Source organism: Coloeus monedula, assembly GCF_965178545.1.
Source record: "Coloeus monedula genome assembly, chromosome: 1".
In the NCBI taxonomy this organism is placed as follows: domain Eukaryota; kingdom Metazoa; phylum Chordata; class Aves; order Passeriformes; family Corvidae; genus Coloeus; species Coloeus monedula.
This window is the reverse complement of record NC_138781.1, coordinates 62781886-62849372: the sequence shown is the minus strand read 5'-3', so window position 1 is coordinate 62849372 and position 67487 is coordinate 62781886. Positions and strand designations below refer to the sequence as shown.

The following is a 67487-nucleotide window of genomic DNA, read 5'->3' as shown; positions in this document are numbered from 1 at the left end:
AGTGGAGACCAATGACAAGCAGCTTTCCTCAGTGGTCAGTATTGGGACTGGAGCTGTTCAACATCTTTGTCAGTGACATGGACAGTGGGACTGAGTGCATTCTCAAGGATTCAAACTAGGAATGACAACAGAGGGACAATTACTAGCAATCGTGTGAGAGTGGGGTGGATAGGGCTGATAATCAAAAGGCATAGGGTGATGTTGTCACAAAAGCAGAAAACAAGACTTGAATAGGGGCACCTCCAGAATTTTCCTGTAACCAAAGCAACATCACTGGAAAAACCCAGGCCCTTGGGTTTCTCAGGATTCTAGAATGCCTCTCTGAAGAACATGTACGTAGCAGAGGGAATAGACATGATGAATTAGAGACCTGTGCTCATCTGCAGGGCTACAGTCCTGTTGCAATCATGGAGACATGGTGGGATGGCCTACAGGCCATTCCTGCTGCCAGCAAGTTGACAGAGGTGGTCGTTCCCCTCTGTCCAGCCCTGGTGAGGTCACACATGGAGTGCATGTCCAGTTCTGGGCTCCCCAGTGCAAAAGTGATGTGACCATAATGGAGAAAGTCTAATGAAGACCCCAAAGATGGTGAAGGAACCTCAACCATCTGTGCTTTTGGGATTGTTAATATAATAGAATCTTTAACAGTCTAATTCAAGGATCACCATTAGTCTTCATTTAATTACTGCAGAAAAAGAATGAAAAGTAAAGTAGCTAGAGCACTAATATAGAGGAAATATGCAGTAATTGCAACACTACCATTAAAAATTGAACACACACAATTTTCTTAGCTTCTAACCCTTTTCTGATGTTATGCTCATCCTTTCACTGTCCCTCTGGATCCTAGTCTTTGTGGCTTTACTCTGGTGTTGGCCATGGGGATGAGGTCTTAGAGCAAGTTCTCAACATCTGGAGTCCTTTATTGGAGGGAGTACTGATCATGCTGATTATTTCTTCTTCCTCTAATCTAATACACATTTGCTTTGAACTTAGGACTTTTTAGAAATTGTAAGCAAAACCAAGGACATAAAAAGTAAAAATAAGATATTAACTGTAACTAAATTACAGATGAAAACTAAAATCTATATAGAAAAAATCCCATCACATATTGACATGAAATGTCCAAATAATAGAGGTGTCAGAACAGAAGTTCCTGATCCCATGAAGTTTAACAGGTGCAGTCCTCACCAACTGTCAGTGGAAAAATGCCAGTCAAGGCCACTGTGCATGATGCTCTCAATGTGATGACTACATTTGCTGTCAGGATGATCTATTCATATTTGCATCTAGAAAATATAGCTACCTCCCTGTAATATGGAGCCTTGTCACTTTGAAAGTGACCAAATTTCACTTTTAAAGTGACAGGGCTCCATGTTACAGGGAGGTAACTTTATTTGCTGCACAGAACAGCAGTGTCACAGAGATCTTTGAAAGACTTTTCTCTTCCCTCTTCAAATCTCCTTTATCCAATAGCTCAGCTGCAATTATATTACTTAGAGAAAATTATGATTTCCAAATGTCTTAAAATTGGAAGAAATTTGTAATGATTAGAACTAATTATACTCAAAATCAGAAAATATCAAACCATTTTCAAATAATCTTTAAATCATTCTGTTGGTAAACTATTTAAAAATATGTTTAGCAAGTCCATACTATCCATTCTTAAGACTAAAGGGCCATTAAAAAAAATGTTCACAGCAAAGCATACTTCAAATAAAAATGGCAACTTTTATGCCTTAAGTGTCACTTTTCAGTTTAGAGAATGGAATTGTTTTTCATCAAGAAAACACAAGAATAATGTTATTTGAGATATTCATCTTTCAAAGAACTTAAAGGACAGTATATGACCACTATAGTCTGGCATCAAATTTTAGCTGATAAATGTGTTCTTCGCTCTTATCCAAGTATGTCTGTTTCTCCTTCATCCACATATTTTTGGAAAATGTGTTCCAAATGGTAGACTATTTTCACGCAATTTTGTGAACCGTTCTCCCTCTCTTCTCAAAATACAGTAAATTCTGCCTTCCATATTGCCAATCCTGCCATTACCAATTGAGATTTTCCTTCTCCTGGTTACAACTGAAACTTGCCACAAGTAGTGAGATTGCTCATTAAGGGAGCAGGGCAGAGAAAAGCTGGGTGTGTAAGTACCACAAAAAGGAAACACACAATGCCAGCAGGACAGAAAGTGTGTTTACGCTGTGTGTGACTGTTACAGGATAGCTACCACCCACACTTAGGAGACAGAAATAAACACATTACCCACTCATGTGCTTGACTCTTTAACCAAAATTTAAAATGCAGTTATTTATAGATCTTAAAAATATGATGTGGGCAAAATAAGATTTGAACAACAACATGCCTCACATAGTGTTGTAAGTCTGACTTCCTTTTCATTGTTTTTATTTTAGGAAGAGGTGTTTGGCACACAAACACACCCAATAATGTTTTACAGAGAACTACTCAAAAGAAAAAAGAGACCCTCTTCCACAAGTTAAACAAACACATGATTTCTGACACAGAAGCAAGGATTGTTCAACACACCTAGAAGCATTCACACAGACAAGGTTTACGACTAGAAGTAGTACTCATTAAACAACTATCAGCAATGCACTGATAACAACAGGTTTGGGAAAGGTAGCAGGAAGAGACCAGGGAGCAGAGAAGCCTGGCTATATCCATGAGCAGTTCTTCATATAATGGTGTGTTCATCACTCCTAAAGGTCTTTGTCAAAACAGACTCTAAGCTGTCACCACCAAGCTTAAAATTAAAAGGTTATTGTCACCTACTACATCTTGAAATGACATTTCATTGTCCAAAGGTTTAATCACAGATTAAGAAGAAGAAATTACCAATGACATAGTAGTTCCGTGTTTTAACCAGGTAAATTATGTAGTCCCTAATATATATTTGGATAAATAAGAGTACATCTATTTACCTGTCTTTAGAGAGATGCAGATCATGTTTCCTGATTTCCCGGAGATTTGTATTATATATCCTCTGACTGACCAACTCACATCCTGCACATGCTGCTTCCCAGCACACGTGCTGCCTGTTCTGCTGTGCTGCAGCACCTCTCTGAGCAGTGTAGGTGCACTGATGGGCCTACCTATGTACAGAAGAGACACAGAGTACAGTTCTTCTACGTTCGTAACAGTATGAGCACTAGCCTAGTGGGATGGAGACTTATTTCCACACAAGCCATGAGACCAACTGTGGGGATAGGAAATTTCTATCTCTGACAGCTCTATTTTGTTCATTTTGGCTGACATTAGTCAAGAACATCTAAATTGTTTTGCCTGTGCATCAAGACTTCCACTACTACTCATTGCTGTGGTTCTTGTTAGTGAATCAGATTAGGGGTTCATTTTCTTTCCTCCCCCTTTGCTGCTGAGATGCAGTGAGCTTCACTTTGTTCATGGGTTAAAAACAACTATAAATCTTAGTTTGCATTTTGATGATACAAATTCTTTTTGCCAGATGCATTGTTTGCTTCCTAAAAAATATACTCTAAAAAATTGCTTAGCAATAGTAAATTAGTTAATGCTGTGCCAGTATTCTCCATCTGGCTTTTTGGTTCTATTTATGATGGCTTTTATCTACAAAATACTTTATTATTATTTTCTTCCTTGCTTAACATAGAAATTAGGATGTGCTAACTCATTCACTCTGTATTTTATCCCTAGCTAGCAGAGAGTCCTGTAATACCTGAACACCAATTACCTGAACAGTGACTCTACTCTGAATAGCCTGTGTTCAAACCTCATTGCTTCAAAAACCAGCTGAGCAGTAAAGAGAAGCATGTACTAATCTCCCACAGCCATGAGTCTCACTCCCCTTTCTCACTCCATCACTGTCTCGCCTAATTATGTTTTTCTTTCAGCTCCCAGCCCCTGCCTGTCTCTCCATGCTCTCATAAGCTGTAAGACCAGATTCTACCCCACTTCATTCCTTTCAACCACTTTTTTTATCAGACCTTGTTGAATTATTTTAGCTTTCTGTATAAAAGAACCTAGGGAGGACAACCTGGGTAGGAAATAGTAGTAGTTAATTAAACAAAGCTGTACAAATATAAATAATTTAAGGACATGAGCCAGTATTGTGAATGCTGAGTACACCAACATGCACTTCTCTGCAGCACACACACAGCACATCCCTCAAGCCTTCAAGAAGTCTAGTCAACTCTCAAATGGAAAAAAAATTATCATAATTGCCTTTCAATGTTTTCTTTTTATCAGTTTTAAATTAACTTGCTTCAATTTTCCATTCGTGTTTATGTGATAGGACTAAATTAACAGAACACCTGAAACAGGCCTGAGATACACTTGAGATACACCTGGCAGTGTGGTCCCTCTGCCACACTGTGATACCTCCTACTCTGGTATAAATGGAGTGTTAATGTATTAGCACCGTCAGTCACTCCTCAAGACATCAAACATTAATTCCTTGCCTGTAAGGATAAGCCAACCTGTTCATATTGTTGCCTAGTCAAACCAGCTGACAACACTTCTATTTTTGCCATCCCTGAAGGGTATGTATAGACCTTCTGCTTGGGTTTCAGGGTTTTCTTCTGACTGTCTTGCCCAGCTGGAGCAGCCACAACTCCCCAATCTTCCTCAATGACTATGTAAAATCCACTTCTTTGTGTGCTGGTTACAGAGAAACACCAACAAAAGTAAAGGAAAATCCTTCTGATTATATGCTTTGCAAAGAGGAAGTCAAAGAGGGAAAAATATATTTTTGCACACATTACTTTTACATCAGTCAGGATCATGCACGAGACACTGCGCTGTACAGCTATAGAGAAAGAGAGAAGAGGTATTTCTTTTCCTTTTCCAAGACTGAAGGTAATCTCAACCTTTTAAAAAATAAACAGCAGTTTAAAGCAATATATGTAACAATCAATCAAATAAACGAGGATATATTTTCAAAAAAAAGAGCTAAAGATAATTTTCTGAATAATAGTTGTATGAGAAACAGGGAGAAGCAGCTCTTAGATTTTGAATCTTCCAAAAATGAAGTGTGGCAGTTTATTCGTAATTCTGCTTCTTGGAAGAGAACAAAACAAGACAAACAACAATAGCAGAAGACTTAACAACCACATTTGCTAAGGGCAACAACCTGCTAGTTTTCCAGACTTTCATTCTTCTGTCCTCCATGCCCAGCTTCTACATTTTCTTCAGTATTGCCCAAGAAAATTGAGTAGTGTGTATCAATCAGCTGTACCTGCAATGGCAATGATAGCAGCATGGGAAATGCCCAGACTAGAACTGAGAACTTAGGAGGATTTACTATGAGACAATTTTGATAGCTGGTAATAAACCTGTAAGGAAAAAAATCTTGGTTGGGTTTTTGGCACACAGGTGAACATGCAAATGGCAGGAAAAGCTAAATCTTAAATTTAAAACTGAGTGCATCTAGTAAAGTGTGACCAATATGAAATTGATAGCCTTTGCAGGTGTATGAAGTCCTTCCACAGATCAAGGCTATGTTTTGGTCACAGAGCTTCTGCTCTGTTGCTGAGGAATTTTCTTTCTTTCCTTTAGAAGTGCTACAAACAGCAGGAGAGAGGGCACTGACTAAGTCAATTCCCGGCTAGAGCAGCTGCTGCTGCAGAGCACAGGGATCTTTCAAGGAAAGTTTGTGTTTACAGAGGCGACTTGTCAAAAAACACCTGAAGTTTTGCATTGTTTCTTTGTTGTTACTAGCCATGATGTTACCATATATTAAAAAGGGATTTTACAAACACTTGTTTGCACTGATAAAGAAACTTGTGTTTCCTTGGCTCCAAGAAAGCATAAACAAAGGAGAAATGGAAAAAACAAGTAAGATTAACAGAAGGTTCTTTTAGCACAGACTCATTTTAGCTTTCCTGAAGCAGTATAATCCAATGCAGATGTTCATTTGCCTTATTCTTGGCAGCTGTGTTAGATGAACTTCCTCTCCTCAGTAACATTTTCTCAGGGATTTATTGTTCCTTTGTTAGTCTGCCCTTAAATTGCTCATTCCTTTCATGTGACAGTGAAAACCCAAAATGGTGACAAATCAAGCTAAATACATGAAAGGACTACAAGAAAACAGTAACATAATGTAAAAGTAAATCCAGTATTTAGGTGATTTAAGTACAAACAGTGATTCTGCTTTTGTTTTATCATTGCTGATAGTGGGCACGATAGTGGTAATGAGTCATTTATTAAGTCAAAACAAACCAAATAATTACATAAGAAAATTAGAGAGATGGAGCGGTAGAAATAAACCAAATGACATGGACAAGGTTTACATTTAGTAACAAATGTATATAAATGAGCTTTCTCAGAATTTTTTTCAATGGTCTAAAGTATTAAGCTCTCAGATAAATGATTTTTACTTGCAACATGAGTATGCAGCTTCTGATAATATGAATATGGAGGAGAAAGCAGTACTGCCAAGTTCTTTAGCATTCAAGTTGTTCTTTTAAGTTAAAACTTTCCCTTCACTTTGATTCAAAAACGTAGCAGATGGTCAAAGCCTCGAGTGAATCAATAGGCATTAATTGTTCTAAGAACCTCATTAGGTACCTTCTCTCTCACTGTACCAGGAGCTCTATCAAAGATCAATGGGTTTCAGTCTCTGGGGCGTGTTGCAGATGTAGCTATCTGTGCTCCTATCCCTGTTACTACCTTGACTCCAAACAGCCTGTGCTATTTTATCAGAATTCTCTCTCCATTAGCACCAGCTGAAACTGTGTCAAAGTATTAAAAAAATTTGTATGTTAGGATATTTTAGGGAAATGTCTACTTTGGTGATACTCTGTTGGAGAAAAACACAGTTAGGAATCACTAATTCTCCTTATGCTAAAAATAGTTTAATCAAGCCCTGATTTTATGAAACTCTAAAAGGAAAACATTTTACATTAAGCAATCTTCATCTTATCATCTTTTTTCTTGAAAATACTAACTTGAGTCCTGAATCCCAGAATCCTATCTATTCCTTTAAAATGACTGGGAAAAAAAAAACCCCACAGTGGGACCATTCCAGGGGTTTAATACAATGAATATCTGTCAGGGGTTGTCAAATCAAGTAGCCCAAGAGAGGTGGAAGAGCCATTTGCCCAGGTCCTTCCTGTGGCGAGGCTGAGCCAGTATTCCCCAGAGGCACACAAATGTACCCGATATCTGAGTACACCTGGCTGGCCATGCAGACCAACACAGAACACAAAGCACTCCCAAAGAGCACCATCCTGTTCCTTCCTGTGACTGATTAGGACGGAAGGCCACCCTAACATGCAGCCCACCCTAACTGCTGTCCCCTTCATCCTCTAGTCTTTCAGTTGCCTCACACATAAGGACATACGCATGCAGACAATTCTCTCTAACAGCTGGTCCAGTCCTGTGGCCCTGCCAATAACCAATCCCCAGCCCCACCTTCTGCTCACTCCAGGAGCCAACTCACACACCCTCTGGTCTCTCCAGCATCCAGCTCAGACTTAACAGCTCCCAGTCCATTTCCTGCCACTTAAACCTCCAGACACACACATCCACACAGACTGACTACACTGACCAGGAGAAAGGCATGGCCAGGAAAACACACAGACCAGACATCTATTTACACATGACCAGTCCCTTTTTTCTCCCTTATCCAGCTATTTTCCCATGATTGTTCCTCCCCAAACTGATGTGATTGCCTCACCTGCCTCCGCTTTTAGTTCTTCCCTTAATCAATCCCAGTAATGACTCCCACATGGCTGTTCAGCAGTGACCTCCTCCACCCCAGCTTAATGCACATTTCGTAAGGAATGCTTGACAGGAGTTAAAGGGTAAAACTAAGAGATGGAGGCTGCTGGTGGCATTACATGGCTGCGCCAGAAATGCAGCTTTCTTTGCAGACAATGTCTGGACCAGGATTCCTGCACTGATGCAGAATTTGAATGTAGCATAAGCAGCGCCTGCAGTCACTCAAATGAAGACATTTTAAAAGTGTGGTTGCGGCTGTCCCAGTTGCAAGTCCATCACACTGTCGAATATAAACCAGACTTAAAGAGATCTAGGAGTTCCTACATAAAGATGTAGAGCATTTTAGGAAAAATTATTTTAACAAACTTCTTGTCTGGAACTAATGAGAAGGCTTGTCTAGAGGAAGACTCATTTGTCCTTCCGATATTTATATGTTCCTATATTCCTTGGCCCTCAACACTAATGAAACATCCTGAGAGAGATGGATGACGCTCTCTATGATATAGAAATCACTGTCAGTACTTCCTTTCTTCTTTGTTTGTTTGTTTGTGGTTTTGTTTTTGCTCTGGTTTGGTTTTTGGGGGGGAGGGTTGGGTTGTTTTTAAGAAGAATTCAGATTTCTAAACATTTCCTTACATCTCATGAAACTGTTGTGCTGCAACAACCAGAAAACTGTTCTTGTAGATGAAATTTTAGATCTTGAAAATTTACCATTTCTGATCTGAAAAGCAAAGGGTGACACAAAAACTTGGAAAACCTGCTCTACCTAAAATCTCATGGCACATTCCAAAAATGGAACTGAATTAGTCACTTTAATCATAACATAGAAAATGTACCAGTAATTAATTGTTGGAATAAAAAAATCTATATTCTTTCTTACCTTGGGGATTTCCAAAGTAATAAATCTGGGTAAGTTTTTGGGTTTTTTTTACACTTGTATCTGATGCTTAAAAGTATCAACCGAAGTAGGAGTACTCTTCAGTCTAATTTCCTGTCAGTGGAAGAGTATTCCCCAAAATATATTTGCAATACAGGATTTTGTGGCGGTTTTAACTGTACCAAAAATAAACTTTGCATTGCTTATTCCACAATCGGATACCCTTTGGCTGTGCCTCCCATCTCATCACTGAAAGTTTTGATCCAAATATCAACACCATTTTACATTGTCTAAAACGAGCAAGCAAAAATTTTCTAGGTAAAGTAAGATCTTCACATACATTTGCCTCGTTATTTCACTGGGCAATGCGAGAGCACCATGAAAGCAAAAGGATAATACTAGGGTCAGGACTACAGCCACTGCTGACTCTCATCAGTGAGAGGTACAGATAGCCCTAGTGACTTCTATCTTGTGCACCATGGCTGATCACACGGCTCCAGTGACGCTCTCTTTTTTCACCTGTTACACGGAGATAGTAGACAGACATGTATGAAACATCTGTTTCATACCTCAGAAGCAGGTATTCAGAACCCTGGTAAACTTCTTATTTCATTAAAATAAGGTGTTGGGGTTTTAGTTTAGTCCTAGTTTTTTTCCTGTTAAAGGAATTTTTTCCCATATGCATGTTGCAAGGGGACAAATCGCTGTACTTAAGGAAGACAAATGAGCTACCCACTGAAGGTGGGGTGGGCCTGGCTACTCCTTTGTTTCACCTGGGTGTGGGGTCAGTTTGCTCTCAGTGTTCTAGGAGAGAGAAGCTGCTGGTTCTTTTCAGCCGTTTTTCTTTCTGCGGAGAAAGATCCCAGGATCCCCGGCCCACCTTCCCTGCCCCGCTGGAGGCTGGGCTGTGGCCGCCCTGCCCCGCCGCTGATTCGAGTCTTCGCTGCGTTGTAGCCATGCTCGCCCTGCCTGCCCAGACCTCTGGGGGGGGGTTCACTGCTTGGATACATTGCGTCTGCCACCCGGGATTTGTGCTCATCCCTGCCACTCCAGCCTGCTGCTCCAGCCTGCCGTTCCAGCCTGCTGCACCTGAAGGTCCAGCCGGACACCGGGGCCAGCTGTTCAGGGGTTTGTGAAGCCTTTGTTCCATCCCTTCCCGGGATCCCAAGCCACCATTGCCGCGTGCTCCCCGAGCTCGCTCTGGAGCGCCCCCTGCAGCCGCGGGGGAACCATCGCACCTGCCCTGCTCACCGGGAGCCGCCAGCGCCCCTGCCGGCTGCGAGCGGAACTGCACCCGAGGGGAAAGGGCCTGACAGCCGAGAAGGCTGGGACTGGGTTTGTGATTGTTTGCTGTTACTGCCATAGTTATTGCTGTTTGTTTGACTGGTTATATATATAATAGTAAAGAACTGTTATTCCTATTTCCCACATCTTTGCCTAAAAGCCCTTGATTTCAAAATTATAGTAACTCGGAGGGAAAGGGGTTACATCTGCCATTCCAAGGCAGGCTTCTGCCTTCCTTAGCAGACACCCGTCTTTCAAACCAAGACATAAAGGGAGAAGCTAAGTTAACTTTACAAAGCCTTCTAAATAAATTCTGTTCTGGCAGATGTATCACTTGCAGGGGACTCATGTGCTTTTACTGCACCTTTTATTTTTGATTAAGGAAAGTAATAGCTAAAATTTTCATAGAGTTTAATGAGCATATGCAGGGCCAGTATCCTGGGGAAAACAAGCTGGCACACAATTTCTGCCTGTTGCCTCACAAAATTTCCTGTCCACTACCACCACATATATTAGTTGCCGCACTGAGATTTAGGAACAGGCCAGCAGGAAAACTTCCAACAAAAACCGTGTAGTTTCTCAAAGACTTAGGCAACTGAAGACTCAGAGGAAGATCAGAGTCAGTGGAAGGTAAGGACAGTAATTCACAGCGAGGGGCAGCAGATAGGCAAGACCATGACAGTCAGCATTAAGTTTGGTTTCAACGGCTCTGAAGCCAAAGCCTAGGTGAAAGCCAAAGCCTAGAAATGAAGTTTTCCATCAGGACAAATCTGTCCATGGTATTTCATCTGTTCTCACGCACATCAGTCTTCTGTGAGCTTACTAGACTGGCAAAGAGTTATTCTGTTCATTTCTGCTGTGCAAGTAAGAACATTTGGCTTACAGCATGAAAGTTGAGAACAAGGGTAAGCAAGAAGAATTTGCATGGATGTACAGCCAGGAACAGCAGGAGAAGGAGGGAAAGACCATTTGCTTTCTGTATTTTGACCAATTTTGAACACCACAAGAAGCCCATGATGCCCAAAATTCTGCCCACATATGAGACAAAATGAAGAAAACATCACAAAAAATATTCCAATTTAAGAAGTTTCATCCAAGCTAGTACTTCATCTTGCACTGCATACTTACAAATTGAGTAAGTAAAATCAGTAAAGAACTATTGATCATTTCTTCATGTCCAGTAAACCTGCAAATAGTTGAAAAAAATTTTTTTTTAAAAGTATGACTGGTCCCATCCTCCCAGGTCTCTGTGACAGTGTGCAGTCTATGACAGAAAAAGTAAAGATCACTGAAAAACCAAACAGGTTACAGCAGATGGATGCACTCCTATTACAACCTGTTCTTCCCAAGCTCGCTTTGAGGCACGGGAGCAAAGCAGTGCATGAGAGTTGCTTGCCTGCAGATAAACAGAAGGTTTCTTTCACTACAGCTAATGCCTCACATTTTCTTGATATGAATACTAAGGATATAGGAATTTACTGGATCATCTGAATAAACACCACATGTGCAGCTGTACTAAATAGGTCAGCAGTCCACAGAGCAGAGCAGTTTTATTTGTTTGCTCAATACAATGTGTTAGCCAAGTACAAATTACATGCAGTCACTATGCCTATGTTTAACTCAAGGCATAATTGATTACAATAATCATATAGTCTGTTATGCAATTAAGAATTAAAATAGGTTGATCATATTTAAAAATCATAAATACGCATTCACCCCTGTGGATACTGTGTATTAATTAAACATTTATTCTTACAGGTGTTTGTGATCAGAAAAATCCATGAGCCAGAGTCATTCAGTCAAGAAATGCAGTGATAAAATCACTGGTGCTTGAAATAAAACAAAGGTGATTCTTATAGACTAGATCTTCCTGGGGATCTACAGAAGCAATATCCTACAACTGTAGTTATTATAATATCCATTTATTTTGTCACTTCTCAGTGGCTTGATTTATTTTCAGGATCTAGACTTTCTGAACTTCCAGAATAAACCTCAATAGGAAAAAACAATTAGACTTTCTTAATTCAGTAGCAATCTTTGTATTCTTTATATACAGTTATATATCCTTCTTGTATTTTTTGCAAGAATTGAAAATCCTTTCAAGTGGATTGATACTGTTGTTATTATTGTCAATAAATATGTTGATTAAACTGTCAACAATATGCCTGTACCTTTCTGCTGTCATACTCCAGTCAGACAAAGAGTTAATATAAGAAAAAAGCAAAAACCAAACTAAATGTTAAGAGTTAGGTTTCATCTTGAAATAAGTAGTAGTCAACTACGGATTTTCTTTGCATAGGGACATAGACGGCATTTTAAGGAGCATTAGAAGACATAAGATCTTCCTTCTTTGTCGCAGTGACCGCTGCTGTTCACTGCCCAAGCTAGCTCCAGCGGTGTGCGGTAGGAGTGGGGAGCAGCCGGAGGCACGGAGCTTTAAAGCTGCTCCTCTGAAGCCTCAGCTCTACCCTGCGGAGCACTGGCTCCAGACACTGTAGCAGCCAGCAGCCTTCCACGAACAGAAAGAAAAGTAGCAAGGAGGCTTGCCACAGGAGGTAAACCAACTTCCTTGAAAGGGATCCACGGTGATCAAGCAACAGGCGCACTGCTGCTACACCTTGTAAAGGAGGGTTGAACAGGAGGACTAACCCAACGAGGGAGCAACAAGCGGATGAGGAGGGGGGGATGCTGGAGGGAAGGACTCACATCTGGTCCAATGGTCTTGGTGGGTGGAGGGAGAGGGGTCACATGCCCCAATGGGGTGTCGAGGTTTAGGGGATTTCCAAGAGGGGAGGTACCTGAGGGGGCAGGGTCTCGGGGGATTGACGGGGACCATATAAGGGTAATTAGGGAGGGCTTGGGTGACAGACACAGAACAATCCAGAACTCCGGAAGGGGTTTGGGCGATTGATAGGCAAGGTGCCAGAACAAGGGGAGGGGATAACCACATTTGGGAGCACCAGGGGAGGGGCTTGAATCTGGGGCAAACCAACTGGGAGTAGGAGTGTGGAAGGTAGGGATGAACCATTAGAGTACAAAGAACATACAAAAATACAATAAAAACATTGCATCACCACACTTCTTCTTCTGTCCAGGCTTACCCTGGAGAAAAACTTTTCTCTTTCCTTGACTAAGAAAAAAAAGTTCTATAAAAGCAGAAGAGTGCACATTCAAATTATATATATGACTGCTTTGAGACAAGGACTTTTCATGAAGAAATGCAGTCAGAAAAGGACACAGTAGTCAGAGTGTGCCTAGCAATTTGCAGCTCAGGTAGTACAGAGACAACATGGTAAGGAAGAGTGGAAGTGTTTTTCCTTCAGGGAGGTGAGTACAGAATACATCTCCTTATGTCTTTCATGGGCACAAAATCTGAAGGTGGTGAGGCCTCAAATTCTGTTCCTGTGTGTCCACTGTGTGAAATCTCACCAGTCTCAGCTTTGTAAGGACCTGTGCATTTCAGAATTAATTGCCAGAACCTGGTCCAGATTTGGTCTTCTGTGTGTGCGAGAGTGAGCAAATGCAGCAGGTAATTGGGCTTATTGCTTCAAAATTTTTTTCCTTGGAGATATTCCATAAGCAAGCTGACCTAAATTGGTCCTACCTTGGGCAAGGAATTGGACCAGTTGACATCCAGAAATCTTATGCAGTATGAAATCTTGGAAGGGTCTATGATTCCACAGGGGCTTTTGGAGGGGCAGAAGACTGTAAGGGCCCATTCACCACACTGCCAACAAGCAGTCCTGAGATCCATGAGCAGAGAGAACCTCCCAGCAGGAGACCAATACCAAGTCTGCCTTTCACATGTCCTTTAGAAGATGACATTTGGATCAAGAAACTGTCCTTGTAAAGCCCATCCCACAACCATAAAGAAAAGGATCTTTTCTGGGAAGTATACTTTGCATGTTTGGAATGAGATGAACACAGAAACCAGGCCAGGACTGGAACTGTTACAGTCATCAGCAGATGGAAGAAGGGGCGCTCACATGAATGCTGCTGCCACTCTTTAGATAAATATTAAATAAGTTGTTCAAAACTATTTAACAGTCAGTAGCAAGGCCAGGCGTAGGCAATTATAAAACTAGGAATGATCCAGCTCAAGCATATCAATCACATTTTCTGATTTTCTTTTTATAAAAATACCTAGTATTATGTTGAATAAAGCTGGAAGAACAATAACGTAATAAGCCATGTGCAAATATTGACAGTAAACATACAGTTTTATTTCAGTAAATCAGTAAAAATTTTATCAAATACTATAAAATGCAACCTAGTTAGTCACTTCAGTAAATGCTTGCTGAGCACTCCAGCTTCCCAATTAACAGATGTGGATGATTAAAAAAAGGAAAAGTAACAGAGAATCTATACACACCATACTATGCTATTACAAGTACTGAATGCAAACTAAAGAACAGTGACTGAAATGGTAGAAGAAGAACAAAGCTAACAAAGGGAAGTGTCATACATGAAATCCCTATTTGTGCTTGGTCTTTGCATATTAAGTGCTTTAAATAATTAATTTTGAGTTAATTATTTTTAAATTGAATGTTACAATTAACCCATCAGCCCAGGTACAAAAATCCAATTCCATTATCAGTGTTTCTATTTGTTTAAAATTTATTAATAGAGTTGCACCCTTCCCAGTTAAAATTTTCCCAGTTAAAAATCACAAACTTGCCCCTTTTCAAGCTACAAACCACTGGTACACCATAAGAGTTACCTTTCCTGTGTTTACTGTATACTTTTACAAGTGTTCTGAGGTGTGTTGGATGTATTTTAATACTTTTTGTAGGTGTTTCACTTGCATTTTGATTCCAAGGCCAAAACCCCCCCACCCAGTCTTGATAGCCAGCAGCTATTTCTAGCTGCAGAGCCATTACTCTGCAGGCAAGTTCCATGGGCACCTGAATACCTAAATTTTAATGAAGGTATTGTTTTCCCTTATCTCTAACTGATACCACCCCCCTTGACAACGATGAGCCATTGGTGGACAGAGATGATCCATCAAAGGGAAAGCACCAATCGCCTTGGACCGAAGGGGCGGGCTGTGGGCGGATTGGGGGCGTAGCAAAAACTATAAAAAGGACGAAGCCGAGAGGCGGGCTCTCTTCTCTTTTCCCCTCTTGCTCTCTCCAGACTAGCTGTGGGAGACATCGGTGCTGGGCATTAAAAGCCTTACCCCTTTTAAGGGGCTTTTAGTAATTTTTTTAAGTCAACCCAGCACTGCAAGTTTTTTTCTCTACCTGAGGTCTAGTGCTGTCTCAGCCAGAAGATCTCAAATCCCTGCGCTCCTGGGGCATACCATCTACCGAGCCATAGGATCCCAAATTTTTATATTTTTCTGATTTCTGTAATTTTTCAATTTTTTCCTGTTTTCAATAAATTAATCTTTTTAAGAGTTGTCTCATTTCTCACAGGAAGAAAAAAAAGTTGCATTTATTTGACAGGATGAATCCCACAGGCACCTTCAGAGATGAAACCTGGATCACTTCCCATTTATAAATCTGACTAATTGTCTTCAGAAGGTTTCAAATCCAGCCAAGGATGTGGAGAAGATTCTACATTAGACAAGAGTCCAAGTATTTAGACTATTGCAACAGTTGTAGAGCAGCTTTGCAGGCAAACCTATGATCAGTGGAGGTCTACTTTTTTCAAAATGCAGACACCACATTATGAAGGACATCTGAGGTGACATCAGCCCATTTAGCTGTAAGGGGCCGATGCCCCTCAGAGTCAGGGCTCTGAGTGTTCTAGGGTCATCTTAATGGCACAGAGGCACCTGATATAGGGCCTCACCCACAGTCCAGGATGAGGGCTCAGTGTTGCTACTGGCTGGCCTTGGGGACATGCAGCTGTAGGAGGTTTGCATGTGACAGGTTGGGACAGCAGGATTTCCCCCAAAAGGAAAGCCAAAAGTTGTCTACCTTCTAGCATACTCCCCAGAACAAAAAAGGAAAATTAGTGTCTGTGTCTGTGGTGGTTTTTTTTGTTTGGTTGTTTTTTTCTGGTTTTGTTTTGTTTGTTTTCTGCATGTTGTTTTTTCTTCTCCCAAGCCAAAGGTTGTTGCTCTTGTCTTCTCATTTCTTTGATCAAAGCACTAGCAAAAAGTTAATGCTTCAAGACATACTTACCAATTCTGTTTCTGATTATTGGCTTTTTTTTTTTTTTTTTATGAGAAACCTGTTCATAGTTAGTGTCTTAGGAAAGGACTAAGCCCTGACGTGGATAATGAAATTCAGATTTGGGGTATAAAAACTTTGGAATAAGTGCATCTGACTCTTGGTTTCCTTGTCAAAGGAGCCATTACTCAACATGCATCTTCTATTCCATTAAGAGCTAGATTACACTCCCCAAAGTTTCAGTGATTTAGCTGTATGAAGACTTGATGTAACTTAATGTTACGTTTTAGAAGTGTTGGTCTACATTGTATTTAATATCCAATCTACAAATAATTGAATATTAGAATAATAATTGTCAGCAGGTTAATGCAGAAAAGAGGGCTTTCAGAAAAGTAAATGCTGTTCTAGTTCCCATGGCACCATTCCCAATATTTGTTTTATACTCCTGAGAGAAAAGAGGAAAGCAGAACAAATGTTAAACCTCCCACACAAAATTCTCAAAGTAATATTATAATTCTCCCTAAGGCTCCAGCCTTGCTGTCAAATTGCTTTTTCTGTCAAGTTTCCAAATTCTTTTATTGAGAAAGGATAATAATTATAATTATCCAAAGTTTAAGTTGGTGAGTTTTTACTAAAATAGTTAAGCTGCAAATGCTCATTGAAAAACCTTTTAGAGTCATTAATTTAATTTGCATGGTACGATTACCACAATGAGACAGTCTCTCATATATATATATGTGTATATATATGCTTTTGTAAATGGATTTTTTGCCTAATGGGAAAAATTACTGGTTCCTTCATGGGAAAATTACTGGTTTGTATCAGCAGTCTCAGTAATTATTAATACAAATGATCTCAGTATTGCTTCAAAGAATTATTGACTTGTGCAGATTTTTTCTTCTGTACTTTCCAATGATGTTGTACAACTTCTGATGTACTGCCATACCATTTTTCTTATTCATTCAGGTGATTGTGCTTTCCATAATTCCTTGGGCTCAACATTCCTAGAATGCTCAAGGAATTTTTTGATTGTTTAAGATTTCGGTTCAGTCATGTTTACGCCTTTGGGGAGAGGAAATGTTATCAAAGTTCCCTTTATCATATTTTATTTTGTAAAGATGTTTTCAATACTGCAGACCTTGGTATCCACAGAAATTAATTTTTAATTTGACACCCAAGTGGTGGTACCACAGATCTTTAAATACTGAAATAAGGCCATACAACTTATCTGTTGTACGGCATTGTCAGGAGATAACAATGAAGTGATTGAAGAAACAGAAAGCAACAAAACAACAGCAAGTAAGTTAGCAGCTGGAAAGGTACCTTAGATTCTCTGTGCATGCATGACAATTCTTCTGTTGTCACCTAGTTAGATTCCATTAGAAATGCAAGTCTTCCCTGTACTACATGCAAGAGAAGCATGCAGAGCAGCTCAGATGAGATGCTTTACAGCAGATATATTAAGCAGATGAAACAGCTGCTTAAAGAAAATTTGCTGCAAGAAAACTTTTTTAGACAGTCACAGTCTTTGAACCAATGTCCTTTAAAAACCCTAACTTCGGCACCAAATGTTAAGCAGAGAAATAGTCTCCTGTATCCCTGAGGGACTTAGGTGAAGGATTATACTGAAGTACTCCAAATAGGTGTTTTTCAGAATCAGAACCTGTCAAAGTTTTTGGGGTGTTCCCAAATCATCAACCCTTTATTACTTCAAAGCTGTTTGCCAAAACTCTCTAACCCATAGGTAATATTTCACCAGATTTGGTTGCCTCTAACAGCACCCTATAGACAGCTCTTTGCAATCTGAGGAAGATGAGTCCAGAGGCTCTATCTGAACAGAAAATTTCAGCTGAAGGATAAACCAGTATATACTAGTATCTTCACTAGTGCAGGTTAGTTACAGACTAGACAGAGTTTAAAGGCAAGATTATTTTAAAAAACCCACCCCCCCACAAAAAACCCAACCAACCCCCCAGATTTGTACCAATAAAATATATTTCTGAAAATAATTACTAGAATTGGAATCAGTTGCAAAAAGTTAAGCAATAACACATCTTACTAAACAGCTAAATATTTGAGCTGGTTTCAAAGTCTGTTCTACATTTCATCCAGCTAGAAGAGCTGTCAGGATAATCTTACAGCCATGAGATCTGGGGCCTACTTTCTTAGACCAACTTGGTCCCCTGGACACCTTTTTTCTAGTGGGAAAGATCAGCTGGGACATTGTTCCCTTTTCAGTGCATTTCTACTTAGGCAGGTCCCAGCAATTGTGTTTGTGCAGTAAGTATGTTTTAGAATGAGTTTAATCAAAATGTTTAACAAAATGATTTGATGACTGCCCAGTCCTTTAAAGAAAGGCTGTTCTTCCAAGTTAGTCTTTACTCTGGAAAAAAAAACCCAAACAAAGAACAAAAACCAGCAAAGACCTCAAATGTTTTAGAAGCAAAATCTCTTACTGGACAGCCCTATAAGCTGGCTGCAATAAACAACCTACTCAGGTGCTCTTCCACCAAAACTGAGTAAAGCCTAAACACCTTCAAGAGGCCTCCACTTTTGGAAGCCCTGCTGAGAGAGGCCAAGTGCTGTGCAGCATAACTGAGCTCTGAATGGCTATTCTTTCCTTCCTGGGATTCTCCTTTCCTAGTTACTGTGATTGAGGAACTGCAGTGGACAAGTTCAGGGAAGCTTCAAACAACCTCTGGCTCATAAATCCTTTCCATGGACCAAGCCCTATCCCAAAGCTTTATGAAATCAAAAGAAGGACCTAAGCCTTGCAACGGTATTCAGACCAGAGAATCACAGAACAGTTTGGGTTGGAAGGGGCCTGCAAAGGTCATGCAGTCCAATTCCCCCAGCATGAGGAGTGACAACACTGATTGGCACTTCTCACCACCAATGCCCTATTTTAAAAGGATATCCTAATCTTTGAAGTATGCAGGGAAATTGATTAATAGTTATTGTAGCCAGTAAGCCTCTAACAGTCTTAAATACACATAAAGGTCAGAGCTACTGTAGTTGGTTTATTTGTATCTGTCTGTACTTACAAGATCAGTTTTACACTGAAATATAGCAAACTCCTGTCTCTATGTAATGTCAAGATGTTTGAAAAAATGGGGTTCTGCAGTTTTGTTGATAGCAGATGGTCAAAACCAGACAGTCCTGTAATTGAGTGGCCTTGACTGGTGGTTTGCTTTGCACTGCTCATGGTCCTCCTCAGGCTGTGGTGCCCAAATCCTGGTTTGACACCAGGACCACATGTTTGCAGGGGGGTTTAAGAAGATGCTGAGCTCCACTAGAATGAGAAATTCCCAGCCCACCATCCCTCAAGCAGCATTTGCTGTGATGATCCTAAGCGAGGGTGACATCAGGAGCATGATTTTCCAGCCCCTTTTGAATGGAAGCACAGCTGTGTAGTTTTAGGATGAGGGCCTTCCCTGGGAGCAGAATGATTTTTGACTGCTTCACATCTGGATTGCTTAGGAGGCTGAGCACTAGCCCAGTGTTATTCCTAGAAGATTATCAATTGGAGTAAGGCATCTGCCCTACTTAATGGTTAATCATTACCTCAGATGGATTAACTTGATGATCATTCTCTCTACCAGCAAAAATCCTTTAAGGTATTTCCATGACAGCTCTTCACTTCTTCCCCAGAGCTGGAACTCCAGAGTAAACTACTGTACAAATATTTCTACAGTTCTAATGATTACAACTTATTTCTGTGTCATAACAAAAGAAATCTGAGAGAAATGAAAGTTTCCTGGAAAAGAGATCTCCCCAGTCTAGCTTGCTGCATATTGCTGAGTGCAATACCAAGCCTCTGATTTCCAAAAGTTTGCTTTAAATTCATGATGTTGTTTTCAGTGTTTGACCTGGAGTCTTCTACCCTGAGCTCTCATCCTTTGCTGAACTGAGAATTAAAACGTGCAACACTGCACTGATAGAGAGCCATGAAAGCAGGATCATTTGAAATGAGTATTTCTGCAGGTCCAAAGTTTCAGGGAGTTATTTAACTTTTAAAATTAATTGTAGACAAATCACTGTCTTTGCATAATTTCTAGAGAATAAATTGGGTAATAAAATCCTTCCCTCTTCAACTTGTTCTACCCCAATTTTGAAAATCATGTCATAGGATCTAGATCAGAAATGAACAATTTTCACTGCTTGGAAAAACATTAGTCATGGAAATATAAAATAAGCTGTGCTGAGCTTGGCAAAGAGTCTGTATGTGCTTTTTCCAAGAAAAAGAAAAAATATTTTACTTTTCTATTTCAGGATTACTTAACTGTTCTAAAATACCACACTTTAATGTGCTTATGGTGAAAGTCTTTGCATTTGACAGGCTCAATATTTCATCATCTATGCTTATAGTGACCTACATCCCAGATATTTTTCTAAACCCACCAGCCAGTGGATGAGATGGTAGAAGTACACTACAAAATAACTTCTGCTGTAGCATAGAGAACTCACTGCTTTTATCTGTGGATCAAATTCTGCAACAGTTTCCTTTTATTAGGCAAAATATTTTAAATTCCGGAATTTTTCTAAGGCCAAGCAGAGGAATTCTATGGTGTTACATTACCTTACAGCTGACACTACATCTTAAAGAGGGATTTTTCACTGTGGCAAAGTCTTGCCTCATTAGGGCTTTTGAAACTTTTAAGTCACCATTCCCATTCTCACATGATTTGCTAAATCTCAAGGATTCTTTTCTGCCATCTAGTGGCTTTGAGCAGAATTAAAAGAAATCTGCTAAGGACAAATTTGAAAATTATTGTTTGTGATAAAAGATGGCAGTTTTGATTTATGGTTATACTTGAAAAACTTATTTATACTTGGAAAAGAGGACTATTCCCTCCACATAATCATTAACCAAACACTGAAAGAAAAGAGAGGATTAATATGTGACCACTGAGACTCCTGTGAAAAGAACAGCTGAGGTTACTGCATTGGAGTGTGGGATGGAGTTGCAGTGACTGAGAGAGGACGTTACGTGGAGGACTCCTCATATCCAGTGTGTCTTTTCTTAGAGCAGTCCTGGAAATCCGTAAGACAATCCAAGCAGAACTCTCTCCTGCTGCCCACCTCCCTTCTATTTTTGGGGGGTGGATATGGAATAATATGTAACAAGTTATTTTCAAAAGTAGTATAATGAACAGACACTTAGGGTTAACAGAAAGGCTCTTTTTACATACAAATAGATGCCATTAAAAAAATTTAATAGAACTTGACAAGTTCCATTCAAGTTTTTAATGCACAGTGTATAGTGTTCATTAATAACTATAACTCAGGATCAAAATATTTCATTTTATGGATGTATAATATAACATTGATTTAAAAGACAAATAAAGCAGCAACAAAATGCACAAGCACTAAAGTAAGTCAACACCAACAGCTAGGAGGCATGTCTGAACTGGATATAATCAACTTAAATCTCTCAATTTTCTCTTAAAAAAACTATTCTGGAAACTCCCTTAACATTCAGAATCACAAAATAGTTTGGGTTGGGACCTTAAAGATCATCTAGTTCCAACTTCCACCACTTCCATGGGCAGGGCACTTCCCACTAGACCAGGTTGCTCAGAGTGCCATCCACCCTGGCCTTGAACACTTCCAGGGGCATCCACAGCTTCCCTGGGCAACCTGTGCCACTGCCTCACCATCCTCACAGCAAAAAATTTCTTTCAAATATCTAATCTAAAACTACTTTTTTTTTCAGTTTAAAATTGTTCCCCCTTGTCCTACTACTACACACCCTTGTAAAAGTCCCTGTCCCGCTTTTCTATAAAACCAAACCAAATTTACATTTGAAAGAACCTTTCTTACACATTGTAGTTATACTTCATGGAGAAAACATGGTCCACTCTGGTTCAAATCCTTTCAAAAACACTAAAAAACCCCCCACATTTTACAAAATACAATTAAGTGATCTCCTGATTTTAAATTTTTGAATCTGATGTCATTAAAACCCATAATAATTGATACTAAATTTCAAGATAAAGAGATGTCAGTATGAAAGATCTGGTCTGCCACTGAGCACTTTGAATTCTTCCTAGTTATATGCCTTTTATTTCAGAAACAATAACAAATACTGCATTTATGGCACAAGTATCAGATCCAAAGCCTGAATTTCTATTGCTACTAAAAAAAAAAGAAGAAATCAGAATAAATCATGCATGAATAGAAAGTTAGTGATTAAGAACAAGGCACAGAAGCCTGCCCGCTTTTAGTAATGGCAAAAGATGGAAACTGACTTAAAAACCTTTTACAATCCTTTTACTGACATTTGAAATAAAGATTTCAAAAAATATGCTGTGAACTTCTTTAATTGTTTACTAATTAATATTTTGAAAAACCAAACGAGGCATTCCAGGTTTTTTAATGCGCTGACAATTTATTTTACAAATGCATAAAAGCACAACTTGTGTGAAAAAATATAACAATACAATCAACTACAAAACAGTAGACTATCACACACAGTCTGCAAGATTCTTTTTTTCTTCGAATTGTTTGTCTACTGCAAGTGAAAGGGCCTGAAGAAAAGTTGTCATTGTAACACTGGGGGACTGAAAATAAGAGAACATTTTGTTAGACACACTACAGCAATAGGCAGACATAATATTTTACATACAAATCACAGTATTTAAAAGAGAACTATTGGAATTTCATGTAACAAAAATTTCAAAATGCTATAAACCAAACTGCAAGCTTATTTTAAATCAGCTAGCATAGCAAAGTCAAAGTCAACCTGTGCAAAGTCTGCAGTCACGATAACTGTAGATTTGCTTAAAAACAGGTTTTTAACAAATTATTATTTATAAAGTGGCAGAGGTTTGGGGTTTTTTTTCAGCAAGAAATTATAAGAGCACCAATATCAATGTTCAATAATTTAATTAAAAGTAGAATGTTCTTGGGCAGGTCAATCCCACCTATCTTCTTCAATCCCATTCTAAATTACAGGCGCACGTAATTGTTTCAGTCTACAAAGGTACAGAAACAAGATGCAATTTAGATTAAAAGGGAGGTTTGGACCAATCTTTAACTTCAGGCATTGTTCAAATGTCCTCCTGCCTGTCTCAAACCCAACCCGAAATATAATGAACAGAATAAATTCACTTGAATATAATAAACTTACTTGAATATAAAGTGCATGTGCTAGGAAAGGAAGCTTTCTCAGGACCCGGCCACCAAGACCTGCACTTTTTCTAAAACAGAGACAAGTGCTGCTTAAATGCTAAATATCCACTCTTAAAAGAAGGCCTTTCCTATTTTTGTGTTTCTCCATTAAGTTGCTCCAAAAAAACCTCAGATGACAATTCAACAGGCCACTTGCAGCTCTTTTTGCAGGAGCAGGGATTGAACAGACAAATTCTGTTTATGGGAGGCTACACAGCACAGTACAGAAAAGGCAGCAAGGTACAGGAACAGCACAGGCCCAGCTGCCTGCCAATGCTTACATCAGGCCCTTCACATCGTTGTGCCGATCTCATGAACTTGGGGGAATGTCTACACTGAAACAGCATGGTACAGACACAACCACTTTTGGAAGGACTGGGAAAAAAACTGGCTTGAAGGCTGGACCTTATGGGTACTGCCTGTCTCCTTCTACCCACCATTTACACACAGTTTCCTTCGCCTCACCCACTTGCTATATGTTTGCATCTTCTCCAAGCACCACTCTGTGTATGTAAAATGCAAATCTCTGTGCCTGGAAAAACTTACTTGTTTTTACTTCACTCCTCACTAGTTAAGACTGCGTACTTCAGAAACAGAAAAAAACCCACACTTGCCCGACCATACAAATATTACTTTGTTCCATAGGGACCAGCACTTATGAAAAAACCATTGCTTGATATTGTGAATATAATTTTTATTGTTTCAAGAACTGTTGTGCTGCAGTGAAAGACCATTTGCTCTACCAGCATACTCAGCAAACCGCAACACTGTCCATTTACACTTCACTCCTTTCCCTCTTGTTTCTGTCCACTTACATCTCCAGGCTAAATACTGATCTAGCAGATGGTGAGGATTTCAAGACGCTTTCCTAGCAGGACCTAAGACTCATACTATTTCTGCAAAAGTGCATTACAATTCCCAACATCCACTGAAACATAAGGCTAATCCAGCCAGCAACTTGTCAAGAGGAGTTCAAATGGCAGAGCACAAACCAGAAGCAGTACTAGGCCAAGCCAGATCTGAGACTAAGAAATGTTAGCAAATTGTGATTGCTTCCACTTTTTGTCCCCTGAAGGTTTTTGCACTTTCCCAAACAGAAAAAAATTTGAGTTGTTTCAGATCTCCAGTTGTTAAGAAATTAGGTTACTTTTATACATCATTCCACAATTCAGTATATATATATGAAAAAAGTAGAATTTCAGAATCTTACCTTGAGATTTCTTTTAGTACAAGGCTTAACTTTGACACATTATTTTCTATGAAGCCAATCATCTCGAGCTCTCTGAGTGTCAGAAGCTGCTGTCGAGGATATATTATTTGACACTAGAAATGAGAGTTACACACTGTTGTATGAAAAATAAATGTATTCAAAATTAAATCTACAGTAAGAGTGGAAATACAGAAAAGGAATGAAATTTATGTATTTTTGTTACTTAGGAAGTATGATTGAAATGTCAAATTTAATAAAATATAACATTTTACAGTTTTGCTTTCAAGTATTACCTTCATCAGTTCTTCTAGGCAAGAAAGATATATTCTAAATATTGCTGCAGTCGATGGAGGTCCAATGTATTGTTTTATGTCAGCCCTGTCTACAAAGGCCATGTCAATTTTCTCTGTAATATTTGAAGTAGTCAGGATAACTACATTGGGATACCTTCAAGACAAAAACAGATTTTTAGGTCACATGTAAAAAGATTGATCTCATTTTGTGACTGGCAAGTTGTGACATTCCTTCTTATGATTCGAATCCTTTTAGGTAGTAAGCTGCCACATCAATCTTGTCAATCAGGAATTACATTAAATGACTGAAGCTCTTGGCCAGTGATCACCAGACTATTTCAGTGCATAGTGTCTTTCCTTCAGCTGCTTCTCAAGTGTCCATAGTTCCTCTAATCCTATTTCACAGGTGATATACATTAACTATCTAGAACCTACTGGCATAGCTTCTGGCACACACACAAAAAGATTATGAAAAGAAGAATTGTAAATTTGAACCTTTGATCAACATGTTTTCCATTTCAATTTTGATGTCTGTTCTCCAAGCAGACATCATGATGATCTGTCCTTTTCCTCTCTGTATCTTTAAGGGAACCATACTGTCCAGAGATTTGATTGTCCACCCAGGTATGTGTAAAATATTCTGCTGGATTACTCCCATTTCTTTTCAAAACTAGCAACATTAACAAAGAATACTTGACAAACCAATCTGGTTTAGTATTCCAAGCAGGAATTGAAATTCAGCAGGAATAGGGATACTGAAATTGTCAACTACCTTTTGCTGTTGCCGTAATATGAAAACAATACCTTTTAATCTGGTCTATTTGTGTCAGTACAGCATTCACCACACGAATAGCATCTGAAGGCTCTGTGCCTGCCTTGAAGGCACTGCGGGCTGCTGTGAGGCTTTCCACCTACAGAAAACCAAACTAATCAACCAAAAACAGAAAACCAAACCAATCAACCAAAACAAGAACAACAAAATCACCAAACACCAAAAAAACCCTGAAAGATCACACTTTTGGAGTCCTGGCAGCGAACAGGTAACTCATGCAATATACCTCCAGATCCCCATATACCTGCTATCTAAAACTCCATCTTCAAAATCTTTTGTTAAGTAGGAATTTCCAGGGAGAAAGAAAGGCATGTCAAGGAAGCAAAGTGTAGTGAGGGAAATTCCTGTTTAGAAAGCAGAATGGAGGCGGGTTTTCATTTTAAATTTTGGAAGTGGAAGAAATGGGACACACCACCAGAATAATGAATAGGTTGAATTTAAGAGTGAGCTTCCCCACAGGAACTCCAACATGACAAAGTTAGTAAGGTACATGCTTACTGAGCTGCTAATGTGTGCAAGTTTGAAGAAAATCTAACGGCAGTGAACTGAACCTCTAAAACTCATGTTTTTTAGAGCTTTACAAAAAATGGAAGAGTGCAAATGACACAAATCTGGGCTACTTTGAAGTTTAAAACAATATTCCACTTGTAAACATACAAAGCAAGGGAAATTCCACCAAGAAAGGTTTCAAGTAATTTTCAGCTGGAATTTGCCTGCTAAGTCATACTACGTTCCTTCCAAACATCTCAAATCTGCAGGAATTAAGACTAAAATTCACTCATCTGCACAGTTATGTAGCTTACAAAATAGCATAAATGTGCTTTTATTGTTCTTTATGAATGAGCACTATTGCAGCTCCTTCCCATCAATTTCCTTTCTTCTAAGTTTTATGTACAACAATGCTGTTGGAATCATACCTCATCAATCAGTACAAATACAAGAGCATCTCTGTCATCAACTAACTCTTGGATCTTCTGGAACATCTTGGTTACAAGCTTGCCACTCTAAAAAGACACCATATGCATATGTTTAACTATTTCCTTATCACACAACTTTCTAAGGCTTATAATATTTAAAAGTGTAAATACCTGGGTTTTAAAACAACTTTCTAATGTAACTTCTCTTTAAGCATTCTCAAACACATTAGTTGTTCTGAGCAATCTCTGGTGTGCATACTTAGGAAAAAAGCTCAACAGAATAATTACAGTGTAATTTCTAAAACACAAAGTTTATTTTATTACCTGCATCAATACATACCTCAGAAAACCATTTAGAGAAAAGGCTATGGCTGTTTATCTCAATTAACTGTCCATATCTATACCTGAAGTATGAAAAGAAAAAGAAGTATCAACTCAATTGTAAATAAAATCAGTGATATCCTTAACTTCTGTAAGTCTCATTCCTGACATTCTGACCCTGGAATTCTGTGAATTAGTACTTTAAATTACTCACCTTTCAAAACACAATACATGTTTTATCAGTATTATTTTTGTTGCTGGAAATTGTCATGTTGCTGAAAATGTAACTAGAATTCTGTACATTAAATTGCTAATAGAATTTCTTCATTAGAACAGGGTAAAAGTTCCCATGACAATTGCCTCATTCTTCTCTTTGTGTAAGATTTTCTTCAGTATAGCAAGAATGACAAAGTATCTCAACCACACATTATACAGCACATGATTTTCACACATTCAGCTTGGGCTAGAGTCAGATCATGACAATAATTACGCATTATTTATGCTACACCTTGTATTTTATATAACATTTATTTTTTTTATATAAATTTGTTAAGTTGCTATGAACTTTTAGGCTATTTCTTGTAACCTGTCTGATATACAAACTGACCTCTGTAGATTGTGGCATTCAGACAATCTAAGTACAAAAGAAATTAGTTTAAAAATTGCTTCCTAATAAAACCAGGCTCTATCAAACATGAAGATACAAAACCCAAAATACTCTTTGATCCTTTGCCCTTTAATCTTCATTGATGTACAATGTGAGCAAAAATTTCTGTACTGCCACTGGAATTTCTTTAACACACCTGGGCACAAATAATTACACATTTTAAAAGGCACTGAAAATCCTAATCAGTCTAGCAGATTAATTTTATTGCTAGTCTGGTGCTATACAAAAAAGAAGACACATTATCACTAGGTACAAGTTATTTGAAATCAAATATGAAATATATACTTGGGCTAGTGAAAAAGAACAACTAAGTCTAGTAAGCTAAAGTGAAAAATTTCCAAAAAATTATCACCTGTATGACAGTCGAATTGTCAGTTTCTGAGCCAATGCTTTACAGAGAGAAGTTTTCCCAGTTCCAGGAGGGCCTGGTTTGAAATCAGATCCAAACATTACACAGAGTCTGCATGAGACTGTTAATGACATCTTACAGCTTTTTAACTATTTCATTACCACACTAATTGTAGAGTAAAAACACAGCAGACAATGATTGTGTACGCCAGAGTATTTTGAGAAAATTGCTTACTTGACTGCCATCTCAGAGCAGAGGTTTTATTTTATACACTTTTCAATTATTAGTGTAGTTAGTGTAACAGTTTGTATGCAGATACCATGAAGTTAAAACACTCGACAGCCAGAGAAGCAAAGTGTATCACCCCAGCAGGGCTAATGCTTATCAGCATTCTCTATCATCAGTGCTATGCTTAAACTTGTATCTTCCTGAAACATATTCTTCTAACATGGAAAACAGAAACATATCATGATCAGTTTGATCAGCTGCCCACTTTCCCAGAAATTTCTTCCTTGGGGCAACCCAGATCATCTTGGGAACTATAATCTGGGACAAATCTTTTGGATCTGACTTAATACACTGTGGAAGAGACACAAAGACTTTTCACCAAACAGTTAAGTACAAGCACAGTTAATAGGGTATGAGTCGGAAATAAAGCCTTTCAAACAAAAACATCCTGAAGCTTCTAAATTGACAGTTGTAACTGAAGTACAATCAGCAAGTATTTCCACATGACCTTTTATTTTTGAATACCAGTCTTGATGACAAAATCAATGCAAGACACATTTTGTAAGAAACTGGATTCAGTTGATGCTAATTTTGTTTGGGGTATAACCGCCACAGTAAGCTGAAGGACTGACTGAAAATTTCAGCTTCACTGAAATAATAGTAACTAAACTAGCAAGAGCTGGCAATAGAACACAGTGTCAACAACACAACACACAGATTGATTTCACAGTTTCCTCAAAGCTTTTATAAAGCTCTAACTAACAAAATATTTAGTACTGTGATAGAAGTTTAACTGAGATATGCCTCCTAATATCTTCAGTATCTGCACTATTTTTGGTCTTTACGTAAAAATGCAACAATATCACTTAAAAATTAAAATTAAGAAATCCATGGTTGTCACCCCACTGTAAACTTTAGAATTTAAATTCATGCAAAACATAGTACATATGAGCATTTATTTGACTCTGACATTACATTTCATCTAAATTTGTACTATTGAAGGAATACTTCTCTGCTGCTTTCTTATCACCTCATTTCACTACACAGGACTGCAATACAAGTCTTTCCAGAAGGAAAGTATAAACTGATGTCCAATTAATCTACTTGGTTTAAAACAAATCATTTTTACCATGCAGCAAAACAACTCTGTTCCATGATATCAGGTTACTGTCAACATTTTTGTCGGAAAATAATAATGTTGTCGTCACATAATCGAGTAACTAATTGAAGAGGACAAAAAGAAAGACACAAATTAGAGACATAACAGCAAATACAACTGCAAATAGAATCAATCTCTAATGATGTCTATTTTGTACTCATAACAACAACAACAAAAAAAAGAGCTCATGTCTTTTACTCATAAGCAAATTTATTTCTGCAAATAAATTTCTGTCCTGCCCTCAAGAATAAGAATAGTACTCAGCACAAATGTAGTTCTGGACCTTTTAAATGAATAAATTAAATGCTTTAAGGAAAGGAAATTGATTTCATTTTCCATTGTCCCATGTACTGTGTATCTATAAAACACAAGCCCAAGCACAGAGACTTGAAGACTCAAACTCTGGGTCCTGTTCAGATGTTGTACAGCTATACATTTGTTCAGTTTGTTGTAGTCAGTCCACCAAACAAAGCATTTCCTGTCACATTTTATTTCCTTTTTACTGAAGCACTTGTATCAGCTGTTGCAAGGAATTTGTAGATTATTCATCCTTCCAAATATTTCCCAGAATGCTTGCTTCTAAAAATACTGCAGCTTCATTTTAGATTTATCTAGAGTTAAGAAGTAGGGAACTCCTTCAACAAAATGAACTTCAGGTGTGACTCTGTAGTGACTTTTACCTATAACACGTGATACCACGTGTTGCTCTTACCTGTAACCAGCTTTTGATCCCTACGTGTTAACGGGACAATACAATGGTGCTCCTGCAATATCTCATGCTAGAGATGGAGTAATTACACAACAGCAAAAACAACTGAACTTAATCCACATATTTTTCAAAATTCTATCAACACTGAAAATTCGCAGCAACCATTTCAGAGTCTGTAGAACCCAACCATGCTCAGACATTTCCATGGTTTAAAAAATGAAGATTTATCACAATTTTAAAGACGTAGTTCTAGTTTTAGTTATTAAAAGCAACCACTTCTTTCTACCCATATACACTGACACTCAACAGTGATCAGCTTGCTGTTATTTAGTACACCATCAAGTCTAATTAAATAGTCTTGTCATTTCACAGATGACTTGGAAAGCTGTTCCATAAATTTGACAAATGTGTATGTAATAATTGACATTTATCTTATAAATGAAGAAGTACAATCACTGGAATGTTTTGCTTTTCTATATTTGGTTATAAAGGCTTAAGCGAGAATATTGTGTCTATGGTATAATGATAAGGTAATGAATTAATTAATTGTGTCCAAGAATTTCAGTTAGAAGCTGAATTGAACTATTTGTGGGTTTTATTTGCATCACAATTACTAAATTTCTGGTTACAGTATTACTGTTCTACAAGCTCTGGCAGTTACCAGCACAACCTCTGATGAATGCACAGGATCTTTAAGCTAGAAAATGACCCCATGGAACTGTTCTGTTTCTTTCCAATGTCTTACCAGCATTCAAGTGGCAGGGCACTCAGCTCTGGTCAAATCATTGAATGTGTATTTACACAAACAGTAACAGTGCTGGCTGACATGACTGCCAAGCTCATTAACTGTTTAGCAGCTGCCAGAAACAAAGTTAAACTCCCATTCCCTTCTGCTCAGCCTGCACCCATATCTCCATAGGATGCAGCAAACTTCAAACAGGCTTAATTTCGGCTTTTACTTCTCCTCGAGCTATCTTAATTGTTATTAATTTCCAACTTACGTTTGATTTTACTTCAGTGTCATAGATAAGACTTTCCCAAAGGCCGTGGAATTCAGCTGCAAAAGCAATATATTATATACCTGTTTAGGATAAATCAGTCTGGAAACTTGTAACTCATCATTGCAGCACAAAACAGTTCTCAAATTATGCTCAACTAAAATGAAGAATTACGAACAGATATATGAAAACAAGTAAAGCATCTGTGGAGAAAAAAAAAGTTATTTTTCTCAAAATGCAAACACCACTTTCTAACAGACAAATTCAGCAGTTCCCTAGCTTCTATTTCCTCAAATAATTGCGGTGAGAAATTGTTAATTTCTTAACATGAAATGAAAAATACCGTTCCTTCCATCCTTAGTAGAGGATGGACTTACATTTCACCAAGAGAGCAATGAAAATTGTGGTAGGAGGAGGGTTCTAAGACAAATTTATCATTCAACTTTGTTGGGTTTTTTTTTTGAAACATCAAGATATAGAGCATGTACCAGAATAATGCATAAAAAACTAAAGTTGTCATTTGAGTATCTATCATTCCCAGCTGTTGGCTTCTAACTTGCAGCGTAGAAAGCAAAAAAAGACAGAACAACTATAAACCACAAAATTGTGACAATAATGTCAATGTATCAGATTTAATTCTTCCTGAAAACAAATGTAATGGGTAGTTAGGCATTTCATGGAAAGAGTAGGAAATGTTTCAGAATTAACTGTCTCCTGAGCTTAAGCTCACACCTGTGCTTCTTCTTCCTGGCAGGGAAGCCAACTTCCCCAAGCACAGGCAGGTCTTGCTCTATCACAGAGGAAAGCCTTGTATTTCCTTCCAGAAAGCAAGGACTAAATCTCTTTACTCTGTTTGTCTGTTTCATATATATGAGCAGTACTGTCTTGGGGGCTGGAAGCCAGCAGTGAGGTCTGGAAAATGAATATTTAAAGTGATGAGTGTCTTGTGGGTCTTCAAGTTAAATAAAATTTGGAATGCCACCACCAGGGTTAAAAATTTGCATGCTTCTGATTATATGTTTTAAACCACAAGACCAGTTATTTCCTCACATCCACAAGTATTACAGAAATAAATGATGTTTAGCAGCAGTTCAGTCAAAACCACAAAGAAAAAGGTCCACATATATTTGTTCTATAGACAAACAACAAATACAAATACTACCTTTAACAGGTAACTATAAACACTTTTAGCCTTTGTAATATTTTCTTTCATTGTTCTAGAGCTTCCAGAAATGTCACACAGGTACCTGCTGGTAGCACCCAGTGGTGAGCTGCAGTGATATCCTCATTCTCTTCTTCCAGGTTTTCAGAGCTTGGTCCTCCTTCATTCAGATGAAAAATATGAAGAGAAAGACTGCTTTTGCTCAGGTCAATAGGCTAGAATGAACATAAAAAGACTTGTAATCTGTCGTATTTCTCATTCAAAGCTAGTTGAACAAAGGAAAGTTACAGTTCTCAGCTGGCATTTATCTCTGAAGCCTACTACCTCTGTTTCAGACCTTACTTAGTGGTATAAAAAAGATTTAGCTGCCTTTTCCTAGTTATACTAGTCAGCCTAAGAAGAGATACTACATCATCCTACAGACTTTGTCTTGCTTATGCCCTTGGGGTACCACCAGTCTACCTACAATCAGTTCAGGGGCACATGAACAGAGCTGCACATTCTTGACTGGGAATACCTGTCTGTCCTTCAGTTTCAGCTCCGTATCCACAATCGACACAGACTGCACATTGTTGTTAAGGAAAGGGTCGTCGAACTCTGTCCACTTGTAATCACCAAACACAATGTTGTGTCTGTTCAACAGCTTTAAGACACTCATCCTAATATCCTCTTTCTTGGCCGCACTAAAAAGAAAGAAACACCATTACTTTATGGCATTGGCATTTATAAGGAAATTTGAATTAGTGTTGGAATGCATTATTTCATACACGAAGCCTTCATGGCAAACAGCTTCCATCTTACACACACCAAAAAAACCAACCAAATAACCAAACAAAAAACCCCCAACCTTAAAAACTAACCAACACAAAAAAACCCCCCAAACCACTCAACCCTCCTCCAACATTCTGCACGAAAAAAGAACCTGTCAGATTCAGCCTGTTTGCAAAAGCAACAAGCTGGATAGTTGTTTTTAATTTGTGCATTAAAAGACAATCCAAATAATACTATTTGCTCTGTTTGAGGTCCTATCAGGGGATACGGAATGAGACAGCTAGAAGACTTCAAGAATGAAAAGCAGTTATACAATCTGTGTTTCAGCAGCAAAACCAGAAAAACTCAGAGCCAAGCTACAGACCGAATTTGGTAAGCTTAGCTTGGAAGCTGCATTATACTTTCAGGACAGCTGAAACATCTGGATGGGGACATAATATAAGGAGAATTCCAGAAGAGACATAAACTACAGGGAAAGCAATATTATTTGAAGATTTAACTTAATTTTGCAATTTCAATAATCTAAAACCAGTGCAAATTCTCAGTTCTCTGTAAGGCTGGCAAAAATACCACAGTGGATATTTTACACCTTGATTTTCCTAACATCTTGGACATGCTCTCCCATATCATCCAGATATCCAAAGTGGTAAGATAAGAACTGGATAAATGGACAAGGTGGGTTGGACTGTCCAGCTCAGAGGGCTGTGATTAGTACAAAGATTAAGCAGAGCTGTCAGTAACTTGGGTGGGGAAAGGTAGTGTGGTGCTGTTAGCATTGGGACCAGCACTGTTTTTGCATCCTTGACAATGGGATGGAAAGGAACTGCATCAAGTTTATGGATAACACCAAAGCAGGGAGAGCTGTCAGTATTCTGAACAGGGAGGGCCTGCTGCTCAGAGGGACCTCTGCAGGTTGGCAATATGGTTTGACTGGAAAATTTTGATGTTCAACGAAGGTAAACATGAAATCTTAGCTCTCTATCCACTGCCCAGATAACAGAACAGATCAGAGTCCAAGTGGATGAAATGCAGTTTTGCAGAAAAGGGCCCAGGGGTACTGGTGGACGAGTTGGCAATAAGTCAGCAGTGTGCCCCTTCTACAAATGAGGGCAACCTTATTTTAGGCTGTGCTACAAAGACTGCACATTTTAGGGAAAGCAACTGTTTCCATTTGCTGCTGGCTTTGTAGCACATATACATCTGGAGTACTGTGTGCTAGTTGTGAGCTCCGACATAAAAAGACAAGGATAAACTGGGGCAAACCCAGAATGCAGTTGATTATGAGACTGGATGACATGACACACAAGGTGAGACTGCGAGAAGTGTATTTGTTCAATCTTAGGAAGAGACACAGGTGTGGAAAACCCCTGGGAGAGCACAGAGAAGGCAGAGCTGGGTGCCACAGGCTCTTGCAGGCGCACAGAACGAGGCCGAGAGGAAACAGGCACAAGTCACAGCAAGTAACGCTCCGATCAGAGACCTGCTCGACTTCTGGTGAACTTCCACATGGATCTGAACGCTGTCACACACGTTTGGGAGCGCTCGCTTCAAATCTCCAGCGGCGTCATCCATCTTTCTCGCTCCTAGGGGAAAAGCGATACCGAACAGAAGAGACTTCCAGTGACTGCTACACGCTCACGGCACGGACAGCCCTTTCCCAGTGCGCCGTCCACGTGCACACCGCCCACCGCAAGGACCGGGTACGCGACCGGGACCGGGATCGGGACTTCCCTCCCTCAGGAGAGGGCGACGAGCCGCCTCGGGATACGCCGCGAGCGCAGTCGCACGTACGGGCGGGCAGGCTGCTCCCGCCTCAGCGCCGGGGAGAGGGAATGACCTCACGGCAGGCACGGCCTCAGGAGCGACGCGCCGGAGCGGCGGGAAGAGCGCGGGCGAGCCTGAGGCAGCGGGCACCCACTGCCGCTGTTTGTAAAGGGCGCGCTGGGCGAGGCAGGGCCGGCCCCTCACCCGGATCTTCCTCCGCGGCGGGGGGGAGGGGCCGCCCGCCCCAGCGCTTCCGGCGGGGCCGGCTGCGGCTCCGCCATGGGGAAGAAGCACAAAAAGCACAAAGCCGAGAAGGCAGAATGGCGCTCGACCTCCGCCACTGCCTACAGCGGTAAGAGCCGGGAGGGCCTCTTTGTACGCGGGACGCGCCCCACCTCTTCCCCGGCGCGGCTGTCGGCGGGGCCTGGCGTCCCTGCGCGGGCTGGGGGCCTGGGCAGAGACCCTGCTCCGAATGCCTGCTCCTGCCGGCGGCGGGGGCGGCCCGAGGAACGCGGGGCGGGGGCTGGGGTGTGAGTCCGAGCGTCTCCGTGCTTCCCACGGCTGCTCCAGAGGGGATCCGGTCGCTGCAGTGTTTGAGTGATGCTTAATTTCACCTTGCTCTGCAAGGATCTTGCGACGTTTTCAGGGGAGGCCGAAGAGTCGGTTTCTTACGTCTTGCAGGTTTGTGAAACATCACAACGTAAGACGTGCTGAAGGACTGTTTGTTAGATTGGATTTGTTAGTCTTAGTTATTGTTCTTTCCAAATGCATTGTGTGTGTTTTTGACTTGCAGCGAATTCTTATAAACAATAGTTCTAGAAGAAGCTTTGGAGCTGGGGTTATTTAGCCTGGAGAAAAGGAGGCTCAGGGAAGACCTTATCACTCACTACAGCTGCCTGAAAGGAGGGTATAGCCAGGTGGGGGTCGGTCTTCTCCCCCAGGCAACCACTGACAGAACGAGAGGACACGGCTTCAAGCTGCACTTGGGGAAATTCAGGTTGGACATTGGGAAGAATTTCTTTACAAAAGGGATAGTAGTTATGTATTAGAATAGGCTGCCCAGGGAAGTGGTGGAGTTACTGTCCCTAGAGGTGTTTAGAAAACGACTGGATGTGCCACTTAGTGCCATGGTTTAGTTGACACGGTAGTGTTCAGTCATAGATTGGGCTCGATCTCACAGATCTTTTCCGACCTAATGGAGTCTGATTCTGTAATTGTTGCATGCTATTAGCTCCCTGTGCATTTATTAATTTTTATTTATTTATTTTTTAATATTTAGATTATGTGGATAAACCTTTGGAAAAACCCTTGAAGCTGGTTCTTAAAGTTGGAGGCAGTGAAGTGACTGAACTCTCTGGGTCAGGGCATGATTCTAGTTACTATGATGATAGATCAGATCATGAGCGAGAACGACATAAAGAAAAGAAGAAAAAAAAGAAGAAAAAGTCAGAGAAGGAAAAAGAAAAGCATCTAGATGATGAGGAAAGAAGAAAGAGAAAGGTGAGCTGTGATTTTTAAAATTCAGACACACCAGTCTTTGTGCTTGCTTATCACGTCTAAAATCTGGTGCAGAACTTCGTTTGTTTGTTTAAATCACTGTTGCAAGGAGCTTATTGTCTGGAGATAGCACTTCAGAAATGCAGAAAACCCATGTGTGTGAGTTGGTGTACTTTTGCCATTTAAAGGAGAAACCCTTGTGGTGATTCTGTGAACAAAATAAAAGCTTCCTTCTTGTAACCTTTTATTTTTCTTATTTATTTGCCTTGAATGAATGCTTCCGTTTTTCAGTTGGATGTTTTGTATTTTAGCCAGGTCACAAATGTGTTTTGCTACCCTTTTAGGGAGGTATTTTCAACTTTTCAAATAAATTTAGGCTGTGTTTATCTTCTTGAGGTGTGCCAAGTTACTGAACATTGAAACTGGTACGTTTACTCAAAACAGCTTCTGATCTGTTGAGTACTGTGGTATGTTGCTTTGGTTGGCTCTTGGAATAACCTGTATGCTAGGCTTTGTGGCTTTGTTAGTAGCAGGTAGTGTGGTCACCTTAGTTGTCTGTGTTGAACATTGAGGAGTTTGATTAAAATCAGCAATAAGGCATTGACAGCACAGTTACTTGTACAATTTAATTTTAATAGTATTTCTTTAATGTAGTAATGATTCTCTGGCATTTCTGCTTTTTAAATTCTTTCCTGTCATGTAGTTTTACTATTCCTGTATGATAGTTTTTTTGGTGCTACTTTGTGTACGTTTGTAGCTAAAATCACTTCCAATTGACTTTTTTTGTTTGGCTTGTATTACTTGGAAGTGACAGATCTCATATGATCGTTCAGAAGCTCTTGAATACACCACAAAGAGTGCACAATTTTCTTAGCGCAAATGTTTCAGGCTGGGACTTGAAATGTAGCAAAACCAGCTATCCTTCGTACAAGATCTTGCAGTATCAGTTGCCTTTACTGAGTTGTGGGATGGGTGTTGTTTGGATTTTTTTTCCCAGACCTTCATTATTAATACATTCAAAATAAGCTAATGGATAGCTAAGTAACAAAACTGTGGTCTAGGGAAGGTTCAGGAAGTATGCTTTTCTGTGCAAACGTGGATAATGATTGCAGGATTTCAGGAATGACTTAGGTGTGCCTTTGCTTTGAAACTCAGGAAGAGATCATTAATTGCCACCACTGTTTCTTATGGTTCTTTTGTTGGCTGAGTTGTCACATACTTTACTCATTTCTGTTAAATGTGACAAACAACAAAAACACATTGATGAGAGCAGAGACACAGACTGATCTTTACTGAATAGTAAATTAACTTTCTTTGCTCTCTGGTGTAGCTTATTATTGTGCAGTTTTACATATAAATAGCTTCAGAGTTCAACAGTCTTTTCAACAAACGTGCAGGAATGATAGAATAATACTATATTAAATACAAAGTAGCAAAAGATGAACAGTCTAGTTTTAATTGGACAAGAAGATTGAAAAAGTGATAGTGAAAATGTATGCAGTATTGTTTAAACCATATTATGACTCAGATATTGAATAACTATTCCAAATTAAAAACATCACTGTTTCTTACCTTGTGGTGTGTGGGATTGCACATTCCAAGTCCGTCCCTCTAAAATATGTCATCTCTCTGCTGTACTAGGAAGAGAAAAAGAGGAAAAGAGAGAAAGAACAGTGTGACACTGAAGGAGAAACTGATGACTTTGATCCTGGGAAAAAGGTAGAGGTTGAACCTCCTCCAGATCGTCCTGTCAGAGCATGCAGAACTCAGCCAGGTGAGCAGTGTGAAAGATTAAACAATTTTAGTTCTTTTTAAAAGCAGACAAAACAAAGCTTTTGTCAAAGGTACCAAAATGTAAAATTTTCATGAAGATTTACTGAAATTTAAGGACTTTACTTTTTCCAACATTCAGAACTGTCTGCTACTTGAAAAGTCAGTATTCCTCTTGGTGCTTCCATGTTTTAGTAGGTTTGTTTTCAGGCGACTCATGCTGCTAAGGACATCTGTCTCTGGCTTCTGTTCCTTGGCAGAATAAACCTCATTATAAAAGTATTATTGTGCGTAGTGCTCCCCTAATTCCTTCTCCTCAGCATTTACACAACAGTGATCAGAATTTCTGAAACTAAGTTTCATTTAGTTCGAGGGAAAATACTCTTGTGGAGATTTCTTAGGTGTTGTTACGGTCTTTTTTTTTTTTGTTTTCTAGTGTATGTGGAGTTCTAGTATCTCTATTCTCATGAAAAGGAAGTTGTGATAGCATGTCTCTAAAGACTGTAGACACCACCCACCACCCCTGTTTTTCATTTACAAATCTTCTTTAATTCTTATCGCCAGACAAAATATTTGTCAGTTGTGTGTGGCAATTTCTACATGTTTAATCCTTTCAGATTTTGCCATGCTTTTTCTACGTGTAACCATTGCTTGATAATTAAAACTCATCCTTACTCAGTGGAAACCTTTACTTTAGAGAACTGTCAATTACATCATGATCTCAGTTACACATAAACCTGAAAATGTAACCTAGTAGCAAAAAATTGTGTCTTTAGGAATATTGTGAGTCTTGTCTTTTGAATACTGCTCTTTGACTGGTCAAGTAATTCCAAGGGATTTTATAATTGTGACCACACATTAAATTGAGGAATGGTGGCCATCAGCTGTCAACGTAACTGAAATTTTCTGGTCAGAGTTTTATGTCTCTGGGTAGTCAGGAGCCTTAAAAACTGACAAGCTAAAAACTATTCCCTTTATTATTCTCTTTTCATCTGCTTGTAAAATGTTATTGGAAAGCATAGAAATTACCTGACGCATTGTGGTTAAGAAAGGAAATGGCTTTCCTCTATCATGATGGAGAGTTGGATTTTTCATTCTTGATGCTTCTTTAATGTTTCAAACTTCATTAAAGCCAGTCTCTCTGAAGTAACAGGTAATTAACACGTAGTGTTTCTTGTGTAATCTGTACAGGAAGTGAAATTGTAATCATTACCTCTCTTGCCAGCAAATCTGCATCTGTTTGTCACTCTGTGATTGAAAGGTTCAGAGAAGCTGATTGCATTGGGTTTATGGTAAAGAAACCATTAAAATCGCATGACGAACATGTTATAAAAATGTGGCTTTCCCAACTGCATTATTTGAGCAACCAAGTTTCACTTCTTCTGCAGAAATATATAACACCTTATTTTAATCTTATTAACACATCTTAGAGCTACTAAACTTAGCACTACACCTGACTTAATGGGTACTAGGTTTTAATGTGATGGAAAAAAAAAGCTCAGAAAATAAAAGAAGAAGAAATAGGTACTGTTCTTAGAAATCTGATGTGCTTTTGCTTTGAAATCCATGTCACATTCAGCTTCAGATCAGTACAAGCTGTACTTACAGTAAGATTTCTCTCTGCTATTTATATTTTTAAATAAACAAATATAACTATATTCTCTTTCATTGCACTTATCTGTGTTTTCATCTCAAAATGCAGCTGAAAATGAGAGCACACCGATCCAGCAATTACTGGAACACTTCCTTCGCCAGCTTCAAAGGTAGTAAATGTTATTGTGTCTTCAGCTGTGTTGGCAGTGTCTGATGCATATTTACATGTGTTACTTGGCAACTGCTTATCCTGGTTTTCTGCTTGAAAAGAGTGTCTAGAGACTGACTGTAATATATTTGTTAACCTTTGCAACCATGTGAGACCTGGTAATTTTTAAAGATAAGTTGAGGAAAATTATTACCAACTTTGCAATTCTAGCGTTGGGCAGGGAAATAAGTGTTTTGGGCAGAGGATACATTGCCGTTATAAAGACTTAGCTTAGGGTTTAAAAGCCAGTTATGACTATAATTCTTTGAAAGATTGTTTTAATGAAATTTTGTTTTATTCAGTGTCGACTGTCAGATACAAAGCAAATTTAGACGTGGTTACTTAATAGTCCTCTTAATTTGGAGAGGCTTTTTATTTTACTGTTTCTTAAACCTGTACTTCATGTTAAAAAAAACCCATTCCTTTTTATTACGTAGCAATAAGCCGAAATGTGGAACTAATTCAAAAAAATTAAACATTGTATTTATTTTTAAAGGACCTTATGAACAAGAAGAATTGAGGGTTTTTTTACAATTGAGCCAGAAGACCAAGTTGTAGAGTAGAGACATAGAAAACATACAAGAATTAATTAAGAAATACAAGAACTAACTTGAATTGATAATTCGATCACTAAATTGAACTGAAAGACATTTTTAATGTCTTTCAAAAAGTGTACATATGTGAAATCAAAATGCTCTCTTTTATCAGAAAATTTTTCAAACATGTATCTGTTTTATGAGAATGTTTTTTGTGTTTTTTCTTTTTTAGCTAGTACTATTCTGTCATTAATGTGCTACAAAAGCAAGGATCATTTTGTTTGCTGCTGTAAATCTAAATTTATTGTTTTTATTTTTAGGAAAGATCCTCATGGGTTTTTTGCTTTTCCAGTCACGGATGCCATTGCTCCTGGATATTCCATGATAATAAAACACCCTATGGATTTTGGTACGATGAAGGAAAAAATTGCAGCAAATGAATACAAATCAGTCACTGAATTCAAGGTGAATTAATAGAGATTTAGGTATTTCACAACTAGTAAGAAACTGAAGATTCTTTTTAACTGTAAAAGCCTTTCTTACATTAATTAATGCTCATTTTTTTCAGAACTGAACTGAATGCTTTTGTATATTCAGTGTGTTACAAATAATCTGTCAGATTCTACTGCAGTCTTCTATAAATTACTGTGGAAACCAAGAACATGTTCTAAAGTTCTGTGGAATTTATGCTGCTAAACTTTACCACGAGTAAGACTACCACAAAGACTTAGGCCATTGAGCTCATTTCCTTTTTCTTCTTTTAATCTAGACCTTGTTAGGTTGATTAAAATGTAGTTTGGACCTGTCTGCAAGAAACCTGTGGATATACTGAAGCTCCTTGTATAAGAGTCAATAACAACTACATATTTTTTATCTTATCCTGTTTTTCATATAACTTCATTTGAAGTTATTTTCAGGCAGAAACTTACTTGGCAAGGTTATTTGCAACTTAACTTAGTTATTTAGTGTACTATTGCTGTAATAATTTATTAGGTGCATCATGGTTTTACAAACAGTGCAGTAAGAAATGTTTTCATGGTATTGCCAGCTCCTGAAGGAGAGGAGTTTTCCTTAATTGATTCATGAAAGTCTATTAGCTGCCTTCAGAATTGCTTTTCCTAGAGTGATATTGATGTAACAATAGCCTTGGCAGAGAGCATTGGCTTGTTTCTCAGGGTTAATATCGTCTTTTGAAAGGTCCAGCAAGGTGAGCAAAGAAAGGTTTACTTTTCTTACAGATGCTTTGACAAAGATTATTCTGTTTTGTTAAATATGCTATAGAGATTTATAGGAAATGGTAAAAAAGGATTCATAATAGCATTGCCATTAGCAGTGCCTTCAGATCTCTAAATTCTATCTTGCTGGATTGTCTTATTTAAGAACTTTAAAGGGAAGTTTGAGTGGGAGCTCTGCGGCTGTTTAGTTACAGGCAGGGTTGCAGCATTGAAACTGGTGGGATAGAACCTAAAAAAGAAATGGAAATTGCAGTATTTTTCAGACTGACAGGTTCTTTTTTTCTGAAGGACTTAGCTTCTGCTGGTAGTCTGAGCAGTAATAAAAGTTTGCTGAAAGTCTGCCCATGTTAGAGTGAAAAAGGAATTGGACTCTCTATCTAGATACACGAGGGTACCTAATCACACAGAGCTACAAAGCCATAAGCTTTGTAGTACAGAAATGAAGTTTGTAGGTTTTTAACCTCTGAAACAAGGTCTGCTGAAAAGGTTACCTTTCTGATATGACTTGCTGAGGCTAGTCACAAGACGGTCTGTCTAAGAGTAGAATTGCAAGAACTCTTTCCTGCATTTAGAAGAGGGGCAATTGCTGCAGAAAACTCACCCATTTTGCTGCAGGAAAAAAGGGTCTACTTCAAAGTCGGGCTTTTACTGCAGCACTTGAAAGGCCATCACTAGAAGTGTAGCTTACATGCACTTTTTTGTCTGCTTCTTGGCCCATGGTTTGCTCCTCCATGTCACCTTCTGAATTTCTGTTTTTGTGATGGTCTCGTTAATTGGAGGCAGAGGGCTTGAATGCTGTAAAAAGTTGCCTTGGTGGCTTGGTCCTTCTGGTGATTTCTCCATTTCTTCTGTTTGGTCCATTTGGTTAAGGAGAAAATGTTACATACGGCATTCAGGAAAGACTGTGTTTTTTATAACCAAAAGCCAGTTCCAAAGGAAACTGAGCATCTTGGAGAGGTAAAATGACTCAAACCTTTGCAATTCTGCTTTTGGCTTGTATTCATGAGCCTGCTGCTAGAATATTACTGTGTTCTTCACAGAGCTGCCAAGATGGAATGGTATCTTCCAGTCATTTAACAAAGGACTTGAAATGTTTACAGTTCTTTTGTTTTGTATTTTACAGGCAGATTTTAAACTGATGTGTGATAATGCAATGACTTACAACAGACCAGATACTGTTTACTACAAGCTAGCCAAGAAGATACTGCACACAGGCTTTAAGATGATGAGCAAAGTAAGAGACCTATTAAAAACAAAAAGCAGAAACTTTGGGGGTTTTTATGCTACCATACTTAAAAGGAACATAGTAGCAATGATAAATGTTATTTCACCCATCTGTGATAATTATAGCAGTGCCATTTAGTGCTGCTATATTTAAGGGCTTTATGGCATTCTTGTTATAAGTCAATTTTTACTTATTTCTCAGCCTTACCTGCACTACTGATGTCTGTAGGAGCTTCTTTCAGTGAAAGCTGTTGAGATCCACATAAATCAAACTCTACTGTAAAATCCTAATTCTGGCTGAAACTTTGAAAGCAAGATCTCATTTAAGTTTTATTTCTGCATAAACAGGAAAGCACTACTGTTTTCAAGGTGTTGGGTGTAGGGGAGTTTTCAGAGGTGTTGCAAATACTTTTAACTCAAATAGAGTTGTTGGCTTGTCAAATGAAGGCTTTTTTGTGAGCTGCTCTGTGTGTGTGCACGTGTGTGCGAGTGTGCATGTGTTACAGTGATGGTAAGTTTTGTGTAAAATAGACAGTTGTTTTTGCATATGCAGTTTGTTTGTTTGTTTGTTTGTTTCTCTCTTGATAGTTGGGCTGCAGAAATTCTGATGCCATGCTACCATGACCAAATCATGTTGCATCGCCATTGGGAACGAGACATTAAGAACAAAATAAGGCCATGGCCATTCCCATCCCATCCCATTATCATAGCATCTTGGCTATGAGGGAAAGGTTAAGTCCCTGCCGCTCTGTCCTTTCTGATTCTAGGAACGGCTGTTAGCTTTGAAGCGCAGCATGTCGTTTATGCAGGACATGGATTTTTCTCAGCAGGCAGCTCTTTTGGGCGATGAAGATACAGCAGTTGAAGAACCTGTTCCTGAAGTTGTTCCTGTACAAGCAGAGACTACCAAGAAATCCAAAAAGCAAAATAAAGAAGTTATTAGGTAAAGGTTTTAATGGGCGTGCTTACTGGCTTGTTGCAGCTTTTGTGGTATTGCACAGCAGCAAAGAACTGAGAAAAAAACCCCAGCATTTTTCTTTGAGGTCCATAGGATAAATGGGCAATTTTATTGTATTTTATTTGTTTATTTATAGAACTTGTTTAATAACCCAGTGATTCCCAACTTGAAGCAAACAATTCAAAAGATGACTGCATATTCTTTTAAACACTTAAAATTAATATCTATAGAGATATTTTTATTCTTCTTTATATTAAATAATGAGTGGTTTCTTCTCATGGTGGTTAAAATGTTATTTTATTTTGGATATAGCCACAAATACCTTTTGCATTTTGTCCCTTTTTTCCCTTTCCTGAAGTAATCACATCAAAATGTAAGAGGTTCTTTCCAGGATGGCAAAGTGGCCCCAGATCAGTGAGTGATTTTATTTAACTTTAACCTTATCTGGCAGGTTATGAAGGTACAGGAGATTATTTCTGGAGCAGATGATAACATCTCCTCAGTGAAATCTTATTAAGCTTCGTTGTAAAATACATTGCTAGTGCAATAGTAATCCTCCAGCTAACAGGCACGCCATGTCACAAATTGATATTTTTATAGCTAAAATAGAATGTTAGTAAAATAGTTTTAAAAATCGCAATTTAATAAATTTATTTTATGAGATTTTAGCAGAAATCATGATATACAAGCAACTTACGTTGTTCAGTATTCTTGCATAGACATCCAAAGATAGACTGCGAGTTTAAATTGTAGGGCATTCTGTCTGCTGGAACTTCATGGAAAAAATACTGCAACAGAGCATCACTGGTCATGTCTTAAATAATCTGATCGTGTAGATATGTTCTGCAGGTTTCTTTTTAAATCTTCAGAGTAAAAAAAGTGAAATATACCATGTTTTTTAAAAGTAAACCTTAGAGTTCTCATCAGCCACTTTTTATTTATTACACTTTCAGCATTTTTGTAATCTTTAATGCTGATGGAAGAGGTAGTATTCTAATGGAGGTTTTTTTTGGAAAGAGAAGACTGCAACCATGTATCTTCAAAAATAATTTTAAACTGTAATTTTCTGTGGTAGAAACTCTTCTACTGATAACATACAGAACAAATCTGTTGCTGTACCATAGAGAATTTAAAAAGTGTAACTTGTCCCTTGTTTAATGGGTTGTGTATAGAAATCAGCTGAAAGCACCTTTTTGTAAACAAGAGTTGAGGGGTTGGTGCTTTGGTTTTTGATTGTTTGTATTTTCTTAGAAGACATGATGATTTGGTTTGTGTGGTGTCCAGCATTAATTCTTGCGTAAACTCAACTACAGGAGTAACTTTTTACTTTGTCACAGAGCAAGAAATTGAGACTGCCAAACCATACAGTGTGGCTCTGTCTTTAACATCTACCTTAACATACAGTTCAGGTAGTTAAAAATTATGACCTTTAATTTTATCCTGGTACCAGTTTCTCTGCAATCAGTTGTATAAATTTACTTTTCTGTTCTTTTCGATGTTTATGTAACTTTAGTAGTTGGAATTAATTTGTTTTTTTCAATTAACTTGAACTTTTAAACACTTATATATTTGCATCTGTAGGATTGATATTGTATTTTTTGATGAACAATAAGACCATTGGAGGAGGAAAATCAAACCTAATAACAGCTATTTTTGCCTTCATATTTCATGGTTAAAAACAGAGAAGGAGTTGAAGTCAAGGTCTGCAAAGTGTTAAAGCAGCTTAGACCTCTTTACAGTTTAAAAAGTGACTTGATCATTGAACATCCTAATGTTTAAGTAGTTTTTGAAAATTTTGTTTAGGATGTTGAAATCTTCTGAACGTTCTCTCAAAATTCTTGTCCTTTAAGTATTCTGTAGAGTGTGATAGAAAGTGACAATTGTTGAGGAGTTTCCTGCTGTGTACAGCCTTCCGTAAAGTTTCAATGAAACAAAATCGTGTAACACATTTGTCTCGTAATAGTATGATCCTGTGATCTTTTTGTTGTCTTTAATAGCAAAACTTACTTGTGTATCGGATCTGAATCTCTATACAGAGAGAAATTCTTAGCTAAGCAAATGGAAGAAGATAACCCAGGAGAGAGAAATGGATTTGGTGTGAGGAGATGCTCTACCCAGTACCTAAGGTGTTTGGCCCTAGTGTCTAATGTCCATATAATGCCCTGAAATATTTTGATGTACAACATTTATTTTATATATAAAATATAATGAAGACTGCCATATTCTATGATACCTTCACACTTTTCTTTATGATACTACCTTTTTCTGATTTTATGTGATAGCTGTGTCCTGTTCCATCCTTGGGCATGCTTATTTGCTACAATTTTATTGTTTTGGAGCTTTAATGAAAAGGGATCTAATGAAAGATAAATTCTAAATTCTGTAATTTCAATTACAAGCAGTGATGTGATTGATACAGATTAGGAATGCTAATTGCCGATGCTAACAAACATAGGAATTAAAGGACTCCCTGTTAGACTGGGAGTTGTGTCCTACTTCTGCAAGCAGCTATATGACATAATCATCATAAATGCAGCCTGTTGGGTTTTTTCTCTGATTAGCTAGTTTCTATCCTTCTTTATGTAATTTCTGTTCTGCATCTTCCTATTTGGAATTTTTGAAAATAGCATATTCATGCATGTGGGAGACTAAGCATGCATACAGCATTCACCCTGTATCAATGCAGTTTTACTCCCAATCTCTGTTTTGTACTTCATTTAATACTTCATTTTCATCAAGGTACAGAAACAATTAAATTTTTGAAGTTAATTAGTTTGGTAGTTCAGAGCTTCTGCTGCAAAACTTCATAATATGATTATAATTCCACTCAAATGCTGAAGTAGACTGACACTGGGAGAAGAGTGGGACTGATTGTTCAATTGAGCAAAGCCAAAATTCAGCCCTTTGTTTTGTTTTAGCTTTTAATTCCTACAGCTCCTCCTCTTCTCTTTTTTAGCTGCATTTTTGAACCTGAGGGGAATGCGTGCAGCCTGACAGACAGCACTGCTGAAGAACATGTCTTGGCACTAGTGGAACATGCAGCAGATGAAGCTCGGGATAGGATCAATCGCTATCTACCCAACAGCAAGGTCTACTGCACACGGCAGTTTGCAGTTCCGATTTGTGCCTGACTATTGAATACTTTGTTTCACATTAGGAAACAGGCTTTACTGTTGGGGTTTCTGAGACTGGAACATCTGGGATGTGTGTTCTGTGCAGAATACCAGTGCCGCTGTTGTCTATCATTTAGTTCCCAGTGAAAGCTATTGTAGGGGGGTCCTAAGTGGATCTCAAGTTCTATTGTGTGTTGAACATCTTTGGAAATTCACTTGCAGGAAACAGTGAAATGTTCCTCAATTTTGAGTTGCAGCCCTTGAAAGTGATTAAAATAACATCACACTTCTCGTATTGCTGCAACCTCAGATAAAGCAAATTATGGCATATTTTGAAGGGCTCCCCCACCCCCAGGAATTAACATATTTTTAAGTGTTAAATTACTGTTTTTAATGAGGAGGGTCTGTAAGGTCTTGTAGTTTTGTACTTACAAGTAGTAGCTGTCAGCTGTAGCATGAGTACCAAATACAAAGATCTTTTATTGATAAGGTTTAGATAGCAGGTTTGACAGTCCTGAATGTGATTCTGATATTGGTCCATGTATTTGGGTTTTGTGCTCTTCCAAGGTTTAGAAGGACAAGCTCAGTGATGCAGTTGGTGCAGTTTTCTCTGAAGGTTCTATTTTTGGGCTGTGGGTTTTTTAGCTCGGTGATGATGGTGGTGGATTCCTTCATTTCCTTATGCTAGGATTGGAGTGAATGCTCCAGGGATTCACTACAGATCTGCACTGAGATACGTTTACTCTCTTTCCCTTGAATTTGGTGGAGACTTACTCCCACCTTTGCTCCCATTTCTCATCTGTCACTCTAGTGGCCACTGCAGTCAAGAAAAGAATCAGGATGTTGCCACATCCTGCATTTTCCACCTATTTAAAAACTATTGCAGAAGGAACTTTGCTTTGAAGCAAAAGTGGTGTTGTGTCTTCAAACTTAAATGTCCATTTCTTGGGCAGTGGCCCTTTTTATGCAGTCAACTTAGGCTCAACTGGATTAGGAAGTAAAGCTGCCAAGAATAGTGGGTGAAGGTTTAGGTTCAGTGAATCTCTGTTTCTTTGGATAATTAGAAGTCTTGATAGGATTGAAGGCTATTTGAAACCTCCAAAGTAAGAGTGCCTTTTTAAATCTCCTCAAACAATACCAGTCCTTTATGCTGATGCAGTCAGTTTTGCAGTGTTCAAGGAAGTTTCTGAAGGTGTGCAGCTCTTAATTGCCTAGGCTGTTAAATCAGCCAGACAGCCCCACTGCATGTCCCACAGAGTCTAGGTAACACTGACTGGCATGGTTTTGGAATTCAGCCATTGCTAACTTTTGCCATCACTTGGAGGTAGTGTTCTTGTTCATTCTCTTTCCAGCATCTCTCACCTCTATTTTTATTGTAAACCAGTATTAGCTTTGGCCTCCTGTATGGGGAGAGCTTTAAACTTTTTCAGATGGAGTGGAATAAAAAACAAAATAGAGAAGATTTATTGTTGATTTCCTTGGAAGTATTTAGTAATATTTTTGTAGGGAGAGAACAGTTTTCATTTATCACTTTATATGGAGAGGTTAGAGTCTTTTTTTTCTCAATTCATGTGTAATCAGTTTCTGACATTAGCTTTGCTTGTTGTGTTGGATCTAGCTCTACCTTTACAGACCCTGGTGGGCTCTTTTTGTCTTTCACATCTGTCTTTAGCATTGTGCTTGTGTGCTCCAATAGGTCTGTCAAAACATTTCTTCCTCTTGAAGAATTTGGTAGTGTGTTCATAAAAGTACTTCTAATTAGAGAAAGTTGTGGGTGAGGCATGTAAACAAGCAGTTCAATCTAAATTTTCAGATAAGCTGTGACTTCGTTTGTGGATAGGAGTTACAGTTCTGCTTCTGAAAGGGATGTGTGTTCTAGACTTTGCAGTCAGGAAGGCTGGCTCTGTGCTAATGGTAGTGGAATTGGGTTTGTCTTGGTTGAAAACTTTAGATCTGATTTAGAAAGATGAATAAGGTGTTGTCTGTGATATGATATAGGAACTTCTGCTCCTTAATCTTCTGTTCTGAAGCACTTGCTAAGTGGTGTTAAATAGTTGTGACCCAAGATTCTCTGTATGAAAAGGGGAATACCAAAGTGCAGTATCTCAATACAGCTAAAAATACTTTTTATAGTTTTCTGTGTAAATGGGCAACTCCTTCTTTGAGTGTGAACAGTTTTGAATGATTGCTCCTCTATCTTTATGGTTCTATTCACAGATTGGTTATCTGAAAAAAAATGGAGATGGAACTTTATTATTTAGTGTAGTGAATTCATCTGATCCAGAAGCAGAAGGTAAAAGCCATACTCTTTCAAGCAAACATTTCTAGTCTTGAATGTTCTAAGAGATTTTGAAGTCTTAACTGTAGATAGAGACACTGTGTAGTAGAGATGAGTTTTAAAACAGTTCTTAATTTTTAAAAAAGTTTATTATTTTCATTAATTATTTCCCAAACCATTTCCCCAAACACCCCAAAGGTGTTTCTGTTTGCCTTCCATATTTTCACTCTTCAGATACTTTGTTTACTGATGCTAACAGGGAGAAGATAAAATAATACCTCTTTATAAGCACGTATACATTGCTACAACTTTATAAAAAGCTTGGAAGACAAGTACACTGTAGTTTCAATACCTAATAGACAAAAGGTGAATGAAATTGCTGTAATCCTATGTGAATGTGCTATGCACAGATGCAAATTCAGAATAATCTTTTACCTCTTTATTTCCTAATTTAAATCATTAGCTAAATTTCAGTTTTAAGTTTATGAAGTTTTGCTCAATATTTTTTCTTTAGTTCCTTGATCTTTTCTTTTGGTTTTTCTCATTCTGTTATTATATATTATTTATATTGTTTTATGCTTTTCCTTTGTTTTAATTTCAAGCTCAAGATGCAGAAGTACTGAAATTTGCGATGAATGAAATGCCATAGTTTTTTGGTGCTGTGTGTCATGTTGATTTAGTACTTCCTTCTCTGCACCTTTTGAGATCAGAATTTGTTCACAGCTTTCCTGTTGTTTCACTGATGAATATATCAATGCTTTTGACTAATCACATTGAGAGACACAAGCCTGCTAAATTCCATTCATTTGGTAGTAAATTTTTCTGGAATGAAATTGAGCATTTTGACTGCTATCAAGCCTATTACCTATTTCTGAAAAAAAAAAAAAAAAAGGTATTTAATGCCTCTGAAATTATGCCACTGAAAATTTAAAGAATGATGATAATGGATTTCTATAAACAAACAGCCACTTAGTCAACATAAGAGACTGCTTTTATCACTTCAGAAATATCTGGATCTTGAAAGTTTGTGAATCAGCTACTATAATAATTACAGATGCTGCTGTATACTTTAAAAGTGAAGTAACTTAAGTAAGCCATAGATCTTGTGAATAAGACATGGAAGCATCTCTATAGCTTGTGTTTGAAATTTAAATGGAGAACCTGAATTAACAGTACCTACCCTTAATGTATAGATGAAAAGACATTTAGTCTTCATGTTAATTACAGCTCTAAAATAGCAAATTCTAATTATTCATCATAAATTGTAAACATGAAATGCTTTTCTAAGCCTTCTTTTAAATCAAATTATTAGAGGAAGAAACTCACCCAGTAGATCTGAGTTCACTGTCAAGCAAATTATTACCTGGCTTCACTACACTGGGCTTCAAAGATGAACGAAGAAATAAAGGTAAATACCAAAGACCATGTTTTAACTTTGTGTTTATTAAATGTTTGAGCAATTACTTGATGTAACATAATTTCGGTTTACACCTGTCTCAATATGAAAGTTTGCTTGGTTATTTTTTTAATATATAATAATTCCATTAACAGTAGAATGCAGTTTTTCTTAAATTGATTTTTTTGCTTATTAAACATAACCTAATTTATGGATTAATATTTTAACTTAGTGCTGTAGCCACACTAGAAGATTTCCAATAATGGTAGTCCATTTCCTGTAGGGGAAATAATTTTTCCAGAGTAATTGCAGTTACAGTTGAGAGACAACTTCCAGCCATTTGCATTTTTCCATCATATGACAAGGATTGTGCAGACTGTGAAATTTTTTTACCAGTTTTAATAGTTTCTAATCTGCTCTCCAGAAGCTGACTGGCAACCAGTGGTAAAGTAGATGCACACAAAATGTAGAAATACAAAAGGGGGCTGTGGCCATGAATCTTCTTCTTGTCAGAGTGGCGTGAATAACATAGTTCTTGATTTTCCACTAGTATGTTTGTTTATATGGTTAAAATAGTTGTGCTGATTCTAGAGTCTGGAAGTGTCCTTGAGATACTGCTCTTGCTTTCAGTTGGAGAAAAAAATACATGGCACTTTCTCTATCTGTTTCAGAAAACACAGTCTTTATTTTTTCCCCAAGTGATCTTTTACTCTTGTGCTAATCATTCGTTGTGTCTTTCTTTTACCTGTGTAGTAACCTTTCTTACCAGTGCCAATACTGCACCTTCCTTGCAAAACAACTCTATATTTCATGATTTGAAACCAGATGAGATGGAGCTCCTATACTCAGCATATGGTGATGAAACTGGGATCCAGTGTGCCTTAAGGTAAGTGCCTCCTTACTAGGAAGTCTTGACTTCTCATAGCAATTCTTTGCAAAGCAATTTAAACTTATTCTCAACTAAGACCCTCCAAATCCTGAATTTTTTTCTCAAACTTATTTTTAAAATAAATCACTATAAAATTTGAAGCTAGTTTTCATCCTTCTTGGAGTTTTTTTTCATATATTGTTTGTTTGCTTTTGGGTTTTGGGGGGTTTTTCCATTTGTCCTTTTAAGCTATCCTGTTTTATTGCAAGGTTGTAATGGATCTTGTTATTAGGGTCTTCAACCACAGTATATTATAGGTTGCCACAGATTTAGTGTTTTGCTTTAAACCCAGCAGAAAATAAATTTAAAAAGGCAAGTAACATATTTCAGTGGCTTTAAAACAATGATGTTTTTCAAGGGGTTTTGAAAGACTTAAAGCTACTTGAAAAGAAAAATGCCACTTATCATTAAATTGTTGTTCATGGAGGGAAGGAAATAATCGCAAGCTTTTTATCTCTTGTGTTTTGTGTTTTAACCCACTAACCTGCCATCAATGATAGTTCAAGTCAAAATTTGCTAGTACTTGTGAAAAACAAGTTGCAGGTGTACTTTATTATTAAAATAAAGGAAAAAATTTGTGTCTTGAAGGCCTTACTTGGTTTTCTGAAGAAGCATAAAAGAGTTAGACCAAAGAAAATGTAGGTGTAATGCAGTGTATTTGGGGAAAACCATATTTTAAGTAGAAGTAGATTTTATGAAAGTAAATGTTTTCTGTAATGCTTATCTCCATTCCTGCTAGCTTACAAGAATTTGTGAAGGATGCTGGAAGTTACAGCAAGAAAATAGTTGATGATCTTCTTGACCAGATCACTAGTGGCGACCATTCCAAAACTATTTATCAGCTAAAGCAGGTGTGTCCTGGGTGCACTGAAATGTCACAAATTCATCAGAATAAGAATGAACCTACTGGCTTTTTAATGTTGTGTGAGATGATTTGTTTTTCACTGTCAGTTTAAGCAGTGCAAGCTTAGCTGTTCAAGCAACCATGAACCAAATTAGAGACTGAATTAATCAACAGAGGAGGAATCCTTTTCACTGGCTTGGTCAGTTTTCCAATGTGGTTTCACTATGTGACTACAGAAAGGAGGAGGCAGGGGATATAACATAGTGGGACCAGCCAACTAGATGGTTTTTGGGCAGCCTCGTCACTCAATGTCATGACTTACATACCTACTTCTGAGTTACATTGCAATGCTTTTGTTAAGGTTTGGGGTTTTTTCTTAATTGAAAAGCAAAATACATTTCTTGTAGAAGGATTAATTATTTGGAACATGGAAGTAAAATTAAAGAACAGGTTAATTATCACTGTAGCAGGTGTCTGTTACCTGCCAGTTCTAACTTCTACATTCATGTCGTACAGGAAAAGCTTTTAACTTATTTGCAAAAGCACTTTCCTGGTGAGATTCATACTAAGATTGGAGAAAAGAGTTTTCTCAGAAGTATGTATGATTCTAGTGAGACTGTTTGCATTCCCAAGACAAAATAATCTAAAAGAAATTGTGTAATTTCTGAAGATAAATTCCATGTTATCTTCACTTTGAAAACCACTCGTAGTTTGAAATAATTGTCTGCTGTTTAAAATGCTGACATTCTGAAAGATTGAAGAATAAAAAATGGGAGGCAGGCTGGGAAGATAGAAAGTATTTAGACTTCCTGACATGGTGGAAGTGAGATTATGCTAAATCTTTGCAGACTTAGAAGTGGAATAGGGTGGATGGTGTTTGGAAATAAGGAGACAATAGAATGAAGAACACTGACAATCCTTTAGAATTTTCTGGGTGTTTTTTCCTTACGGGAATAAGATTGCACATATAACAGGAAGAAATGTAAAGGATTAGTTCAAGAAATTAAACCCCAATATTTTGAATACTCTCCTACATAGAGGAATGTGTGTATGCAACACAGTCAACTTAGTTTTAAAATAAAATGTGCCTTTGCCTTTTACCATGTTTTCTATGAATGTTATTTCAGCTGTGAATTTCTGAAGACCTCTCAATGGCTATTTGCACTTAAAAATGCTGTTCAGTTGTGACATATGTGGATATATGCTGATTTTACACAATTAAGTGTGTTTCAGTTGATCATATGTCATGGTGTTTTATGCCTGAGCATTTTGTGCTGCTGCATTTGAGAAAGGATTAGTATCTCTAAAAGTACAACCTTGAATGATTTGTGATTAGTGGTTCCTGAAGTATTGACAAAGATACTGCACTTGAATATAAAGTTTGTGAGCAGAATAAATAGTATAAGGGGACTCAAAGATTAGTTAAAATGCATAATACTAAAATATTTAAGAACAGCAACTGTTACATTGTAATTGCATTACAGATATGTGAAAAAGTTAGCTGTCTCTAGCCTCCTTTTGTGTGTGAAGTTTGAATATACTTGAAATGGTACAAGAAAGATGTCTGTCCCATGTGTTGAATATAAACAATTATTGGTATTCTTTCTTTCCAGAGGCGAAACATCCCAGTAAAACCACTGGATGAAGTAAAAGTAAGTTATGCTGATACTCAGTTTGGGATTTTTAACTGGAAAAAGTGCGAAAGTAATGTTCTCTGAGCTTCCAACATTCAAATTCTTCATTTTATTTAATATCCCTCTGTTCTGTATGGTAATACAGAAAAGATTGATTAGTGGAGTATATGAGAAAGAAGAGGCTTTAGGTTATTCCTAGAGAGGCTGTCCTGGTTAGTTACAAATTGTTGGCATGACTGTATGAGGTTGCCCTGGAGAAGAGCTGGTTTTCATTTTTTTTTGTGAAGGTTCTACTCAAACTCACAAAATGTGACAGTGTTCTGTGCTGGCCCAGGACCTCTTTGTGGAAAACAAGTAAAATACACAAACATTCTCAGGGAACATTCTTAGTAAATACAAGATATGAAATGCTAAGATCTGAAGTATTTCTTTGTTCTTTAGGTTCTGCCAGTTCTTATAAAAGAAGAACACAAATTGCGTAATACCTGTCTGGATTCTTCCAAACAGATTATGGTAAAATGGTTAGGGGGGAGGGGAGGGAAGCAACAGGGAAAAAACCATAGAACAAACAAAAAAATAGTATTGAGACATTATTTTGTTTCAGTGCAAGCTCTGAGGTAGAATACTAAAATTACAGTATCTAGAATAAGGTTTCAGTACTGAAAATGAATTCTCTGATATTCAGTCTGGTTTTGTTTGTGGCTTTATTGTTCTGTATCCTCCAGCTTATTTCAGCATGTGTAACTAAGTCTCAGAGGCAGAAAGGTCACACAGGAATCCAAAAAAGATACTTGATCTGCTGATTGATATTTGAATTTCAGCCTGCTGTAAAATTGGAAAAAACTCCATTAATATTGATCCGTTTTACCACATCCATTGAAAATGTCTATTCGAAAGTACGGGTAACTAATGCATATCTTATGCTTTTACAGCTACTAGTCAAATATTTCTTCAAGTAGTACAGGTTTGATCTTGCAAATTATTTGTTCCAACAGTAGATATGCACTGTGTTCCATGGCAAATCACATAAAAATTGTATGGATCACATTATAACAACTAAAAAAATTCATAACTTTATAAATATTACTTAGTTTTGTGGAAAGGTGTGGGCTTCTCTAGAAGGTAACTGGTTAAGTTATTTCATGAAAGTGCTAGGTTTCATTTTCGTATTTCTAAAGGATAATACCTGGTTGTGTGTTTACCTGAGTGTCTCATTTCTCCTGCTGGAACAGGCACCCTCAGAGATTTCTCTGGATTGAATCTTAGTGACTCTGATTTCTTCCTTTGTGCCATTACATTAGCAATATTGCAGCGGGTGTGGAAAGAAAGGGAATTGTGCAGTGCAGGCTGTATTTCATTATTCAGATGGATAGAAAAAATACTAGAGAGGCCCATCTGATACTGTGAAGAGGGAGGCCCACTGTACTAAAAATTTCAGTAAATCCAGTGTTCACATATGGAGAAGATGAAGGACACTGGTAATACAGCCAGCTGCCAGGGTTCTACCATGAGACATGGATGACTTGAATGTGTAATTGAGTTTCGGCAGTCCTGGATCATGAGATAAAAGGCTTGGACTACTGTGCACATCCCTGACCATTCGTGTGACTGGTCTGTCCGGGAACCTTTCTGAGCTGTCTGTGAATTTCAAGTTAGCCAAGATGGTTATGGATGCTCCAGTCTCAGGTGGTGTACACACTTCTGAGAGAATGGATTTGTGCCTTAAAGATTGTAAAGTTATATGACAGCTTGTCACTTTTGCTAGTCCTTCTGTGCCTTGTATTTTAATAGGTTGGAGAATCTGCTGGAGACAGTAACACTTCTGACTTGGACTTTCTCTCCATGAAGCCGTATTCAGATGTATCTCTCGATATTTCTATGTTAAGTTCGTTAGGTAAGTAACTAAATATACATGACATCAGTTATGGTTTAGTTGTACCATTTAGACAAAACGACAGCTGGATTTGCTAAGACTAAAAAAAGTGTTTGAAAAGTAGTAATAAGTCTACATTTGACACAAGTGAAAGTCTAGGGCTGATAAATGAAACCTTGCTCTGTTTTTCCTTTGAGACATCCATGTATCCAAGCTAACTTTTCCTGTACAACTGAAGAAAACGAAGAATTTGTACATCACTATTTTGATAGCTTTGCTTGTATTTCATATGTTCATAGTAACATAAATTTTAAGAATCAGCGTGAAACTTTCACTCAGAAGTGATGTTGCTTCATATGATGTCTTTTAAAATAACTTGGGAATTGGGTTAGTACGTGAAACTCGATCATATTGCCACTCGGAATATCCCAAAACAAAAATCAGAAGAAACTTCTGGTGTTGGAAGCTTCTGGTGTTTATCTTCAGTTGTGTAAAAGAATTTGGATGTTGTTTCAAATGCATGCTTTCATAGTTGTCCTTTAAATACCACAAGAAGTACTGTTGCCACTTCTGCAGGCAGCTGAGCTGGTCAAATGTCTTAAAAAATGTCATCCAAGCAAACAATCTGCTTATGTTTTAAGGCACTTTTAATTCAGAATGTGAAAGAGGCCAAACTATCTATTATAAAACACAGCCAAGCTAATCGAAGACTTAAAGGGAAAAAAGATTCCTACAAGTTTCTCACATAGGTACAGTTTGAAAAGCAATTGAAAAGTAAGCTCTGATTTTACTGTCTCGCTCTAATTTTATTGCAGTTCAGTAAAAAATGAATAAATATCCACTTTATAGATAATGTTTAGATGTATCAGTCTTACTATAAATTTCATGCACCACTGAAAGCTGCTTATATTTTCTTCTTTGGCCTTTCTGTAAATAATCATACTTCTAGATCAGTTGGCTTCCAGAGAGAGTTTATAGCATTAATTCTTATCATAATTCTTGCAAAATTAACACTTAAGAAAGAGAAGGGAAGGAATTACTCTTCCTGTTTAAAGTCGAGGGAATTTTTTTTAGGTCTTCAGTGAAAGAATAGCATATATTGGCACATACGTCCAGTTCTTTCCAGTTTCACAGCTTTATTTGGCTTACTACAAAATCAGTGTAGCTGGAGAAGATACTTTTCTTAGAACCTTCTGTGATGGGAATTTCTTTGCCTCCATAGATTTCATGTTCTGTTTTAACTGTATTTTGAGTTAGATATTTAAGTGATCTTTTTGCTGACTCTCTTTTGCCACAAACTAAATGTGTTATTTACTGTGAGCATGGCGAGACACTGGCACAGGCTGCCCAGAGAAGCTGTGGGTTCCCCATCCCTGGAAGCGTTCAAAGCCAGCTTGGATGAGGCTTTGAGCAACCTGGTCTAGTGGAAGGTGTCCCTGCCCATGGCAGGGAGTTGGAACAAGACAGCTTTTAAAGTCCCTTCCAACTCAGGCCAGTCTGTCCATGTCTGGTGTTTAACAGATAAGGAAGACAAATTAAGCTCTTACAGCTGTTTAAAAATACTGGGAGTCAGTTCAGTTTCAGCCATTTCTGCATGGCACTTTCCTTCATCTTCCAATGCTGCACAGATCTGCAGCTGTTGCTTTTTAGAAGTGCGAGGGAAAATGCAAGATTGAGGAGATTTGTGTAATAGACAATGCTTGTGTTAATTAATTTTAGAACTTCTTTATAGTGACTTGGTAATTCATGGGTCAATGTACATGTGCTAATTATGGGTTTTGGTTGGTGGCTCTTAGGAAAAGTGAAGAAGGAGCTTGATCATGATGATAACCATCTACATCTGGATGAAACAACTAAGCTGCTTCAGGACCTTCATGAAGCTCAGGCTGACCGAGTGGGATCCCGGCCATCATCCAATTTGAGTTCCCTCTCCAATACCTCCGAAAGAGACCAACATCATCTTGGTAAAGTTAGCTGTGTCACAGAAGTTGCAGTACTTGTGCTCTATATGAAATTGGTTTAAACTTACATTGTAATTTACATAAATCTTTGTGGGAAACTCTCTGATAGAAGTGTGCTGACTGATCATATTTTAATTTTTAAATATGTGTGGCAAAGATAATTAACACCACATACTTTTGACCTCCAAAACTAAGACCACTACTTTTCGATTAGGTGTGATTGAAGTAACTGTCAAGTAAATTGATACTCATTGGCAATTCCCTATAAGCACTAGCAATTGATGCCCTTAGTTACACTAAGGAATATATAATGATTATTTTACTTCAGCATAGTTGTATGCAGCAAGTAATGGTTGGGATTCTACAATAGCATTTCCTTGTCAACTGTAAAATTCAGTGATAAAGACAGGATGATAGTATAACATACTGCTTAACAGCTTGCTGCCGTTTCTGAGAAAGTAGATGATGTTGGATGGATGATACTCTGTTGCATTGTGTATAATTTTTCAACTCGGAGTGATAGCATAATGATTACTTTTCCATAAATTATCTAAATTGCTAAGAATCTTGTGATCTCTTTTTCATAATCTCCTGTTTAAATATCATTTAAATGTCTGTCTTGCTTTAAAAGTCCAAAAAGAACATGTGAAATAACCATGCTGTTTATATGTATAAATATCTCAATTTTTTTTCTGTACTTTTAAAGGTTTTGGTTTTTTTTCCCATGTTCAACAGGAAGCCCCTCTCATCTGAGTGTTGGAGAGCAGCAAGACATGGTTCACGATCCCTATGAATTTCTTCAGTCTCCAGAAACCTCAAATGCTACCAGTAACTAATCTGACATGTACTATATTTATTTTGTATTTTAATTCTATTATGTTTTTATAAAGTTTTTGTCCATGACAGAAACTGCATTTTTGTCCTCTTTTCTATGAGGATTGCTGTATAATATTATCATGTATACGAGATTAAACAAGCAAACATAAAAAAACCCCAACCCCAAACTAATTAGTGCATCATGTTGTTAGCAGTGTACCATGAACTGCTTTCAATTTGTTTGTTAAGGGAGGGTCTGTGAATCTTGACTGAAAAACAGCAAATAATGTGTTAAAAAAATTTGTATTTTATAGACATTGGAAAGTGATGATTTTCCCAGAATGGCAGCAGTCATTAAGTGCAATACAATTATTTACTAGTTCTGTTCAAGTCTTAACCTGAACATCTCCAAGGAGCAACAAAGAACCACATGAATTTGTATCATTACTATGTTTTCCATCTCCTAATGCTAATAATCTGTATAAATTGTTTTTAAATATTTTCCCATGTTTTTAAATATTTTTTTAATCACTGTAGAGAGCACTTAATTTGAGAGCAACCATACTTGGTAGTTGCAGTAAAATGCTCATTTACAAGACTTCTACCCTGGATTTGAAAAAGATGAATGTTTTTCTGATCCCTTGTATCTTGAAACACAAAGAAAAGATAATACTTGTATTTTGTAATATGATGTGTATATCTCATAGAATGAAAAAGTATTGGATAAGGTGTGCTTTTCAGTAATTTCAAAATAAAAAACATCAATACTGAAACTGAGGGATTTTGTATTATTGTTATGTGCAAATAGACAAATGTTATGAATTTACATTATTTTGTAAATATTAATAAAAATAGAAAAGCAGTTTTTATGTGTAACAAATATGTTGTTCTTAGCAGGGGAAAGTTTGCTTCCGTTACAAAGTCTGAGATACTGAAGGGTTTTGGGTTGAATTCATGTGCTGCTTCAAACGATGGATTTTATCATGCCACATGTAGTTATAAACAAAAAATCCTGTAAGTTTTTAGGACCCATCAAGGAAGTCAATCAGATAACTGATAGTAAAGTCTTTATAAAGTCTCAAAAGGATGATTGTTTCATTCCAAGCAGGAGTGCTGAAGAAAGCACACAGCGAGGCTTTTCTGTCTGTGAGTTGTTAGGAATGTGTGTGGCAGTGTGCTTGGCCTCCTTTGCTCCTGCATTCTGACTCATCATGACTGTGGGTTCTTGGATGTGACATGGATGATGTGCTGCACTGTGACAGTGTTGCTGGAGAGGGTTTGCGTGGATGCACAGCCTTGTGTCGGTCTGCAGCTTCCCAAACAATTTCAGCTGAAAAGTGTCTTTAAAACTGATGTGGTTTTGATCTCTAGTAAAGTCTGATTTCTCATACAGTAAATATAAATTGATTCCTGTAATAGACTCTGAATTATAGTTACAGTTGGTGAGGAAATCTTTATTGAAACACTTGCTGTTGAATTGCCTGCCTTAGATCTTGAATAAAATTCCACAGTAGAATGTTTAAAATAGCCCTCTAGAGGAATATGCTGGTTTGTTTTGGTTTTTTTTTGAACTGCAGTGTTTGCTACTGAAATAATGTGCAGTATCTTATTTTATACCTTCACCTTAGATTTCAGACAGAATGCACTCAAACTCGTGAAATTCTGTAGACAGGTCTTCATGGGCTCTGTGAGCTGGTTGTATAAAAGGCTGGATGTTGTTTGCATCATGACTGTACCAGAGAGCACTTTGTGCCTAAGGAAGATTTGCTTATTTGTTCAGCCTGTCTGGCCCTTAAGCAAGGTTAGTTTTGCACAGTGATCTCCAACTGCCATTCCGTGGGTGCTGGACAATCCTTTCAATAGTCCTACTGCCTGCATTCCCCAGGAAAAAAATGCTTTTAGGGCAAAACTTCCCAGAAGCAAATACAAATGTTTTAGCTGTGGTGCCTTCTCGCAAGTGGCAGACATTGACTTGAAACCTGTTTGCTGAATGTACCAATAAACATGATTGGGCTCACTAAATGCCGCAAGAAAAGCTTTCGTGTTTCTTTGAGAAATCTCATTCTCCCATATGTTTTAGAAAGATTGAACTCTCGAGTTTGCAGCCTCTGGAAAAAAAATGCAAAAATTTTAAAGTAAGTGGTTGAAGTAACTTCTTTCACTCACTTGTTTGTCACAGTGCATTTTTACTGATTCTCAAGCGGAAAGAGAATCTCCTGCTCCTCTTCCTTGTTGGGACATGTGCCTATGCTTATACCAGTGGTATGCTGTTGCATTTTCCAAATGATTCTGATTTATTTCAAAAAAAACCTTAAGAAGAAATTTGCCAGTCCTTTTCTTACTTATTTGAAGGATAAAAAATTCCCTAAGCTGTGTCTTATTTGCTCTTGTCTATGCAGGTGATAAATTCATGTACATAGAAAAGCTTTGATCTAACCAGTAAAGCCCTGTAATCCTATGATCCTATTTAAATATTAAGAATTTGAAAAACTTGATTTAGTTCTGTGAGTTTATTTGACATATATCATTATGTATTTAATCCAAGATAAACACCATTCCTTTCTAGTGTGTCTGGCAGATATTTCCTGTTTGGCTCATTTGGAAGAGGACTCCGTGTCTACGGCACCCCGTTAAAATCTGTTATATATGACATGTGTAACATCTCCTGGCTATAGGTGGCACCATATGTCAACAAACTTTATGTGAGTTCCCATCAGTGGGAATATTTCTGATGGTGCCATTGAAAGAGAGGGGAATTTCCCAGGGTGTTTTGTAAAATGAACCCATGGTTTCTATAAAAAATTGAGAAAATTAAATGCTGTATCAGAAATTGTATTGCACTAAGGATGTAAGCAAGGGCAAGAGAAATCTTAGATCTGTTCTTGCACAGGGTAGAAATATATCAATGAAAATGTAAAATGGTCTAAATAACTGTGATTATTCTTTTCTCTTTTGTATGCCTATCATCAATCTCATGTTTTAGCTCAGTCATTTTCAGTGGCAGCAAAGGGAACGTTGAGACTGTATTGCACACATTGCAAACATCTTTGTAAACAAAGATTCAGCATGGAGCAACTTTATTCCACTGTTTGAGATTCACAAGTACAGGGACAGAATTTACCTGAAAATATTAGGAAAAAAATAATAGTAAAAAATCTTTCTGATGTTCCTCCTTTGCTCTTTATTAAAAAAAAAAGAAAAAGCTCAAAGACATTTTTAAAGTCATGTAGTTCTTCTGCGTTCCTGCAGATACATTGCTACGTTGAGAGATTTATGCAGATGAGACCTGAACAGCTAACCAGCAGAAATAACCTGATTTCTCCACCCCTACATTCCAGAGTGAAGGGCTGGTCCTTACCACGCCACTCATTTTTGTGTTGCTTTTCTGTTGTTTATTTATGTGGCCACAGTAGGATTTGGAGTCTGCACACCATTACTTCCATATGGATGGAAACACGCTGCTCTTTCTGGTTTGGTTTTTTCTACCCTTCTACTGTCCTTGGAATATGTTTTATTATAAATGCTGATCTGTGTGCTAATAAGGGGAGGGCAGAAGAAGCCCATCCACCTCACAAGGAGGGCTAGGGCATCTCCAAGGGATGGCATTTATTCCTGGTGCATTTAAACCCTCACTTGACTGTTGCAGAACTCAGTTGATGTAGATTAGCTGGGTTTGTGTTGCAGGAGGGTATGTGTTTAAAGATCCTTTAACTAAGTGGTGGCTGCAAGTAAAGGGGCAGGGGGTGGGAGAGCAACAAATATTTGGAAGACGGGGCAATGCCTCGCAGTTGAATGATTTTTTCCAGACTGATGAGAAATTACTATAAATCTTAGAAAGTATGACTGGATGCTATTTTTGCAAGGAAAGACCCCTCAGAAGCAGCCCTGTGAAAAGCAGAATGCCCAGCTCTCCATTTGCTTATGGGGCACTCAGTCCATCGTTGCAGGGTTAAAACTTGGTGAATCTGTAGTGGAATTAAGAACTAAGGCTAACTTTATTTTCAGAAGGGTCAATTTGGATAACATAAAATACCTTGTTAGGTTTGCTTCTTTGGCAATTCATTACACTACAGAGCATAGTTGAAGTTCTGCAAAATGTTCAATTAAGACTTTTCATTTTACATGGGAGAGAGGGAAAGATTTAGCAGCATAATGAGAAAGAAAACACTGATAGGCAGTATTTCATTCACTTTTTTATGTACAAAACATAGATTGTTGCTAGGAAATGGTAGGGTGTCAATGGAGTACTCTTAGGACAGCACTGTAATTCTTGTTGAAACAGAGGTTGAGCAGTCAGCACAGCTGTAGGTCTAATGCTAAAGGTTTTTGGCAAAGTGTTTAAGAAAACAGTCTTAATTGTGTCCCTGCTTTTGCTTCTTTTGAACAAACACTGGAAAAAACAGGTTGCTGATGATTATCGTGCCTTTATAGATGAGTAACAGCCTTGCTGAAGCTCTAATGTGCCTGCAGTCCTGTTTTTTCAATCATTTGTATCCTCTGTATTATCAGCTGAGGAGTTGTGTGTCAACTGTGTTGTGTCCCATAACCATTCACAATGCTGGAGAGACCCAGAGAAGGAAGACAGAGACCAGTAAATCCAGCAGCATGCTGCGTTACTTGCTCAGGAATCCTTGGAAGAGATGACAGGTGAGGTTATTACATTCAGAGATCTTCCCATATATCTTTCTCTGGAGGAGATAGGTCTAAGCTAGGAAGACATAAAGAATCCTACCAACTGTTGTGGAGCCTCCTTTTGATGCTATTTTCAAAATAAAATTGGTCTATACCAGCTGTGGCATGTAGTAAGAGATTTTGATTCTAACACTGACGAAAATATAAAAGAAAAGGCAGCCAAAACAGGCAGTTCTCACCCATTTACCGAGTGTTTTTATGTTCTAGCTGACAGAGGATTTAAATACAAGAAATACTGAGACATTTTTTTTCCTTAAATTTCTGTCTCTTTTAGCAAATATTTGAAGAGACAAAATCCTAAAACTTCTGTATCTCTGCACTGGTCCTTTCTGAATCAGATTTTTTTTTCCTCAGCTTAGCTGCAGTTCTGTTTCTGATGAGTAACTTTGCCTAGACATCATAGGAAATAATTGCATTTGGGCACACAATGAGACTTCCTGGACTGGTGAAGAAAACACACCTTCCCATTGTCCTCATGTTGTGTCAGTGAGCAGTCATTCTCTTCAAAATATTGGTAATTGCTGTCATGGTAACAAAACAAAAACATGGTGTGGCAACTATTTTCAGCTTTGCACATGTGATATCTCTCCTGGCTGTAAAACACTTCAGCGTTTAACCAGGACAAGAGGTGTCCTCTCATTTAAGCCTGGCATGGATAATTTTTTTCTGAACAATGGTCCAAGTGTATGTGGGGGGTTGTAGTGTTGTGTTTTGTTTTGCTTTGTTTTGTTGGGTTTTTTCAGGCAGATGAGCAGCAGGTTTAGAGGTAGGAAGGGGAATGACAGGACAACCACTGCAGAGTGATTATTCCTAGTAACTATTTGCACTACTCATAAACACCTCTGCAGCTGGGATGAAGTTGGCACTGGAATTCTGGGGGCCCTGGCAATACCAGCCCTTGAGTTCTTTAGCACGAGATGAACCAAGCAAAAACGACCACAGGAGCTTCACAGGAAGTTGTGGTCATGTTGCAACTTGTAGGAAAAAAAGGTTCCTCAGATGGCTGTAGCAAAACAGCCAAGAGAACAGTGGGAAGGAAGGTGAGATAAGCTGGCAGGGAGGAAACACCTCTGGAGGAATGGAGATGAATTATGAAAGTGTGCACAGCTTTCATGTGGGACCTTTTCCTTGGGCTTTTGCAATAACAATTTATTGCAAAAATTTAATGTATTTCACGCATCTTTTCTCTGCCTTCTTTGTTCCAGATAACAATGACTTGTAAGAATTATAAAGAGCACCCAGAAACATCCAACCCTAAGGAGGGCACTTCATCTACTTCTGACTATTAGGGAGCATTTAATAGTAAATTATTGTCTTAGGATGTAATTCTACTGAGCTGGGAAAAAAACGGAGCTTGAGGCATTTTTTAGAGTGTAAATTTACTTCCTGTTCTGAAGAACTGGCTGACCTTGCCACATTTGGGTTTGATTCCAGGGAGGAGGATTCAAAAAGATAGAAGAAAGAAGATTGTAACGGAGGATTAATTAGTTCCTAATACTAATAATTAGATTTTCAATCCACGCAGTTCTGTGGCATGTCACAGGCTACCTAAAATTTGAGAAAGGGTAGAGAGTCATAATTAGCTTTCATTCAGTATGTATAAAAATCTGAAAAAAAAAATATTTTCCCTTCTTAATATTGAAAATCCACTCTTGCCAGTGACAGGAAAAGGTGCAAAATGAACATGGGTCTAACTTGCACAAGAGGAAAATAAGTTATACTGGATGATTTTTTTCATTTTCTCTTATTATACTGAAGCTCTTACCAATTAAAAAAAAAATTAAGTCATTTGATACAAAACTGTTAGAAGGGGCACATATTTGATCACAGTTTGTTCTCCTTTGAGCAATTTTGTCATTAATACACTTGATGCCTTCTTAACTTGTTTTAACACATCATTGGTCTTCCAGTCATCAACTTATTTTCTCACCCTGTTGCTGCTACAATTGACCCAGCAGTGAAAAATGTGCTAAGAAAAATTTTAATGATTCTGCTCCAGTCTTTGACAGACAGAAATAAACACGAACACGTCATCAAGAACCAACACTTTTATCTCTGCAAAGACAATGCGTAAATTATTAGATTAAGGAAACAAGTTCCAGGTTTTAGCGATATTCTGGTTTTTTTTTTTTTTTTGGATGGCTTGGCCGGATTAACAAAATTTTATAATTTTTCTAATCGTTCATACAGGTACTGTCATTACATATATAAAACTCCAAATCTTTTATTAAAGCAATCCTTTACTACAACATGTAAACTCACAGGAAAAGAGAAAATATTCTGCTCTTAAATGTTTAGAAGTGCTTTTCTAAAAATAATTTTGCTGCTTCAAGGTACGAAATTGATTAAAGCACTGCTTCTATCTATTTGATGGATCTCTACAAATTTTTTTTTTAGAAGTCTGTCACACTCTGTGTACAGTAAGGCCATTGCAGTATCAGTAGCTGCATTTAAAGTCAAATTTAGTCATATTTTTATCATACTTGTTGAACTAAGGCCAAATTCACAAGTGTTACCTGTATTGAGTATATTTTTCACCTTCCTTCAGTTACTGCACTGTATCTTTGCTAACTTCTTCCCCCGATTTAGACAGTCTAAGAAGGACTTAGTAAGGCAGTGCCTGCTGCTTGCCAAGGCAGTAAGGAGAACAGATCAATAAATACTGATTGAAAGGTAGGTGAGGAGCTGAAGGAGTGAGAGTCCATGACGGCAAGATTGACTGATAATAAAGTGCACAGTTAGCAAGTCTTTCTGAGATCACAGAATCAATCAGGTTGCAGACCTCTGAGATCAAGTCCAACCTTTGACTGATCACCACCTTGTCAACCAGACCATGCCACTGAGTGCCACATCCAGTTGTTTCATAAATACCTACAGGGATGGTGACTCCACCACCTCCCTTGGCAGCCCATTCCAATGTTTAACAGCCCTTTCCATGAAGAAATTCCCCTTGACGTCCAACCAGCAATTCCCCTGGGGCAGCTTGAGGCCATTTCCTTTTGTCCTGTTGCTGGTTGCCTGGTCAGAGAGGCCGACTCCCACCTCACTACAACCTCATTTCAGGCAGTTGCGGGAGATTTGTGTATTATACCAAATTACAATATGCAAAAGGTGGGTTGGGCTTTTTTTTTCTCATTCATTTTCAGGCAGCCAAAAGCCAGGCACTTGCAATCCAAGCGCTTGTAGTAAGGATATTTCAGACTTTGATGACCACAGTAAGTGACCGAATAACTGAGTGAAAGCCAGAAATTAATGATGCATGTTTTCCAATCAATGAGGGATGCTTTCTCTTTTTCCAGCGGTTTTCTGGATAATATCTCACTTCTTGGCACAGTTAAACACATTCACTGCAAATCAAACAACACCATCAGCTCTTATCAATAGTTTATAAAGAAATCAGCTTTGAAATTTTCACTTCCTTTCTACATAAACTTCAGGAATTTCCAGCTCTTACTGTGCTTCCAGTTTGTTTCTAGTCTATCTGTAACATCTTTAAGTTACATACCAACAGCTTTGATTTGTTTTAGAATAATGTTAACTCACCATTAGGATTTGGAGTTAATTGTTAATTAATTAATAATGGAGTTAATTGTTCTGAAAAGCAGGAACTACAGGCACTTTTACGTGCCTTTCAATCTTGCCTTTAGCATGGTTGCAGAAGAAATACGACATTTAAAGTTCAAAGTTTAGGTTAGCGGAGTGTTCAACGGATGTAATGTAACAAAGCTAAAACTGACTGCTTGTAACTTCATGTATATATTTGGTTTACATAGAGAAAACTTTTCCGTATTCTATGCTGATAGTATGCATGATATTGGATCTAAAAATTTCTGCTTACAGGGCTTATTCTTGAAAATATTAATTGGAATGAAATATCTGTTATATCTCTTATGCAAATATTTTTTGAAGAGCCGTGTTTGTCCTTTTTCCACTCAACTGAAGGATGCTAATCTAATACAGAAAAAATACAATATTCTGTCAAATGTCCACAGGCAAGATTTGTATGAATGGCAAAACAGTTGAAAATGGTATCTTATGTGTTCTGTACCTTGTTCGATCTTCTTTCTGTAACAACATGGTGGACAAAATCATGATCACAGTGAAGATGATTTGACTTAAGTGGAGGAAAATTTGCTGCAGGTATCTAGAATGCTCTTTTCTATTCTGTCTATTGCCAAGCTATGAACAGTACAAGGAAGCGGATCAGAAGAACTTGAAAATATCTATGAGAGAGAGGAGGAAAAGACACTGTATTAGGAACCTCTGATATGGAAAACAAGTCAGGAGATGCCTTGGTCTTCTCATCACATTTATTCTGAGTCATTTTTCTTGAGAACAACCAGATGGTGTATCTCTCTTGCTTCCCGTCCTCCATCTAAGGAGAG

The 67487-nt window shown here is 38.0% G+C and overlaps 2 protein-coding genes across 5 annotated transcripts; one reads left to right on the top strand and one right to left on the bottom strand.

Moving 5' to 3' along the window:
• Window positions 1-22460: 22460 nt before the first annotated feature.
• On the bottom strand, window positions 22461-34354 carry TRIP13 (thyroid hormone receptor interactor 13; the record flags this gene model as incomplete). Its single annotated transcript, XM_082286183.1, has 13 exons — window positions 22461-22556; window positions 23126-23195; window positions 24377-24489; window positions 24670-24823; window positions 25474-25580; window positions 26419-26505; window positions 26759-26822; window positions 27759-27831; window positions 29113-29203; window positions 30853-30908; window positions 32097-32226; window positions 32529-32694; window positions 34263-34354. The coding sequence occupies 13 exons, from the start codon at window positions 34352-34354 to the stop codon at window positions 22461-22463; spliced, it is 1299 nt and encodes a 432-aa protein (XP_082142309.1).
• Window positions 34355-34772: 418 nt separating this feature from the next.
• On the top strand, window positions 34773-59227 carry BRD9 (bromodomain containing 9). 4 transcript variants are annotated; one of them, XM_082279929.1, is made up of 18 exons: window positions 34773-34898; window positions 35826-36046; window positions 37685-37817; window positions 39516-39576; window positions 40471-40615; window positions 42509-42619; window positions 43377-43552; window positions 45565-45693; window positions 46524-46656; window positions 48898-48973; window positions 50271-50366; window positions 51108-51240; window positions 52022-52133; window positions 53740-53778; window positions 54202-54273; window positions 55552-55654; window positions 57430-57597; window positions 58330-59227. In XM_082279929.1, exons 1-18 carry the CDS (start codon window positions 34826-34828, stop codon window positions 58428-58430), a joined length of 2082 nt encoding a protein of 693 aa, XP_082136055.1. In that variant the 5' UTR covers window positions 34773-34825; the 3' UTR covers window positions 58431-59227. The 4 variants fall into 4 exon arrangements, with proteins under 4 accessions (XP_082136055.1, XP_082136054.1, XP_082136053.1 ...); XM_082279928.1 differs by lacking the exon at window positions 45565-45693 and having other exon boundaries at window positions 43440-43552; XM_082279927.1 differs by lacking the exon at window positions 45565-45693 and having other exon boundaries at window positions 43437-43552.
• Window positions 59228-67487: the final 8260 nt, after the last annotated feature.

Coding starts and splice junctions, on each gene's coding strand:
- BRD9 (XM_082279929.1), top strand. CDS start 34,826: ATGGGGAAGAAGCACAAAAAGCACAAAGCCGAGAAGGCAGAATGGCGC. Junction 37,818..39,515: donor AGCATGCAGAACTCAGCCAG/GTGAGCAGTGTG, acceptor CTCAAAATGCAG/CTGAAAATGAGAGCACACCG. Junction 43,553..45,564: donor CAAAATAAAGAAGTTATTAG/GTAAAGGTTTTA, acceptor TGTCTTTAATAG/CAAAACTTACTTGTGTATCG.